The following is a 72089-nucleotide window of genomic DNA, read 5'->3' as shown; positions in this document are numbered from 1 at the left end:
TAAATCTGCAAAGATAATATGAACTTAACAGATGGACAGCACCGCGAATGGTTCATGGCTTCGCTCCTGCCTCACCTAAGGGTTGCGTTGTCACAACAGAAGACTACGACTCAGGTAGAATCCTTGGAGATTGCAATGAGACTGCATGAAACACTGATGCAAGATCCAAATCTTAGGTTTCAGCAGATCCATGTGTAGTTGTAAAATCTTTGCCTTGAAATGCAAAGTTTGAAGCATGACAGAAAAGTTCAGCTAGAGGTGCACGAAGAGGTATGGTGCCTGAAATGTAAAGGTCAGGGGCATGACAGAGACCATTTCCCGGTATGTACAAACTATATTGCAGGAGGAGGACCGATGCCTTTGAGGCCAGACGCCCAAGCAGGACCAAGTATAGGGCCTATGTTGTGGTGCGCTATATGTCAGGTAGCAGGAAAACATATGACAGATAACTGTTATTTGCTGCAGAGGTTTGTACAAACACCATAGCAACTATTCTGCAACTTCTGTAGGTTGGTAGGGAATGATGAGAACAATTGTAGAAGCTATGAATTGATGATGGATAAAATACCCACCTATAGGGTTCAGACAGAAACACGGCCTCCTGACCAGAGTGCGGGGATGGCGCGAACAGGTTTTCAGGGGTGCGGATGAGGCCAAGGTGGAGGAGGACCTGGCAGAGGTTGGGGATAGTTAATCTGCTATAATTGTGGAGGACAAGGACACTACACCCACGATTGCACTAACCCAACGCATTTGTCCTGCAAATATTACACTTTTTTAATCATGAAACGGAGGCTTGTCCTACACTGATAGCAAGGATATGCGACAAAGGGGTGCTACCACTTCAGCTGACTCAGAACCTGCAAATGATGAGGTCTGAGCATCGCAAAAAAGGATCCAAATGTGAAAATAGTGCTCTGAAGTGGAATTGCAATAAGGGATGATAAGGGAAAAAAATCTGAAGACAGTGCATGGGTTTGCAAAGCTCTAGTGAAGGAAGCTAAATTTGATTTAAAGCACACAGCTAAAATGTTCATGGAAGTAAAGAAGAGCTTCGTTGAGGCCTCCTCCTTAGGGAGCAAGGATAAGCCGAATCAAGAGATGGACCCTTCTATGCTTACAACCTTCCTAGAGGCCTACGTGAAGTTGTCGCGCGATAGCAAGGCTGTGAAGGGGTTATAGGATCTTATAAATAGATGCGTCGGAAAAACTTCGGGTGAACCGTGTGTGGTACGAAATATTGGTAAGCATAAAACAAGGACATGACAAGAGATGAGGCTAGCTGCATAGATAGGAGAATATGAAATGGATCAATTTATTTTGGATTTGGGGTTAGACACGAATGTCCTACTGAAGCAGACTTGGGAATAGATGGGAAGACCCACGCTGTAGTGGTTTCCAATTCAATTAAGGATGGAAAATTAGCAAAAGATCATCCCCATGGGGTGACTACAAGGGGTTATTATAGATATTGAAGGTGCGAGTGTGTTGGATGACTTTGAAGTAATAGACATTGTGGATGACAACAACCCCTACCCTACGCTCGTTGGCATTGATTGGGCTAATCATATGAACAGGGTAATCAACTTAAAGAAGCAAAAGATGCTATTTGAGAAGAAATCGATCCACATAATAGTACCCCTAGATCCTGCTGAAGGATCGCGCTATACAAAACCAGTCCGCGATTATGAGAGTGATGATGATTTGGACTGTATATATAAGATAACTGTGTGAGACCAAGATTGGGTGAATCCAATAGCAGATGGACAAATTACATTAGATTGTGAGAGTTCCTGCACCTCGGATTGTCACCGCGAGGTTGAGGGACTGCAGATTGAGAATCCTGATATAACCACGCTACTAAAAATGAAACAAGTAAATATTCATATGGAGGCAGAACCCAAATTCATGAAGATTGGAGATTACTGGGGTGATGTGGTGGTGGATAAGGTCGCTAAATTGCTCTGCAAATACCAGGATTTATTCCCTACCAAGTTTACGCATCTAAAAGGGATAATTGGGGACCTGGGTGTTATGAAGATCACGTTGAATCCCAATGCAAAATCGGTTAAGCAAAGGTCTTACCGTCTCAATCCAAAGTATAAGGGGAAGGTCCACTTAGAGCTAGACAAGATGCTCGCGGCAGGCATCATTGAGCCCGTAGAAGAATCTAATTGGGTAAGCCTAATGGTGGTACAGGAAAAGAAGCAGAAGGATGAAATAAGGATATGCATAAATCTCAAGAAGTTGAATGATTCTTGTGTACATGATCTTTTCCCGACTCCGTTCACTGATTAAGTGTTGGACAATGTAGGTGGCCAAGAAGCATATTCCTTCACTGATGGTTTCTCTGGGTACCATGAGATCAAAATCACGTCAGAGGATAGAAGCAACACAACCTTCACGACTAAGTGGGGATGTTTTTAGTACAATGTAATGTCGTTCAGATTGAAGAATGCGCCTGTGATTTTTTCACGCATAGTCATTGCTGCGTTCAAGGAATTTATTCACAAGTTTCTAGAAATGTACTTTGATGACTGGACTGTGTTTGGGCTGGTGAAATGCCATGTGGAAAGTTTTCGCCTGATGCTAGATACCTATCGAAGATACCAGATCACGCTCAATCTGAAGAAATGAATGTTTTGTGTTCCTTTTGGGACCCTGTTGGGTCATGTGGTTTGTAGACAGGGATTGATGGTAGATCCCGCAAAGATCACGGTGATACTTAACTTAGAAGCACCAAGGAGTGTGAAAGAGTTGTGCGCTACCCTAGGACATAGTAGATATTACAAAAAGTTTATCAAAGGCTATGCCCAAATCACCGTGCCTATGGAGAATTTGTTGAAAAAAAATGTCACATTCTACTGGAATGAGGACTATAAGAAAATCTTGGATGTATTGAAAGAAAAGATGGTCACCGCACCGATTCTAGTCTTCTTGGATTGGAAGAAGGAGTTTCATGTACATGTCGATGTGTCATGTAGAGCACTGAGAGCAGTACAGACAAAGGCTGACGAAGGAGACTTGGACCATCCTATAGCATTTGCAAGCAAAAGGTTATCCAAGGGAGAGAAGAACTATTCCACCACCAAGCGTGAAGGGTTAACCATGGTATATGCGCTCTAGAAGTTTAGAAACTATTTGCTGGGTGGCCATTTTAAAATGTATACAGATCATTCCGCGTTGAAATTCCAGATCAATAAGCTTGTGTTGGGGGGACAATCTACAGGTGGTTGTATTGTTCCAGAAGTATGATTTTGAAGTTATTTTGAAGCCTAGACGACTGAACGCGGGACTAGACCATTTCTCGCGCATCAAAACAGGGGCAAAGCCCATTAACTTGGAGGAGGGATTTCCTTACATGCAACTATTTGTAGTGTGCATCCCGGATGGTCATTTTGAAGATATCATACACTTTCTAACAACAAGAATTGCCCCGAAAGGTTACACCGTCTAGTAGAAGGAGTTAGTGGTGCAAGCGACAAACTTTTCTATCATTTCCAGCCATCTATATAAAATGGGGTCCGATGAGATATTGCGACGATATGTACCGAAGTTTGAAAGGGGAAGTATCCTCGCAGATGCTCATTGGGGCGCCATGGGAGGACATTATATAGGGAGAGCGATCGTGCAGAAGATTCTACGCGCAGGGTTGTGGTGGCCAGCCCTCCATCAGGATTTAAAAGCTTACTGCAAAGCATGTGATGTGTGTCAAAGGACTAGCAAGACATCGCAGAGGGATGAGATGCCTCTAAATCCATAGATGACATTACAACCCTTTGAGAAATGGTCGATAGATTTTGTGGGACCCATTTGGCCCCAAGGAAAGAAGACGAGAGTGTGGTACATTATCACCGTGATGGGGTATTTGACTCGGTGGGTGGAGGCATGGACTGTGAAGGATTGCACAGGCATGACTACTACAAAGTTGCTCTTTGAGTATGTATTGACGCAATTTGGGTGTCCAAATATTTTGATGAGTGATCGTGGTACGCACTTTTTGAATGAGACGATCAACGTGCTAACGGAGGAATTTCAGGTATATCACCAAAAGAGCACGCCTTATCACCTGTAGGCTAACGAGATAGTGGAAGCATTTAATAAAGTGTTGGAGAACACACTGACGAAGGTTTGCAATGCTCATCGAAGTGATTGGGACCTACGCATACCCGCAGTACTATGGGCCTATTGGACAATATGCAAGAAGTTGACTGGACAAACAATCTTTAGGCTTGTATATGGTGTTGAAGTGGTGATGCCCATGGAATACATTGTGCCTAGTCTGCGCACAGTGGCACTCACAGGTATGACGAATTGCGGAGCCTTGGAAGATAGGCTTGTGTAGCTGGCTGAGCTTGAGGTGTTGGATTGTGTTATATTCTTTCCATGACTAGCCCACATAGTTAACTGGGGGTTTAGAAGGGGGGTGAATCCCCCCCTTCATTGTGTTGATAGCGTAGCAGGGGGGGTCAAAGGGGGTTTGAGGGGTGCACATAACCCCACTCTATGGGGTTCAGGGCAGCAGCCCGGAAAATTTTGTTTTTGGACCCTATATTAGGTTGGGCAGGCCTACCTATGGTTTTGTGCATGATTTTCGCACATGGTTTTGGATGCGATGGTTTTCGGTCCATGGTTTTGGACGTGATGGTTTTCGGTCCATGGTATTATATGCTTCAGCATGTATAATTATGTATTGTAACATTGAAAGGATTCAGGAACATAATGAAAAATCAATCTGGTAGTCTCGATTTTGGGATCCAGGGGAAAATCTTTGTGTATATGTGTTATGCTCTCGCATTGTTTATTTTTTGTGTTTTAGAATTTGTATGCAGGTAATTTTTGTATAGGGTTAAAACCTACATTTGGTATTAGAGTTATTTTGGCTTCAAGGGGATGCCTTTGTTGCTGAGGGGTTTCGCTCAGGCCTTTGGTAGACCCTGTTCAGTGGGAGATCTGCGCAATCGATCCTGGTGGTGAAAGAAGATGGAGAGCAGTGGAAGGATAGAGATCGAGAAATTTAATGGTCAGAGTTTTGAGTTATGGAAACTCAAGATGGAGGATCTGTTGGTGGATAAAGATCAGTGGGTTGTAGCATATCCATGTACTAAACCAATGGGAGTGTACGATAAAGAATGGAAAAAGTTGGATCAGAAGGCTAAGATCACAATACGATTGTGTGTCTCAGATTTAGTATTGTTAAATGTATTAGGGGAAGCTATGGCAAAGGCTTTGTGGGACAAGTTAGGGACTTTGTACCAATCTAAGTCTTTGGTGAATAAATTGTACCTATGGAAAAATCTGTATAACTTGAGGATGAAAGATGGAGACTCAGTGACAGAACATCTGAACGCATTTAATACTGTGGTAAGTCAGTTATCATATATTGATATTAAAATTTCAGATGAAGATAAGTGCATCAGTTTGTTGTGTTCTCTACCAGATTCATGGGATAGTCTAGTTATTGCAATAGGTAACAATGCATCTGCCTTGCAGTTTGATGAAATAGTCTCATCCTTTCCGACGGAGGAGATGAGATGGAAAAATATGGAGAGCCGAAATGGTGTTGCCTTGTCTGTACGAGGACGGTCCCAGAAAAAGAACAAAAATAATTCATCAAGTAGGAGATCTAAATTTAGAGGGAGATATAAATCTCTAGGAAAACCTGGAAAGGTGGTGTGTTGGAAATGCAGAAAGGAAGGGCACTACAAAAGGGATTGTAAATATAAATCTCCTGACAGAGAAAAGGGATCTAATGATGCTCCTTCTGCAAAGGCGAAAACCACCTTAGATGAAGGTGGGGATGTGTACTTGGCTTCCTAAAGTACACATGTAGATCATGAGGCATGGTTGATTGACTCAGGTGCATCCTTTCACTTCACTCCCCATAGAGAGTGGTTTTTCGAGTATGAGAAATATGATGGTGGTGATGTCTCCTTAGGGGATGACAGGAAGGCTAGAATCGTTGGTCACGAAAAAGTAAAATTGAAGTTTCAAGGTGGAAGGGTTAGAACACTTCCGGGTGTTCTGTGTATTCATGCATTGGCTAGAAATCAGATTTCTATAAGCAAGTTGGATGATGCAGGTGTAAAAACAGTGTTCGAGAAGGATACCTGCAAAATGGTTCGGGGAGCACTGGTATTGATGCGGGGAGTTCGAATTGGAACTTTGTACAAGCTACAAGGTAGCACTGTTATTGATGGGTGCAATAGTTCTGTGGTTCCTGAAAGTGGAGTAGAAAACCTAATGGTCTCTGGAGAGAAGACCATGTTGTGGCATCAAAGGCTTGGACATATTGGAGAGAAGGGCCTTCGAATACTTCATTGCAAAGGTATGGTAGAAGGTACGAGTAATAGCTCTCTAGATTTTGATTTTTGTGAAAATTATATATATGGGAAGTAAAATTGGGTGAGTTTCCCCTCTGGTGGTAAGAGGGCGAAACATATATTAGAGCTTGTGCACAGTGATGTGTTTGGACCTGTGAAGGTTCCATCATTGGGTAAGTCTATGTACTATGTATCATTTATAGATTACTTCTCAAGGAATAGATGGATATATTTACTTAAGAAGAAATCTGAAGCCTTTGACAGGTTTAAAGAATTTAAGGCTCTGGTGGAGAACCAGACAGAGAAGAAGATAAAGGTGCTAAGGACAGATAACGATGGAGATTTTGTAGTAAGGAATTTAAAGAATTTTGTAAGGAGTGTGGTATAGCACGGCAAAATACTACTCTATATACACCTCAGCAAAATGGAGTTGCAGAAATAATGAACAAGACGTTGGTGGAAAGGGCAAGAAGCATGCTTAGTGCTGCTGGGTTAGGACAAGAATTCTAGGCAGAGGCAGTGGAGACTACATGTTACCTGGTCAATAGATCACCTTCATCAACATTGCAAGATAAGACTCCACAAGAGCTATGGACTAGTAAGAAACCTTCTCTTTCACATCTGAGGTTATTTGGATGTCATGCATGTGTACATGTACCAAAGGAGAAAAGAACCAAGTTGGATAGTAATTCTGAAAAGTGCATTTTTATTGGGTATAAGGATGGTTTAAAGGGTTATAAGCTTTGGAACCTAGTAACAAGAAAGGTTGTGCACAGTCGAGATGTGGTGTTCAGAGAGGTGAAAGATGTTATTAAACATGAATTCCAACCAAAGGAACTTGAGAAGATAGAGTTTGAGTTAAAGGAGGAAGAATCAAACTCTACAGTACATGAGGAATCAGAACATGAAGAGACACAAACTCCGAGTGTGAGAAGATCAGTTCGAGAAAGAAGGCAGCCAGAAAGGTATAGTCCATGTGCTTTCTGTTTAAATTTTTCTTTATCTCTTACTGATGATGATCCCATAACTATGAAGGAAGCAGTAGATTCAGAGGATGGAAAACTCTGGAAAGAGGCCATGGTTGATGAAATAGCATCTTTGCACAAAAATGAGGCTTGGGATCTCATGGAGTTTCCGACAGGAAGGAAACCCATTGGCAGCAAATGGGCATTCAAGAAGAAGACAAATGCAGAATGAAAGGTGGAGAAATACAAAGCTTGGTTGGTGGCAAAAGGTTATTCTCGGGTGCCGGGAATTCATTTTGGTGATATTTTTTCTCCTATTGCCAAGGTAACTTCTATTAGATTACTTTTATCTGTTGTTGTTGCTTTTGATTTTGAGGTATAACAGATGGATGTGAAGACAACATTTCTTCACAGGGATTTGGAAGAGGAGATCTACATGAAGGTTTTGCGGTGAAGGGTAAGAAAGAACTGGTATGCAAGTTAAAGAAGTCTCTGTATGGATTAAAATAGCCACCAAGCATGTGGTATCAGAAATTTGATACATTTATATGGGGACTTGGCTTCACCAGAAGAAAAGTAGATCATTGTGTGTATTATAAATTAATTGGTGACCGTGGTATTTATATGGTCTTGTATGTGGATGATATGTTGCTGGTTGGAAATGACAAAGAAATTATCTAGGATTTTAAGACCCATTTGTCCTCCAAATTTGACATGAAAGATTTTGGTGCTGCAAACTATATTTTGGGCATGGAAATTAAAAGATATCAGACAAAGAGGAAGCTCTAGTTAAACCAGCGGAAGTATGTCAAGACAATATTGCAGAGGTTTAATATGCAGGATAGTAAAACGGTGAAGGTTCCTATTCTTGTAGGTGTAAAGTTATCTGTTGAAAAGTGTCCCAAGACACAAGAAGAGGAAGAGGACATGTCCCATGTTCCATATGCAAGTGCAGTCAGTAGCTTGATGTATGTGATGGTCTGTACTAGACCAGACATTGCACATGCAGTGAGATATTGAGCAAGTTTATGTCAAACCCAGGGAAGGAGCACTAGACAGTAGTGAAGCATGTTTTTAGGTATTTTCGTGGCACTAGTGATTATGGCTTGTGCTACCAAGGAAGACCAAGATTGGACAAAGTGTTGGATATTCGTGGCTTTATTGATGCAGACTGGGTTGGAGATCTAGATCAGAGAAGATCTACAAGTGGGTATATGTTTAACTTGTTTGGAGGTGTAGTCAGCTGGATGAGTAAGAAACAATATGTAGTGGCACTATCAACTAAAGAGGCAGAATACATGGCAGCCACTCATGCAAGCAAGGAAGCAGTTTGGCTATAGAGATTGTGTTCAAGTATGGGGTTAGTACAGGGAGCTATAATGATATACTGTGATAGCCAAAGTGCAATTTTCTTGGCAAATAACCCTGCATATCATTCAATGATAAAGCACATTGATGTTCAGTATCATTTTGTGAGGGATATGATAGAAGATAAAAAGGTGTTGCTATTAAAGGTGGACACTTTGAAGAATACTTCAAATGCATTGACAAAATCTGTGAGCTCTGAGATTTTCTCTTGGTGTAGAGAAACAATGGGCATTGCGGGTTGGATAAATGACTAAGATCTCTTGTGCCCCCCTGTGGAAAGAAAACAACAAGTGGGATAATTTTGGTTTGTGTTATATTCTTTCCATGACTAGCCCATGTAGTTAACCGGGGGGTTAGAAGGGGGGTGGAGCCCCCTCTTAATTGCGCCGATTACGTAGCAGGTAGGGTCACGGGGGGTTTGACAGGTGCAGGTAACCCCACTCTAAATTTTGTTTTTGGACCTTATATTAGGTTGGGTGGACCTACCTATGGTTTTATGCATGATTTTCGCACATGGTTTTGGACGCGATGGTTTTTGGTCCATGGTTTTCGACGCAATGGTTTTCGATCCATGGTATTGGATGCTTCGGCATGTATAAATATGTGTTATAACATTGAAAGGAACATAATGAGAAATCAATCCGGCAGTCCCGGTTTTGGGATACAAGGGAAAATCTCTGTGTATATGTGTTTTATGTGTTATGCTCTCGCATTGTTTATTTTCTATGTTTTAGAATTCGTATGCATGTAATTTCTATACAGGGTTAAAACCTACATGAGGAAGAAAGATTTCTAACTAGATTTCACCAATAGGTCCATATGCAGCGCGAAAAATCATGGCATGGTCGACACATTAATTTGCGCACCTTTAAGGTAAATGACCTGGTTTTTTATATGACAGCAAGTTTGATAAATTTCTAGGAAAATTCATAATGCACTGGTTAGGGACCTATGTCATTAAGCAGATTACTGATGGAGTATAAATTCAGTTGGTCAAATTGAATGGAGATCCCTTCCTAGGAAAGGTGAATGGCAGTCAATTGAAGCCATACACCGGTGGTCCGGCCATGTGACTATATGAAGGTAGCACAGTCTTAGCACTCTAGGTAGATGAAAGGAGGTGTATAACTATAAACTACACTCCCCGGGCTAGGAAGCTATGTGATTGGAGGATTGTGCGAAGTAAGGAAGTGTCACAGGGTTCGCAGTAGCACAAAGGGGGCTACGCTACCCAGGTAGAAATCGCGCAAATCAGCTAGAAAGTGACCGTTAAATTCATTTTTCATGATTTGATGGTAGAAATGCAGCCACATGGAGTGGGAAACCGACATTTAAGATGGAATTTATGGATTAAATCCTTAAAAATATGTCGCAAATCCGGAATTAATGAAGCGAATTTGGGGCGAACGGTAGGATTTGAATTGAGTTGTTGAGCTCTCGGGCACACATGAAGCACGAGAACTTCGAAGCTCTGATATCCAGTTCAATATTTCAGACATTGCCGAAGGTGACATAGGAGTTATTGTAGAACATCATGTCGGCACTCGCAGAAGCCATAGATACTGAAGCAATGACAACAGAGAAGTCGGTGGCGAAAATTGTTATGGAGGCAGAAGAAGTTGCTCCAAAGGTTGCCAAAGTATTAGCGGAAGTCCCCAAATCACTAAGGACATCGAGACCAAAGCCGACCCCAACCAAGGAGAGCACGAAGGATAAGAAGGGCAAGTAGCCTGCAATATCGGTGCATGCTTCGCCGAGAAGAAACCCACCAAAGGAAAAATCCACCGCAGAGGAAAAGGGCAAGGCCATCAAACTAGAGCCAGAAGAGGAAGAAATCAAAGACATCTCGATGGATGATGGGGACATAGGGATAGACGCAGAGGAAGTTGAAGTCCAGGGTGTTGACCCTATCACTCGGTTGCCTAAGTATATCCTATCGCGCAAAGACAAGACCAAGGTACCGCAATATATCGATGAGAGCAAGGTCCCCTTGTAAACCCCTCTGTTTCCAGATGAGATTGTCTTCGAAGGACCGCGCTTGGGGTGGGTCCCTCTTTTAAAACTCGAAGACTGGGACTTGGCTCACCATGAAGAGTTCCCACACTTGGCGACCGAGCAACTGATGTGCCTTATTATCGATAAAACCATTGGGATGACTACATTGGAGCTGCAGAGGTGGCTCAGAGGAGTAGACAACGGAGGTCTACTCAACCTGCTATGGGTGTCGCACTACAACCGCACCCCGATTAGAGTCTTGGCCATCAAGTAGCTGCTATGCTTGGTGCATGATGGGTGGTTGTGGCTGGAGGAGCCAATACCCATCACTGACAAATTGATCCACAAGATCATGTGGTTTCCCTACATAGGAGAAAATCCGGCCATGATGTTTGGCTGAAAAGGTGGTGAGCAGGCCCTTGCGGAGGCCATGAAGGAGAAGTTTAAGCTGGCAGAATCGGTTACATGAAGTAACCACACCGAGTTGTAACATGATGACTTAGTCGTTGTGCTATGTGTCATGAGAGGTAAGAAATATTCCCACTTATGATGGCCTGAATGATGCAGATATGTTTTTGGATGCATTTGAGAGGGAGGTACCAGAAAATCAGCGCTTCTAGGCTTTGGACTAAGCACTACGCACTACGTCCACAAGGTGGTGGGGTGCACACAAGGGTAGCTTTGATGACTGGCGTGAATGTAGGAGGATGATGATAACATGCTTTTGGAAGCAGAAGGTACAAATGATAGAAAAGTATGATGGGAAGGATGATCCCCGCGCGCACTTAGCCAACTGGGCTCAGGCTTATGGAGCGAAGCCCCAACCTGAATGGGTGCACTTGTTCTGTCACACCCTGGATGTCATCCCAATGAATTGGTACTTGGAAACAAAGTTCCACCATGGTACAGGTGAATGGGATATTCTGCATGAAGGATTCCTAATGACATTCATCTTTGAAGATGAGTTTGACTGTATTGACGAGGCGCTACAAGAAGTGAAAGCAGTAATCTTTAAGATACCACAGGATCCTTTGGACCTGATTCAACTCGATTAGACTACTCAGCTGAGTCACGTGCTAAAATGCTATAACGTGACCGTTGAAGAAGAATATGAGGATCCATGAAAGATTAAAATCCCTGAAACAGAAAGTCACCGCGAGGCTGAGGGACCGCAAATTGAGAATCTTGATATAACTGTGCCACTAAAAATGAAACAGGTAACTATTGGTATGGAGGTAGAACCCAAATTCGCGAAGACTAGAGATTACTGGGATGATGTGATGGTGGATAAGGTCGCTAAATTGCTCTGTGAATACCAGGATTTGTTCCCTACCAAGTTTACGGATCTAAAAGGGATAATCGGGGACCTGGGTGTTATGAAGATCACGTTGAAGCCCGACGTGAAACTGGTTAAGCAAAGGTCTTACTGTCTCAATCTGAAATATAAGGAGAAGGTCCGCTTAGAGCTAGACAAGATGCTCGCGGCAAGCATCATTGAGCCCATAGAAGAATATGATTGGGTAAGTCTAATGGTGGTATAGGAAAAGAAGTAGAAGGATGAAATAAGGATATGCATAGATCCTAGGAAGTTGAATGACCCTTGTGTACATGATCCTTTCCCGACTCCGTTCACTAATGAAGTGTTGGAAAATGTAGGTGGCCAGGAAGCATATTCCTTCATTGATGGGTTCTCTGGGTACCATCAGATCAAAATAACATTGGAGGATAGAAGCAAGACAACCTTTGCGACTGAGTGGGGATGTTTTCAATACACTGTAATGTCGTTCGGATTGAAGAATGTGCCTGCAATTTTTTCGCAAGTAGTTGTTCTTGCGTTCAATGAATTTATTCACAAGTTTCTGGAAGTGTAATTTGATGACTGGACTGTGTTTGGGCTGGTGAAATGCCATGTGGCAAGTTTGCGCTTGATGCTAGATACCTATCAAAAATACTAGATTGCGCTCAATATGAAGAAATTCTTGTTTTGTGTTCCTTTTGGGACCCTACTAGGTCATGTGGTTTGTAGACAGGGACTGATGGTAGATCCCGCGAACATCACTGTGATACTTAACTTAGAAGCGCCGAGTGTGAAAGAGTTGTGCACTACCCTAGGACATACTGGATATTACAGAAAGTTTATCAAAGGATATACCCAGATCACCGTGCCTATGGAGAAGTTGTTGAAAAAGGATGTCACATTCTGCTGGAACGAGGACTGTAATAAAATATTTAATGTGTTGAAAGAAAATATGGTCACCGCACCGAATCTAGTCTTCCTGGATTGGAAGAAGGAGTTTCATGTACATGTCGACACGTCATGTATAGTGCTAGGAGATGTACTGACACAGTCTGGCAGAGGAGACTTGGACCATCCTATAGCATTCGCAAGCAGAAGGTTATCCAAGAGAGAGAAGAACTATTCCACCACCGAGCATGAAGGGTTAGCCATGGTATACATGCTCCAGAAGTTTAGAGACTATTTGCTGGGTGGCCATTTTAAGATGTATACGAACCATTCCACGTTGAAATACCTGGTCAATAAGCCTGTGTTGTGGGGGAGAATTTGTAGGTGGTTGTTATCTTTCCAAGAGTATAATTTTGAAGTTATTGTGAAGCCTAGATGACTGAACGCAGGACTAGACCATCTGTCATGCATCGAAACAAGGGAAGAGCCCACTAACTTGGAGGAGGGATGCCTGACGCGTAGCTATTTGCAGTGCATGTCATGGATAGTCATTTTATAGATATCATACACTTTCTAATGACAAGAACTACCCTGGAAGGTTACACCATCCAATAGAAGGAGTTAGTGGTGCGCGTGACAGAATTTTCTATCATTTCCACGCATTTGTTTAAAATGGGATCCGATGATATATTGCAATGATATGTACCAGAGTTTGAAACAGGTAGTATCCTCACAAACGCTCATTGGGGCACCGCGGTAGGACATTATGTAGGGACAACGACCACACAGAAGATTCTACGTTCAAGGTTGTGGTGGCCAACCCTCCATCAGGATTCAAAAGCTTACTACAAAGCATGTGATGTGTGTCAAAGGGCTGGCATGCCGTCGCGGAGGGATGAGCTGCCTCTAAATCCACAGATGAAGTTACAACCCTTTGAGAAATGGGCGATAGATTTTGTGGGACCCATTTGGCCCCAAGGAAAGAAGATGGGAGCGCGGTACATTATCACCGCAATGGAGTATTTGACTCGATGGGTGGAGGCACAGCCTATGAAGGATTGCTTAGGCACGACTGTTGCAAAGTTATTCTTTGAGTATGTATTGACGCGATTTGGATGTCCAAAGATTTTGATGAGTAATCGTGGTACGCACTTTCTGAATGAGACGATCAGTGTGCTAATGGAGGAATTTGAGGTATATCACCAGAAGAGCATGCCTTATCACCTGCAAGATAACGAGATAGTGGAATCATTTAATAAAGTGTTGGAGAACACATTGACCAAGGTTTGCAATGCTCAGCGAAGTGATTGGGACCTACGCATACCCACAATACTATGGGCCTATCACACAACATGCAATAAGTTGACTGGACAAACACCCTTTAGGCTTATATATGGTGTTGAAACAGTGATGCCCATGGAATACATTGCGCCTAGCCTGTGCATAGCAGAACTCACGGGTATGACGGATCGCGGAGCCCTGGAAGAGAGGCTCGTGCATCTCGCTGAGCTTGAGGAAGAAATATTTCTAGCTGGATTTCACCAAGAAGTCCAAAATTAGCACTAAAAAGCATGGCATGATTGGCACATTAAGTTGTGCACCTTTAAGGTAAATGACCTGGTTTTGTTATATGACAACAAGTTTGACAAATTTCCAGGGAAATTCAGAATGCACTGGTTAGGGCCTTATGTCATTAAGGAGATTACCGACGGAAGAGTAATTTAGTTGGTCAAATTGAATGGAGATCCCTTCCCAGGAAAGGTGAATGGTTGTCAAATGAAGCCATACATTGGTGGTCTAGCCATGTGACTATATGAAGGTAGCATAGTCTTAGCACTCTAGTCAGTTGAAAGGAGGCGTGGGACTATAAACTACACTCCCTAGGTGTGGAAGCTACGTGATTGGAGGATTGTGTGAAGCAAGGAAGTGTCACAGGGTTCGAGATAGCACGAAGGGAGTTGCGCTCCCCAGGGAGAAATCACATGGATCGGCCGAAAAGTGAGCATTAAAGTAAATTTTCATGATTTGACGGTAGAAATGCAGCCAAATAGAGCGGGAAATCGACATTTAAGACAAAATTTATGGATCAAATCCTTGAAGATCTGCCACAAATCCAGCATTAATGAAGCGAATGTGGGGGGAGCAGTTGGATTTGAATTCAAAATGCCCTATAAATTGTAGGTGGCTACCCAGCGAAAAACACTTGGCATTTTGAGAATTGAGTTGTTGAGCTCTCAAGCGCACATGAACCGCAGGAACTTCGAAGCTATGATAGCCAGTTCAGTATTTGAGACATTGCCGAAGGTAACACAGGAGTTACTGCAGAACATCATATCAGCACCCATAAAAGCCATAGATACCAAAGTAGTGACAGCAGAGGAGTCGGTGCCCAAAATCTTTATGGAGGCAAAATAAGTTGCTCCAGAGGTTACTGAAGTATTAGCGAAAGTCCCAAAATCACCAAGGACATTGAGACCAAAGTCGACCCCAACCAAGGAGAGCACGAAGGATAAGAAGGGCAAGTAGCTTGCAATACTAGTGCACGCATCGCCGAGAAGAAACCCACCGAAGGACAAGCCCACCGCAGAGGAAAAGGGCAAGGCCATCAATCTGGATCCAAAGGAGGAAGAAATCGAGGACTTCCCAATGGATGATGAGGATGTAGGGATGGACGTGGAGGAAGTTGAAGTCCAAGGTGCTGACCCTATCACTCGGTTGCCTCAGTACATCCCGCCATGCAAAGGCAAGACCAAGGTACCGAAAGATATTGATGAGAGAAAGGTCCCCTTGCAAACCGCTCTGTTGCTAGATGAGATTGCCTTCGAAGGACCGTGCTTGGGGCGGGTCCCTCTGTTAAAACTTGAATACTAGGACTTGGATGACCATGAGAAGTTCCCACACTTAGCGACTGAGCAATTGATGTGCCTTATTATCGATAAAACCACCAGGATGACTACATTGGAGCCGCAGAGGTGGCTCAGAGGAGTAGACAAGGCAGTTCTGCTCAACTTGCTATGGGTGTCGCTCTACAACCGTACCTCAATTACAATCTTGGTCATCAAGAAGCTGCTATCACTACAACAAAACAGGCAATTTGCGCCAGATTTAGCACCAGATTCTAGTGATTTTTTTTCTCAATTGGGATGAGCAACCTGGCGCTAAATCTGGCTCTATTGTACAATTTTTAAAGCGTCCTTTTTTGCACCAAATTTTGCATCTTTTTTACGCCAAATTTTCCATCATTTTCTGCATCATATTTTGCACCAAGATTTTCATTTGGTTTTACAACAGGTTTTGCTTCTAGTTTTGTGCCTTTTTTTGCATCTATTTTTGCATCATTTTTTGCTTCCTCTTTTGTGGAATTCTTTGCTTCTATTTTTGTGTCATAATTTTCATCGATTTTTACACCATCTTTGACATCTTATTTAGCGCCTTTTTTTACATCCAATTTGTGCCAATTTTTGCATCTGGTCTTATGCCATCTTTTTCTTCTAATTTTGTACTTATTTTTACATCTATTTTTGTGCCAATTTTTCTTCCTTTTTTTACACCATCTTTTCCATCCAATTTTGCACCATATGTTGAATCTGATTTAGTGCCAAATTTTGCATGCATTTTTGCACCATTTTTTGCATCCACTTTTGCATTTTATTTATCTCCCTTTTTTGCATCGTATTTTGCACCATATTTTGCATTTAATTTTGCATCATTTGTTGCATCCAATTTAGCATCATTTTTAACACCATTTCTTGCATCCAATTTTTCATCCTTTTGAGCATCTAAATTTTCATCCTATGTTGAACCATATATTGCATCCACCTTTGCATCCCATTTTGTGTCTATTGTTACGTTCACTTTTGAGCCATTTTTTCGTCTACTTTTGCATTTGTTTTTGCACCAAGTTTTGAATGATTTGTTGCATCATTTTACATCCAATGATGCATCTCAATTTGCATCCAAAATTGAGCCATTTTTATGCCCATTTTTTCTTCTTTTGTGTCCAATTTTGCACCATTTTTTATGTCCAAATTTGCATCCTTTTTGGTATCTAGTTTTTCATCATTTTTGGCTTCCAAATTTGCATCCTTTTTTCTGCCACATTTTGTGTCCACATTTGCATCTCATTTTTCACCTAGACTTTAGTTAGAATTTTCATCTAGTTATGCATCATCTTTGACATCCTTGGTTTCACCATTTTTAGTCCCATTTTGCATCTTGTTTTGTGTCTTTTCTTACATCCTTTTTGCATCCTAATTTTACACCAATCTTTGCATCCTCATTTTGGTGTCCATTTTTTCATCCTTGTTTGCAACCAATTCGGTATCCTTTCATATGCCCTATTTTGTTCCCTTCTTTGTGTCTAGTGTTGCACCCTTTTTTAATTTTACTTTAAAAACCTTTTTGTGTCATTGTTTGCATATTTTTTTGATGGCTAGTTTAACATCCAATTCTACTCCCAATTTTTCATCCATGGTTAAATCCACTTTTGGCTTCTTGTTTAGATTTTTACTTTTATTTCCATTTATGACCACCTCTATGGGTTCATTTTACTAAGTTCATTTACATAGTGAAATATATTAAATTTTCTAAATATCATTTTGCTGTAGGATTTAATGCATGGTTAGATGAAAACAAAACCCTCTCAGTTTATCTCAGAAACCTAGGACAAACCAATTAAGAGAAAGGTTGTTCTAAGGCTTAGGATTCTTAGTAGATCAAGATGTAGAGTATAAATTAAGAAAAAGAGAATGAATTCTTGTGAGTCCTCGCATGCAGGTCTTCTTGGAGTTTTTCGTATAGCCAAGAAGCGCTCCTAGCTAGCTCCAAAGCTTGGTCCTACACATAAGAGAGAGAATAAAGCAACCTTCACTGCATAATATCTTAATAATCAAAACTATAAAAAACATATAAATATTATTGAATAAATAAATATAAACCAAAAACCCATGCATACATTAGTTAAATAGAAGAAGTAAAGAATGAATAGAAACATATGGAAGGAAGAACAACTGATTTATATGAATAAAGGAGTTGGAGGAAAGTTACAACAATCAAATATAGTTGCAACATCACCTCCCCCAACTCATAGCTCCAAAACTCTCCCTCTCAAGACAGATCTCAAGAGTGTGACAATACAAAATTCCCATCATTTTTTCAATGGCCAAGCCTCTAATATATAGGAAAGTGGAGGCTATGAAGATTTCCAAAATTCATCATTAGTTCAATTTGGGAAAAAGCTTTTGGGTGAATAATGTTTCCTCATATAAAAAAGGAATTTTCCACTTTTTAGATGCTTTTGTGCTTAGGAAAAAGCTTCCCCATGCTTTATGGCTCTTTCCCACTTTTGTATGCTTTTATTTTTTAGGAAAAAGCTAAAGATGAGGATAAAGAGATTACATTCCACCATATGTTTCCGAGAGTGACCAAGAATGTCAAATTCAAATTCTAGTTTGCTTATGTTTTAGTTTTTTTTAAATATATATTTAGTTTTACTATTTTTTTTTTCTAGAAAAATATATTTAGTTTTTGGTATATTTTTCTATAAGAAAAAATATATTTTGTTTTTATAAAAATGGATTTTAAACATTCCATTCATGCTAAATTTGTGATTTTATGATAGGAGTTTAAATTATATATAGTAAAGTAACTTAATGTCATGTGTCGTGTTGCTGAGATGGGTGTTATACATCTCTTTCTTGCTAAGTTATAGAATGTGCTTGGGTTTTCTTAATGCAATAAAACTAATTATGTTCTTCATGATATCTTGAAATGTTCATCTTGAACCAGGCTAATAAAACAATAAAGTTAAAATAGGTTTTCCTTTGTCCTTTATAGATCTTTGTCCCCATTAATCTTTGTCTTAATAGATTAATTGTCTTGTGGTGGCCTTGAGTGGTCACTTCCATTAGTTGCATGCTTTGTAGTTTTCAGTTAGTGACATTTTTTAGGCTTGATAATATGTTATTTAATTTATTAAAATGTGTTATTGTCCATATTATTGTTAAATATTAATATTAAATATGCTGATTTTTAAGCATGTTTTAGCAAAACTTTCCCAAAATGTTTATAGATTGTATTTTATAATGCAATGATTCTTTGCTTGATGAAATTGTTTTGGATATTTTTTTTAATGATTCATTGATTGATGAAATTGTTATGGATATTTTTTTTAGTATATTAAATTGTATGTGATAAAGTCAAAAATCACCTCTTTTTTAGATTTTCATTGATCAATTTTCCTTAAGGCCATCAAGTTCACCATTTGGTCCTAGGTTAAGGAAATATAGGAGTCATGAAGTGGAATTGTCCAAGCACTTAAATCTTGAGACATGTTTCTTTTTAGTCACTTTATACTTTCTTTCTATGTAAATTTTTGATGAAAATAGTCTTGGAACATGAGGGGCGTCAATAGTAAGCGAAAACAAACTCCTAAAAGAAAAATGGTATGCAAAGCACCCATAAATAATGTTGATATAAGAAGCAAAAATATTAAGTGAGGTTCAACCTCATATAATTAGAAAATGGGGGAGGAATTTCCAAGTAGTAGTGATTGATGCTTAGAGATACTTGGGTGGAATGGTTATTATTTGAAATGATTAAGACATCAAGGTTACCAATATGTTTACCTATTTTCGCATTATGACAATACAATTTTAGTTAATTGACATTGAGGACTACTACCATGTATCCAATGTCTATGACTCCAATATCGCAAATGGAAAACCTCTATTTCTCAATTCTATTTCTAGCACAAGTAATTTATACTCCCCATCTCCATGGATTGTTGGGAGTGACTTCAATATTATAAGTGTCTCGAGGAAAAGAAAGAATGAATCGAAATGTTTAACAAGATATTTTGTAAGCTATACCATTAAAGCCACAAAGTAGTCTCCATTAAAGTTGTCAAGAAATGAGTCTCCAACCCACACATGTGGATCAATGAGATGTAATACATGTGTGTGTGGTTACGAACTCAATACACCTCTATAATAACTCCACAAACTTATGTATTTCACTTTGTCACATAAATTGACAGTAGTGTGACATAAGTAAACCAAGAGTAGACATGAAAGCCGTAGGAAACAAACATTCCTTAGATCCTCAATTAGGCGCTTAAATGATGAAGTGAAAATGCAAGGAGAAAAGAAGAATTCATGATTTAACCATCACATACATGTGATCAAGTGTGACTAGGAGTGTATATATTCATATATTTTCCAAAGAGGGAGTGAATACATGAGTTACCATTTATTGGCCCTTATCTTTCTTTCTTTTTCATTTTCTTATATATAGGACTTAGGGAATAAGGTTTTCATAAGTTTGGCACAACTCATAGATATAAGATTTACATGAATTTTCACTTCAACCTTAGAGTTTAGACTTAGATAAATCAATATAGTGTATGTTTAATGATTTTGGCTTTCACTTTTTTATTGTATTTCATCACAAATACAAAAGGGGAAATATTTTGCCACAAATCTATGAATGCTTAATCATAAAGTCGTCATGTGATGAAAACAAATTAATGATGTTATTCTCTACGAAAATGATGGGTATTCTTGAGAAAATCTTATGCTTGTGGATGTTTCCTCGCTGGTTGAGAGGGAGTGAGGGTAGACACCATGTTATCCATGTGTCATGTACTATGGCTAGGATTAACAATCATAAGCCTAGTAAAGGCACTAGTAGGGATAATGGTGGATTGGATAAACATCTGGGACCAATATTCTTCGAGAATTTGGACATTGACTAGGACTAATCGCCATAAGTCAAGTACACTAATCCAAGATAAGAATAGTCATGAGGATTGACATTTTCTAGTGTCAAATATTATGATAGTGGATTAGGAAATGATCATGTGAGGACATTCTTGGTAAACATCTTGGTGGGGTAAGTGCCTTGAAAGGAAGTGGTGTCCAAATTTATGCCTCCCAACATTGTGCTCTGATCTAATGGAGAGATAAACTTGTTAGTCAAGGCCTTACTATTTTGAAAATTTTGGCTATGATGATGTAAATCATCATTGATGCTTATCAATCTAGATCCCTTCTTATATGAATATTTCAACTTGAGAGTACTTTTTTGTCTCATTATGAGTACCTCGCTAGTTTAGAGGGAGGGTCATCATCTTCATTATTGCCATCATCACCACCATCAATGTGATCATTATTGTCATCATTTCATTATCATCATAATCACCATTCATGTCTTCTTCATGATCATCATCATCATCATGATTTTGTATATTGTCGTCAATTGTTCATAATTATAGGTATCATAAGAAATATCACCAACCTTAGGACACATGATATATGAAAGAAAAATAACCACTTTATTTTTTAGAAATGATTGATGATCATCAACATCACTACCATTATCATCGTTATTATAATTGTCATCATCCCCATCATCATAACTAATATAAGTTTTATCATAATTTTTGTCATCTTCATCATGAACATCATAATCATCATTCAGGCCATTATTGTTCTTGATTATGACCAAGATGAAAATAATGATAATGATGATCAGATGATGATGACTTGGAAGATGACGCCAAAGATAATTATTATGATTTTTACCATGCTAACATTTAAAAATTGGGAGGAATGGCCAAGGTCATTAGCATCATCATCATTGTCATTGTAACTCCCATCGTCTTTATCATCATTGTCATTATCATAACAATCGCAATTCATGTCATCGTCATCATCTTAATTATCATCATCGTTATAATTATTGACATTGTCATCAGTTGTTCATAATTTTCAATGTCATAAGAAATATAATCAATGCAAAAGATATGATGTGTGTTGGAAAATGGATGCAAAAGTAAACAAAAAAATGGGGGTAAAAATAGACGTAAATTTGGATGAAGAGTGGACACAACATAAGTAGATGCAGAACAAGACAGAAAAATTGAACAAAAGTGGATGAAAAAGTAGATGCAATAGTTCATACAAACTTGAACACAAAATAGGACTCAAACATGGATGAAAAAGTGGAAGAAAACATGGGCACAATAGTAGGCATAAAACTTAGCATGAATTGTGGTGAAACAAATGTGGATACTCCAATGAATGTAAAAAAAAAGGGACACAAACTTGAATGCAAAAAGGAGGAAAACTTGGATGAAAAAAGGGATGTAAACATGGGCCAAACATGGGTGCAATAGTGAACATAAAATTAGTTGCAAAACTAGACAAATCAAAAGTGGATGTAAAAGTAAATTCGAAATGGGATGCAAAAAACATAAGCAATATTTGATGCAAACTTGGACACAAAATAGGATGCAAATATGGATGCAATAGTGGAAGAAAATGTGGGTTGCAATGATAGGCATAAGATATGGCACAAATAATAGCACAAAAAAGGTGGATGTAGTAATAGACACAAAAAAATATGCAAACTTAGATGCAAGACAAGATGCTATAAGGGATGTAAAAGTGGATGCAAACAAGGGTGCAACATGAGAAACAAAATTGGATGCAAAATATGGATGAAATGGAAGTACATGCAAAAGAAGATACAAAATGAGATGCAAAACCCAACACAAAATTGGATGCAAAAATAGATGAAATATTTTATGCAAAAGAGGATGTGAAGAAGGATGCAAAATTGGAAGCAAACGTGGGTACAACAGTATGTGCAAAACATGGAACAAATTTTTTCACAACAAAAGTAGATGTAATGATAGATGCAAAAAAAGAAGCAAATGAAGATGAAAAATAGGATGCAAAAAGGGATGTAAAAGTGGGTGTAAACATGGGTGCAACAATGGATGTAAAATAGCTTTTGCAACTTATTTGAAAGAGCAATTTTGTCCCAACAATTAGACTTGTAGCATAAAGAACATGGTTAATACATATGATTCGACCAAAAACTAGTTACTACCAAAATTCAACCAAAAAAAATATTACTGCATAAAAATAGAATTAAAAACAAAAAAAATAAAAACAAAATTTCCCAAATTAAAAATAAATAAATGATAAACTTTTTTTTACCAAAATTTAGTGATTTTTTTAGTGCTAATACTAACATCACCATTACAACGAGATATTTTTTAGTGCTAATACTGCCATTACAACAAGATATAAGAGGGATATAATGCAAAAAGTTTAATAATAATATGTATGTAGAAGATGGTCTTCAGACTGGTGAATTCATGATAATCAATGGGACTACAGTCAAAATAATTGGATGTTATTTACTTTTTTACATAGATTGTCAAAATAATTGCATAAATCGATTTTTTTTTACCAAAATTTAACAAAAACTTTGCTAGTGCTAACATTAGAACCACCATTACAACAAGATATCTTTCTAGTGTTGACAAAACCATTATAGTAAGATACCTCAAGAGAGACAGAAAATTTAAAAAGTATGATAGTAATATGTATCCAGAAGATGGTAGTGAAACTAGTAATTGTTCATTCTCATTATCATAATCATTGTCATCATCATCACCATCATCCTTGTCATCGTTATTGCCATCATTACATTATCATCATAATCACCATTCATTCCATCATCATCAGCTCCATCATCATCATCATTATGGACATTTTTTGCAATTGTTTATAATTATAGACGTTGTAAGAAATATCATCAACCCAAAAAATGTGATCAGTGATAGAAAAGGGTTGTTTAGGACACATTGATATACGTAAGAGAAATAACAACTCTATTTTTGAGAGATGATCGATGATCATCATCATCACCACCATTATCATCGTCATTGTCATTTTTATCATCCCCATCATCATCATTAATGTAATTTCTATCAACATTGTTGTAATCATCATCATCATTCATGCCATTATTGTTTTTGATGATGACCTAGATGAAAATGATGATGATGACACCAAAGATAATGCTTATGATTATGACAATGACAAGATCTAAAATTAGGAAGATTCGCCAAGGTCATTAGCGTCGTCATCATCATAATCATTGCCATCATCATCATTAATGTCATTGTAACCACTATCGTCTTTATCATCATAATCACAATTCATGTCATCGCCATCATCTTCATTTTCATCATTGTCAATATTATTGACATTGTCATCAATTGTTCATAATTGTCAATGCCATAAGGAATATCATCAATTCAGAAAATATGATGAGTGTTGGAAAAGGGATGCAAAAGCGAACATAGAAATGGGGGCAACAATAGAAGTAAAATTGGATGAAAAGTGGATACAACATAAGTAGATGCACAACAACATGAAAAACCTAACACAAAAGTGGATGCAAAAGTAGATGCAGTTGTCAATGCAAACTTGGATGCAAACATGAAGGCAAAAGTGGAAGCAAACATGGGTCCAATGGTAGGTGTAAAACTTGGCACAAACTGTGGTGAAACAAATGTGGATGCAACAACGGACACAAAAGTAGATGCAAAAATGGATGAAACAAAAGTGGATACAATAGGGGATGCAAAAACATACACAATATCTAATGCAAACTTGAACACAAAATAGGATGCAAATGTGGATGCAAACGTGGAAGAAAATGTGGTTGCAATGGTAGGCGCAAGATATGGTGCAACAAAAGTGGTGTAACAATAGACAAAAAAATATGCAAAATAAGATGCAAAAATGGATGTAAAAGTGGAAGCAAACATTGATGCAACAGGCAAAACAAAATTGGATGAAAAAAATGGATACAATGGAAGTAGATGCAAAAGTAGATACAAAACGAGATGCAAAACCCAATGCATAAACCTGACACAAAAGTGGATGCAAAAATAGATGCAATATTTGATGCAAAAGAGGATGTGAACATGGATGCAAAATTGGAAGCAAACGTGGATACAATAGTGAGTGCAAAACATGGTACAAATTATGGCATAACAAAAGTGGATGTAATGATAGATGAAAAAAAAGAATCAAATTATGATGCAAATGAAGATGTAAAAAGGGATGCAAAAAGTGAAATTTAAAATGGGTGTAATAGTGGATGCAAAATTGTATGCAAAAGTGGATGCAATAGAAGTCGATGCAAAAGTAGATGCAAAACGAGACACAAAACCCGCTGCAAATCCTGGTCCAAAATTGGATACAAAAAGGGATGCAAAAATAGATGTAGTAGTTGATGAAAACCTAGATGCAAATGAGGATGCAAACGTGGATGCAAAATTATAATCAAAAGTGGGTGCAAAAGGAGGTGCCAAACTAGGCGCCAATTGTGGCACAAAAATATTAGATGCAATAGTGGGTACAATAATAGATGCAAAAGAGGATGTAAATATGGATGCCAAACAAGATGGAAAAGTGGATACAACAAAAGTAGATGCAAAATTATATGCAAAACTAGACACAAAACTCGATGTAAAATGTGGCGCAAAAGTGATGCACAAATGGATGAAAAAATGGATGCAAAAAATGATTTAAAAAAGGATGCAAAAAAGTATGCAAAAGTTGATGCAAGTGTAGGTGCAAAAAGTGGATGCAAATGAGGATGCAAAAGTATGTCAAACAAAAATAGATGCCAAAATTGATGCAAAACCTAGAACGTGGTGCAAAGGATGACACAAAACTTGGCATAAAATTTGGTGCAAAACGTGGTGGAAAACCTATTGCAATACCTAGTGCTAAACTTGGTGTAAGATTTGGTGCAAAACTTGAGGCAAATTTTGTGTTAAGTTTTGCACCATATTTGATAAATGGATGCAAATAGCACCAAAAATGGGCTCTAGATGCAAAAAAAAGAAGTAAAAAGGGACGCTAATCGCTGGTTTTGTTGTAGTGTATGCTTGGTGCATGATGGGTGTCTATGGTTGGAGGAGCCAATGCCCATCAGTGACATATTGATCCACAGGGTCACGCAGTTGCCCTATATAGGAGAAAATATAGCCATGATGTTTGGCTGAAAAGGTGGTGAGAAGGCCCTTTCAAAGGCCATGAAGGAGAAGTTTAAGCTGGTGAAGAAGTCGCGCGGATATGCCATATCTAGTATCATTGAACCTGCCGTAAAGGGCGACTCTCATACAGAAATGGCAAGGGTTCAGTTGGAGTTGAACATGTAGATCACCGAATTACAGTTGAAGTCCCAGCCTTCAACCCCGCTAGAAGTAAAGGAGTAGCGTGCAACCATTATCACAGAGGCAATAGTGGCAGTTGATAGTGTAGTAGCAGATTGCACATAACTCTTTGAACATTCATTTGAGGTCCTAACGAGCTTGCAGGAGGATCCTAATGTACAATGACTGGAGACAAAAGTGTGCAAGCTACAACAGTGCTATGATGAGGTCAAAGGCACAACATGAACCTTCGTGCTCACACAGAGACTGACAAAGCTGCAGGAGACCAAGCAGCTGAAAGAACGGGTGGATGCAGCGCAGCACAAGGCAGCAGTGTTGAAGGCATGATTGAAGCCCTGGCTGGATGAGGCTTATGCGGTTATGGCATTTATTAAAGGAAAGCTTGCAACTCTGCAAGAAACTCAGTAAAAGCTTCAAGTTGATAATTTAGGAGCAGTGATCAAGTAGATGGTTGAAGATGCGAAGCAGGCGGTTGCACAGTGCACTATCGAGGTTGCAATCATGCAAGTCAAGCTGGGAGGTCTTCATGCTAAGATATTTGAGGATGAGTCATGATGTTTGTGTTGGGGGCCTGTTGGGAACGGGATCCCCCAAGGATAATTTTTTGGCTAAAAGCCCATGTTTTGGGTCAAATTTTGTAATAAAGTTGTAAATTCTCCGCATTTTCTCGTCACGGAGCGCGAAGGTGTCATGAGTCATAGAGGGTTCTCTGCCCTTATTTTGTAAAGTGTAAAGTCGGCTGTAAAGATCTACCCATGGCCCATGGACCATGGGATTGTATAAAAAGAGATAAGTAAGTAAGCTCTAAGTAGTTTTGGAAGAAGAAGGAAGAAGTCTTTATAGAAGTCTAAGTTTCAAGTCATAATGTAGGTAGAGGCTCTGCAGCTAAGTGCGTAGAGGCCTAGGGTGGAAGTTTGTAGCTAAGTGTGCGGACCCCTGTAGCTATGTGCGCGTGGTGGATAGATTTTGTAATCATCTGAAGATATCAATAAAGAGAAGAATTCTACAAATTATGTGTCTTTATTTCCTGTTAATGCATCTTGTCATATTTTGTATGAATTTCATTTACAATGATTATGTGATTAGGTCATGTATTTAATTACGTTGGTTGATTGAACGCAAGTAAGGATATCTATTTACGTGGCGCTAACCATGATCGTTTAATAAGATAAGTAAGACACTTAAGGTAATTTGGGAATTTACACAATACGCTTCCCTAGTAGTGCAAAAGTACCTAAACCGAAGGTTAGGGTTCTGCGAAAGTCAATCATACCCCTTTGCAGAGGTACTAAAGGACAGAATAAAGGGCTAGATAGACAGAGCCCTATAATTAACGACCTGCGCGAAAGCAGGAACAGAAGGAATAAATCAACGTCACAACCATCTCACGGTGTGGAAACTTGGTTCCAGCATCCCCCCATACTACTTTGAGTGAGACTTCAATCCGTTCTCCACGGGCTGATGGCGAAAGGGCCAGTGGTGTAGGGATTTGTTTGACTAACTAACACTGAACCTAGGTCAGGCCCCACACAGCCAACAGGAAGGTTTAGCTTCCTTTATGCCCAAAAGTATTTATATCCTAAGGAGTAGTTCTTATCTTCAATATTAGTCAAAAGCTCATTTCCAAAGTATCTACCTTAAGATGAAAAAATATGGAGAGAGGATGCACCCGTTGCATATGGAATTTTTGTATATGTGAGTACCAAAAAGCTTATTGTAACTAATTTTTAAACTAGGAGCAAAGAATAGATAGATGAACAAGAACATAGACAATCTATCCTTTAGCACATATATAAATAACCATCATAGCAAGAAGAGTGATTTCTAATGATTAAAACAACATTTAAAAATCATTTTTTGAGGGGGAAAATGAGTTATTTATTATCCAATAGAAAGGAAAATAACATGAAATGTACCACATAGGAAGAATTGTAGCATGTGGGCTTTAATATTTTCCATGGAAAGCCATTTAAACCTCAATCATGCCTCTTGCATTCTTTGAGAATCAATAGGCAACAAACCACCTAGTGTGGCCACTTCAGAGAACAAAATAATCATTTGGAAGTAACATAAATTAGAGTATGTGAGAAGAAGAAATGTTCTCCCTACTTTTTGGCTTAACTTCCCTAACATAACCATTGATTCAAAGTTCTCATGAAATGCATAGTCATGACCCCTTATTTATAGTCTAAATTTGAGCTTATAAGAGAGCTAGTTCAAGTGGGAATGTCCAAGCTTCAAGCATGGACTCATAGTGGCCTCACTTGATTGAAAGGAGGAGAAAATAATCAAACATTGATGATATGGGAGACTTAACCAAGCTAATTCTCAACTACAAAGTGCTTTTAGATATCTTTGGGCCATGCAATTTCCCATTTCATATATTCGTAGGAGCCACACAAGTATTAAACAATATCCACTACCATCATGCTAGTTTAATGAGAAAGCATGCACGGATCTTGATTTGGTCGACTACATCTTTGATTAGAATGAATAACATGTGATTAGTAAAAAAAACCATAATTTCAAGTGTTTTAAGTTGTGCTAATGATGTTGTGTGATGTTATAGTTAAAAAGCACTTAAATGTCATATGTGAGGGGAATTAAGGTCATGAAATGGGAGTCTTAAACCATGCCTATTCTTACCTACCAATTGTTTTAAGGCATATTTAAGCCATGGAATTAATTGCTTCATGCAAATGTAAGAACCATGCAAGAATGGTACGATATTTGAGTGACACCTTGCTAGCTTAATGAGATTGCTCGCACAAATCTTGATTTGGTTAGTTAAATCTTTAATGAAGGTGAATGACTTGTAATTAGCCAAAAACCATAATTAAAAATGTATTAAGTTGTGATAATAACACTTTCTAAAGTTTCTAATTAAAAATCACTTAAATATTGTAAGTAAAAGAAATAATAACGCCCTCATCTCAAATCTCTATAATAACTAGCATTTGCACCAAGAGGTGCAAAGAAATGCCGATAGGAGATGTGGGGAATATGGAAGTAAGTAAAACAATGCCTAATTGAAGAATGGATATTTTTCACTGCCTTGGCCTTTTGAAACCTATAAAATGTACATTATTTTTTATTATGTATTTGTAAATAATATTTTTGTTTTAAATTTTAATAAATAATTAACATAGTCCCCAAGACCAAGCTTCAACGTTAAAGTGGCTTTATTAATTCAAAGTAATATTAAAGCTAAAGCATTTATATTACAAGTGGCTAGTTTTTTTTAAACATAAATACTTAATAAAATGTTTTTGATAAAACAATCGGGTCCACAATATATTGCAACCGGATATTTGGTATTAAAGAAGGATCTTATAAGAGATTTTAACATGACATGCATGCAAAACTTGCACTAGGAAAGTTCCGACGCATGGACGCGATATTATATTTTAAAACGTTATGGTAATGCGAGTCAGATCCACAACAGTATTGCAATCAGATGTTTTAACATGACATGGCCTGCAAAAATGTGATAGGAAAGTTGCGATGAACAGATGTGATATTATATTTTAAGACGTTATAATAAGGGCAGGTGGGTCTGCAAAGCATATTGTAATCGGAGATTAGGCCTCATCGGAGGATCTTATCGGAGGTCCCATTCCAAAAGCAATGATAAAGGGAAGATGCGATTTAGTAATTAAATCGTTATTAAAAAAAGTGGGGTCTTCATATCGGAGATCGAAGGTCCATGTTGCATTTCGGATCATAAGTCCACATCGTCTATCGAAGATGGGAGTCGAAGTCGGAGATCGGAGTCAGAGGTTTGAGTGGTGATAGAAAATAAAACGTCGATATGATTTATTCGATTTGGTTATGGATATTTCGCCGATATGTTTCTCTTTACTTGTCTGATATCACTGTGTCTTCCCTTTGGTTCTTTCTCTTGGGCATATGCAGTCTTATTTTTGGATATGCTCCTCTTTGGCTTGTCTCTCCTGTTCTTGACTTTTGATGGCTTTTGTTTGAACTACTTATCTTGGACCATTAGCTTGTCACTCCTCCTCCTAACTTCCAATGGTTTTTCTTTGGCTCCTGATGGATTTCGATGGATTTTTGATTGCTTCTGATGGATTCTGATTTCTTCTGATTGCTTCTGATGGATTTCAATGCTTCTATTATGTCTGTATATATATTAAATCCACATGACCCTCCATCTAATCATATGGGCTCCAACCATGACATCATATATCATCTTCTCGATATAGCATCTTCATAAGAAATTTCATCATTATGATCAATGGGCATCTTACAAAAACATCACAGGTCACAAGAATTTTCCATCACAACCAATTTCATATTGACATCAATGAAAACCTTGACTAATAGTTTGCCCCTTTGTCATTTCGCAATATCGGAGTGCAAGAATTTATCGCATATTGGAGATAAGAGGTTTTGCATGGTTTCACATAACAAAAACATTGATTGGGAATGTCCGATATGCTAAAGCGGAGTATGATATGGCATGTGGGTTCCTCCGAAAGTGCTTATTATAATACGCCAAAAGATTTTAAAAGCACTATCACTTATGTGTTTCGGAGTTTATATATTTTCTTATTACTATAAAGGAACAATGTTATGTGATATATTGTCCGAATATCACATTCTAAAGCCTCTTATTCATGGATGTGACCTGACAAGACTGCTACAAGATTACCTAAATCGAAGTGTTCCTTCAATATTCAATAAGAGTGACCTCTCAGAAAACTTAGAGACCAAAAATAGTGATAGCACACATGCATATCTTGGCCTGTTGAAGAGCCAAAAAATACACTGAAAAAGGGTTCATTTAGTTCAAATATAGAAAGAAATTTAAACAAGAAATTTCATATTTATACATATTAATGTTGGAAACAAGTCATACAATGAGTATGAGTACTCAATATACAACGAGTTTTCTGATTTGAAAAGCCGACCTAAAACAACCACTAAATGGAACCAATTTGTGCAACCTTTGGAGTTGAGTGGTTGTATTTTCTTATTTGTTGGGGGTAGATCTGACCTCTTTTTAAAATGGCATAACTTACTCTTAATCCAATTACTTCACATCCACTTTAGCATCTTGCAACCACTTTAGCATCTTCCAAAAAATAGAAACTAATAGCAATGAACAACCACCCTATAGAAGAGAAACAATGACCAACCAACCGGCTTACAAAAAATCATTATATTACACTCCAGACTGTCTCTTCAGAAAGTGTACATAATATTTAATGCTTAAGGTTGTGCTGCAGGTGGTTCTTAATCTCCTTATGGAAACAAATACATTGATTAAAAAGTTCAAAATTTCTGTAAAAAAATTGGAATATGTACATCGCCATAACTGAATGGCTCTTTTGCATTCCAAACACTCTCTCAAACCCCGTTATGGGGTGGTCCCACATCGTTGTTGACGAATAGTTTTATAGACAAATGCTTTGAATAAATATGTGCCCATTGTCAATTTCAATGAAGCGAAGATAATGATCTATGTTATTGTCGTCCAAATTGATTCTGCTGGAAACACGCCACGGGAAAAAGTGGTGACAAAAAGTGCTCTGGGACTTGTTACTACCAGAAACGAGCCCTTCTTTATCCCTTGGACGGTGGCTCTTGCAATGTCCTTCGGCTCTTCCAATTTGTCCATATTGTAAAAGTCTATTACTCTCATGATCGCGTGGATGCTTTCAAGATTCTGCCAGTTTCTCTTCTAACCTGTGGAAAATAGATTCAGTGTATTTAATATTTCACAAACCTGCCTAGGCACATAAAGAAGCAAGAAAATAAAATAGCATGAATTTCACAGAGAATCGATGGACCTTATGGTAGGAGAGGCGTCCTTGCAAGGAGACTCGCTCGACCTTCTGGTAGGAGAGGCGTCTTTGCAAATCCAAGACAACGAAGAGTCACTCGAATGTTGAAAGGCAACAACTCAAATCTTAGGCACTCAACCAGTCCTTTAAGGGCATGTTTAGTGGCTATATATATGCCATAACCATAGCATGGATGCTGCATTTTTATATTATTCCAAATGTATAACTGAACTTGTTACCATAGCATGGATGTTGCATTTTTATATTATGCCAAATGTATAACTGAACTTGTTAGCTTTGCAAGTTACCCTAGCTAAGTTCGGCATCATGCTATTTTATCATCCATTCAGATTAAGTTTGGGGAAATTTTCTTTTTTGAAAGATTATTTGATCAGCTTTAAAGACTTTACACTGTAAATCCCTTAAGAAGTATTCTAACTATTATGAAATTTGGATTGAAATTTGAAATCTTACTAAATTATAAGATTTGGTAAATTATATAAATTGAGTTAATTGGTTTTGGTTTTTAATGTTATCTAGCCGAATGATTTCACATTTTTATTGAATTTTACCACTGAGGATTATATATATATATATATATATATATATATATATATACTTTATTTTGAAATTTAATTATTGAATGTGCAAGAATTTTTTACAAAAGCATTATGAAGCAGGGAAATTTTGTCAATACAATTATAAAAAACAAAACATATAAAAAACACAATACAATTATAATACGACTTAGCAATGTTATTTCATCTTGTCAATCCATTTTGTTACAAATAACAACTGTTAAAAAATCCTGAAATTGCTGGGTATAAAAATATAATAGTCAATATATTTTCCACATTTACAAGTAAAAATAATAAGCCTATTACATTATTTTGATATTATAGCTTATTTTCTCATAACATAAAAATTCTCTCATTACTGTCCAAACGTTTGATTAGTTTGATAGGTTCTAAACGTCATGAAATCCGTTTTAAGTGACTATCATTTCCTCTTGAAATCAAAACGATTTTTAATGGTCATTCAACTCCCCAATATTATGATCACAAATATCTAAAAATATCTTGCATAACCTAAAATATGAGTGGACATAAGAATACATAATATTGGTCATGCATAACCTAAAATATGAGTGAACGACATACCCATACATAATATTGGTCATGCATAACCTAAAATATGAGTGAACCAAATAGGAATACATAATATTGGTCATTGAACCTACATCGATATAGTTATGGATGGTTATTCCAAGTTCATCCGAATAAATGTGTTGTATCATAGAAATGAGAATTAGGTCAGTGTGCTACTGTACAGTTAATTTTCCTCGTTTAAATACACATATTATAGGCACTGCCCTTCTTATCAAGAGAGTCCATTTTTATTTTCCTGTTTGCATTTTCAACGAAACATAATCTTAGAGAAACTCTATAACCCTGCTAAACCTTATGTCAAGCTCACTTCCAAAAACAATTGAAATCAATAGTCAGATTACGTATTTTTATTGAATTTTACTATTGAGGATTATATATAGATAGATATATAGTTTGGTTTTATTTTAAAATTTAATTATTCAAAGTACAAGTTTTTTTTACTGAGGCATTATGAACCAGGAAATTTTTCTGAAATAATGAAAAAACATAATACAATATAATACTATTTATTTAGAAATATTACTTTATTGTTACAAATAACAACCGTTAAAATTTCCTGAAATATTTATGTATAAATAGAAGTCAAATATTTTCCACAATTACAAGTAAAAATAACAAGTCTATTACATTATTTTAATATTAGAACTTATTTTTTTCATAACACAAAAATTATTTCTCATCATTGTCCAAATGTTGGATTGGTCAGATATGTTCTAAATGTCATGAAATCTATCTTAAGTGACTATCATTCCAAATTGACAACTCAAAACAATTTTAAAACACTAGATGCTTATTCAACTCGCAAATATTATGATCACAAATATCTACAGAAATTCTGTGTAACCTAAAATAGGTGTGAATGACTTTAGAATACATGATATTGGTCATTGAACCTCTTGTTAGAAAACATTGATAAATCCAACCACCAACATTAATGCAGAACCTAGTGTCTTCTAGAGAAGTCGGCGTCTTCTGGAGAAGTCAGCAGCAGCGTAGAGCGGCTACAATCGACGGATTACTGTAGAATTTACAGCTATCCATGTGTATAAATAATTATGTTTAGTAATGAAATGTCAAGCTCATTTTATGAGTCTTCGAGTTTCTAATATGGTATTCAGAGCTCAGGTGAGCCGTGAGCAAGGGCGACTGAGCCGTGAGTGAAGTGAGGTTGTAGTGAACGTGAAGCAGACCTAAGGCACGTTGAGTTGTCGCTGCTTTTGGCATTTGATTCAAGAAACGCATATGATGTGTCCATGAGAAACTGCAGTCAGCTAAGAAGAGACTTGTGTTTGGCGTGCGTTGTTCATTTTGATGCGTGGAGAAGACTGTGTTCATCATTGAGAGGCATAGAGCCTGCTACATTTGGAGGAGTATCACTATTCGAAGGAGCCTGAATAGATGATTAAAGAAGCTTGTTTTCTATGAAATGTAACTTTTGGAATAACGTTTTTGTGGACGAAGGCTAATAAGGTATATGGTGTTGTGAAAATAAAAAAGGAAGAAGGAAAGACATATTTCTGAGGATTTATAAAAAAATTAGTAATTTTATTTTGGGTGATTGGATAAAGTTTTTTTTATCATGGCAAATTTATTGCTTGATAATTATATGAATGAATCCATTGCGTGTGGAGACAGAGCTCATTGTCAAGTGAGCAAAAGAGGTGACCTGTGAGGTCACAGAGAAGGTGTGAGGTCGAGTGTTGGTATAGAGCTCTGAGCTCGGTGTTGGTGAGCCGTGCAAAGGAGGGCTCGGTTGTGTGTGTGAGTTAGAGCATAGTGCTGGAGCTGTTTGCTGAGTTGTGTCTGCAACATCAAGGGCTGTCAAGAAGGACAAGCACCCATGTGAAGTTTTGTGTTAAGTTCAGTGTACCGCAGCAAGGTTAAGTCTCAAGAGTCTGCTTTGTGTTGTTCTGTGTTAAAAAGAAGAGTGTTGTGTTAAGAGTGAGAGCATGGAGGTTGTGAGACGTGAAGGCTTGGCCTAGCCGTTTCATTGGTTGTTTGCTAAGAATTCAGAGTGTCATACTGCGCATCTGTTTGGCTTCCGATTCTGTTCAAGTGTGTAATTTTCCTCAGCAAAGTTGCAATGCTGAACGATTTGGTAATTAAATTTGATAATGGATATTTATTTTATGAAAATGAATTGCAGGTTATCTCTGAAAAGAAAATGATTGATAAATTGTTGTTTGTTTTTTATGATCGCATGAAAGAACATTAAGAAGAAATTGTAGTAGCAGTTAAAGGAAGAAACAAGTTTGAAGATGTCAAGCTTGATTATGATGCAGAGATAAAGCTAATTGAAACTGAAGAATCCATGAATGAGCAGGATGACAAGAATCAGTATGGTTTTGTTTATGAATTTAACATTGTTTTGAGTGTGCAGATATAGACAATAAGGAAGAAGCATCAAAACTTGAAGAAATTGCAAGCATTAAGGACAACTATAAGTCCCAAGAACGTGAAGCAATGTTGAATACAAAGAATGTGACCCTGCAATCAAGAAAGTAGAAACTCAATCACCATCTTATATTGTGACTCCTTAGACTCCTATATATAGAAAGGAGGTTTTGCAATTGTATCATCCAAGAACTTTTCATTTATGTAATGTAAAGGAGGTTTCCCCCTCGAAGAGGCTGAATTCTAAGGTGTTGATCTATCTTTTCTATCTTTTCTTGAGCTGGTTTCATCACATTTGGTATCAGAGCTTTGGATTCTAGGGTTTCGCTGCTCCAGATAGGTCATCGTGGCATTTTCGTTATAACTTTTTTCTGTGACGTTTCAGAAGTCGCAAAAAAACCCATTTGAGAAGAAATCGTGCTGAACCTTGGGTCCTAATTTCAGAACTTTTCGCACGACATTTGCGGAGATATGATCTGAGGAAGTTGGTATTTTTGCAGACTCCTGAATTACATTCAAAACATGTGACCTGGGGAAAATCATCATAACTTTCTCTCTGGGGATTGGATTGAAATTTCGTAAGAAGGTACAGAAAGAAGACGGACTGTAGTTTCTTGTATGCGTGTTTCAGATCCAAAGGTTGAAACAGTGACTCGTGGCACGTCATACAAGTTCGCTATACTGAACTAGTCTAAAAGCAAGTCATTGTGGGAGATTTCACATAACTCTTCCTTGGAGAATCCAATTTGGGTCAAACTTGTGGCATTGGAAAGAGGACGCAGAAGGCTAGTATAGGTCACAACTTCAGAACTGGATGATCCAAAATTATAGAGATACATTAGATTCAATATCAAGCTTCTATAAAGTGAAAAAGGTGTGTAGTTTTTTTTTTTTAATTTTTGTGTAAACTTGGTTTAACGGAATTCAAAGGCATAGTAAAGCACTATTATCGGTAACTGATGCCTCGAGGAAAGAAAATGCAAACACCTAGTAAGGAACCTGAAAGATCTAGTATGACTCATGAAGAGGAGGAAGAAATGCTACATGATATATCAAAATTACAAGAACAAGTGCAGCAAATGTCACGCTCACAAAAGCTAACAGAAGCTAAGATAAATGGCGTGGAATCTAAGATAAATGGTGTGGAATCTAAGATAAAGGGCATGGAAGCTAAGATGGATGATTTGAAGATAGATTTGAAGAGAGACATGGCAGATTTGAAGACAGACATGGCAGATTTGAAGACAGATTTGAAAACAGACATGGCAGATTTGAAGACAGATTTGACAAATTTTCTACAAGAAATACTTTCTAATGGTGAAAAGGTTGTAAAGAAAACTCATGATGTGAACAAAAGTAATGTTAATCATGATTCCATAGACTCTAATGTTGGATCAAAGACCCACCATATTCCAAAAATCGATATGAGGAAGTTTGATGGCAAGGATCCCGCCACATGGATATTACAGATGGAGCAGTTCTTCGATCTCAATAATGTGCAAAATTCACAAAAGGTACGTATGGCAACTGTATATTTGGAACCAAATCAGTTTGTATGGTATCAATGGCTTTGCTCTCGTAAACAATTTATCACTTGGGCAATTTTTACGGAAGAATTGATAGCACATTATGAAGATACAAAAAGCAACACTTTTTTTAGCCAATTGATAAGTCTCAAACAAAAGGGTTCAGTAATGGAGCACATTGAGGAGTTCCAAAAATTGAACATAAGGGTAAAAGATATTCCAGAGGAGCATAGGATTGATGTGTTCATAGGGTCTTTAAAGGATAATATCCAACATGATGTTCGCCTTTGGGAACCTGATTCATTAGAGAAGGCATTCAGGTTAGCAAGAAAAATGGAAAGCAAAATTATGGCAACCAGGAAGCATACCACTCACAACTATAAAGACGGAAGTGTTGTTGCCCCTAGTCTTCCACAACCTATAAGGTTGACACCACAACAATTGGAAGAAAAAAGAGCAAAAGGGCTTTGTTACAGTTGTGATAGCAAATACACTAAAGGTCATAAGTGTGCTGAGAAGAAATTATTCTACATAGATTGTGAAGAGGAAGAAGAAAAGGAGCAAGAAAGGTCAAAAGAAGAAGATATACTCCAGGAACAAAGCCTAGATGAAGAACAAATAAATCCGACCATATCTTGTAATGCATTGGCGGGAATTACCACTCCTCAAACCATCAAGATAGAAGGACAAATCAAGAAGAAAAAGGTAATAGTGTTGATTGATTCAGGAAGCACCCACAATTTTATTCATTGTAAGGTAGCAAAAGAATTGAATTGCTTCCTATATCCAGCACCAGAGTGTCAAGTGATGATTGCAAATGGAGGAACAATAAATTGCTCTGGAAAGTGCCATAATATCAAGCTATCCATGGGAGAATATGTATTGACTAGCCCAATGCTTTCCATTCCAATGGGAGGTGCTGATGTTGTACTAGGAGTCCAATGGCTACAATCCTTGGGTACAATAGCTTTTAATTTTCAAGAACTTTTCATCAAATTTTCTACGGAAGGAAAGGAAGTTGAATTAAGGGGTATTGCAGGGAAACCAGGAAAGATAATCAGCTCTAATGGTATGACAAAGCTTCTAAAAAAGGAGCAAAGAGGTGTAATTGCACAATTATGTTCGCTAGATGTTTCCACATCGGAATCATCTATTTCTCCAGATCTCCAAAAAGTCTTGGACAATCATTCCAAGGTATTTGAGACTCCCAAAGGTCTCCCACCTATGCGTGATCATGATCATGCTATTCATCTGATTCCAGGAAGTGTTCCTCCAAACATCAGGCCGTACAGATATCCCTATGTCCAAAAAAGTGAAATTGAACGTATGGTTGCAGAAATGCTAGAGGCTGGTATAATTCAACCAAGTCAAAGTTCTTTCTCTGCTCCAGTAGTATTGGTGCACAAGAAGGATGGATCATGGCGCATGTGTCCGGATTATAGGGAGCTCAACAAGCTCACTATTAAAGATAAGTTCCCCATTCCTGTCATTGATGAATTACTGGATGAATTGCATGGATCAATTTACTTCACCAAGTTGGATCTTCGTTCAGGATATCATCAAATCAGAATGAAGATTGAAGACATTCCGAAAACGACATTTAGAACTCATGAGGGTCATTATGAATTTTTGGTCATGCCTTTTGGCCTTACCAATGCACCTTCAACATTTCAAGGTTTGATGAATTCAATTTTCAAACCATTCCTTAGAAAATTTGTGTTAGTATTTTTTGATGATATACTAATCTACAGCAAGTCTTGGAAGGATCATGTTGAACATGTTGACAGGGTGCTACAACTATTGGAGGAGAAACAATTATATGCAAAAAGATCCAAATGTTTCTTTGGAGTCCAGGAGGTGGAATATTTGGGTCATATTGTATCTCATGAAGGAGTTAAGGTAGACCCTAGCAAAATTAAAGCCATTAAGGAATGGAAAATCCCCACATCCATAAAGCATCTGCGAGGATTTCTTGGGTTGACAGGGTATTATCGCAAGTTTGTTAAGAATTATGGGAGAATAGCAGCACCTCTAACAACATTATTGAAGAAAGATGCATTTTCATGGACTCCGGAAGCAACAAAGGCCTTTGAACATCTTAAAGAGGCAATGTGCCAAGCACCGGTCTTAGCTACACCGGACTTCACAAAAACCTTTATTGTGGAATGTGATGCTTCAGGAAATGGAATTGGTGTTGTTCTAATGCAAGATGAAAGACCCATTGCTTTTGAAAGTCGTCCAATCAAGGGAAAGTTTTTAAGCAAAGCTATTTATGAGAAGGAAATGTTGGCAATACTCCATGCACTTAAGAAATGGCGACCCTACCTAATGGGAAGACACTTCAAGGTAAAAACGGATCATGATAGCCTTAAATACTTTTTAGAACAAAGATTATCCTCTGAAGAGCAACAAAAGTGGGTCACAAAGATGTTGGGTTATGACTTTGAAATCATCTACAAAAAAGGGAAGCAAAATGTGGTGGCAGATGCACTCTCAAGAAAGGATGAGGATGTGGAAGCATTGTTGTGCGCCATTTCTATTATCCAACCAGATTGGATAAACGAAGCAAGGGAGGAATGGAAGAATGACGAAGAAGTGTGGGCACTTATTCGAAAGCTACAACAAGATTCCAGTACGTCTGATACATTTAGCTGGCAAAATGATTCATTATGGTACAAAGATCGCTTATACCTCTGTAAGAATTCCCAGCTAAAACAAAAGATTCTTATGGAATTGCACACTTCTCCCTTAGGAGGGCACTCAGGATTTTTAAAAACTTACCACAGGGTTAAGAAGGAATTTTTTTGGGATGGCCTTAAATCAGATATTCAAAAGTTTGTGGCGGAATGTTTGGTTTGCCAACAAAATAAAGTTGAAACAATTAAGACACCGGGTCTATTACAACCTTTATCCATTCCAAGCCAACGTTGGGAGGAGGTTTCAATGGATTTTATCACAGGTTTACCCAAGTCTGAGGGAAAGAGTGTCATCATGGTGGTAGTTGACAGACTTACCAAGTATGCACACTTTTGTGCATTATCACATCCATTTAAAGCCAGTACAGTTTCTACTGCATTTATGGAAACAATTCAAAAGCTACATGGAAACCCAAAGATTATTGTAAGTGACAGAGATCCCATTTTCACTGGAAATTTTTGGACAGAATTATTTTCTTGTCTTGGTACTCAGTTAGCTCATAGCTCATCTTATCATCCTCAATCTGATGGGAAAACTGAGATAGTAAACAAATGTTTGGAAGGATATCTTCGTTGCTTTGTATCTGATAAACAGACACAATGGGTCAAATGGTTGCCTCTGGCTGAATGGTGGTATAACACTTCCTTCCATACAGCAACAAAAATGACCCCATTTATGGCACTTTATGGGTATCAACCACCATCCATCACATCATATTTAAGAGAAAATTCTAAGGTTCAGGCAGTGGAACATCACATCGAACATCAACAACAAGTCCTCCAACTCTTAAAGGATAACCTCGTGTTGACACAAAATAGAATGAAACAACAGGCAGATCAACATCGCAGTGAAAGAAGTTTTGATGTAGGTGATTGGGTATTCCTACGGCTACAACCATATAAGCAAATGTCCCTAAAGCAAGCTAAGAAGGATAATAAATTATCACCAAAGTATTATGGTCCGTACAAGTGTCAGGCGGAAAGAGTCGATTGTGCGGACACAACCAACCTCCCTAGGAGCCTAAGACTCTCTAGTGACAAACAAGAGCAATCCTTCTCTAAACATGCATTTACTATATGGGAAATCAAGTGTTTAGATCCTACCTGTAATCCAACGCTGTTGTAGCAGTCCAGCTCCGCTGATCCGGATGAGCTCCTCCTTCACTTTGAAACCTGCATACACTAACAATCAAACGATTAAATAGCACTTGATAATCTCATAGAATAAAACATATTTAACACATAGACCAAGGAGTACATGAAACAACTCATAAATAACAAGTTATCGAGAAGAATGGACTCATTTGCATTAATAGGTAACAAAAGGAACAAATACAACCTGAGCCTTGGTGTTGTGCAAGTCCCTCCCAGGGTCCATCAAGAGTTCTCCTTTACTTTGACAAAGCTCACCCACTTCCAAATAGAACAAGCAAAGATGGAAATCTCTCCTCACAAGCTTCTAAATGGGAGTCCTAATTCCTGCAGCATCTACCCTTAGAAATGTATAGCTTCCAACCTCTCCTCCTTCTGGCCCAATGCCTGTAATTATAGTGCTCAAGAGGAACTTAATCAGGTCCACCATCAATGGGATAATCCCCTCTTTGGATGGGATAGCTCCCCTATTGATGGGATAAGTTCCTCTTTGGTAGGGGTACATGAACCATCTGGAGGCGCTCAATACACGTCGAACAACCTTCTAGAATGCTCTAGAAATGACCACAAGTAACTTTTTAAAGATGAAACTTGCGCATTTTAACCTTTACAGGGGGACGCACCTGCCCCTTTACATACAGAGCGTCCAAAGACGCAGCTTTTGTGAACATTGGGTGCGTACCCGCAAGTAAGGTTGAGAGAACCTGCGTACCCAGAGATAAATACATTTATAAAGACTTTCTCTCTTTTTTGGAGTTTGACATGGAGAGCAGAGGCATAAGATTTGCCTAAGAGGATAGCATGACTGTTGATAGAGCCATACTAACTGTAATTAGTCATGGTGACATTTTTTAGTGTAACAGATTGCCCCCTAAAGTGCGAAGCCTGTAATAGATTAGGGTTTTGTATTATCTAGGAAGGGTGAAGTGCTTTATCATTTCAAGGATTATCTCGTGGAGAGCCTGGTCAGAACCTGCAATTTTCAACAAAAAATACATGTATAAGATTATATCATCACTGAGGTAGGCATTCCCATACTTAGATCAAAACTTTAACTAACAGACTAACTACTCTGATACAGGAATGATCTTGCAGGACATCATAATCATAGACTTTTGTAGACACGGTATGGGCGCAGCTATCTGTTTATGATTAGTCTACTTAGATAATGAATACAAAACTCCTCACAGCCTGGATGGTGGAAACTAGATCCAGGGTCTCATTTCTACTTCCCGAATTGGTACGATTCTAGCCATGCGAATAAATGAGTTGATGTCGAACATGGTAGAAACCACTTGATTACCAGTCGATGATGAAAACTGTTAACAAGTGTGAGAGAGACCACCAGTAATGTCAATGGTTCTCAAAGTACCCAGTACAATCCATGAGATGTGAATGAATGAGTTGATGTCGAACATTTCACGGAATCCTTCGATCGAAATTCAATGATGTAAACTGATGTCAAAGGTGAGAAACCTGCCATTGATGCATGCAGACTTCAAGGCACTGACGATTTCTAAGTCATCTCTCTAGATAATGCGCTGATGTCGATAGAAAGCGACCCTGTTGCAGGCAAGCCCGCAACACGAAATCATTGTTCAAGTTGAAGAAATGTTGCTGTAAGGACTGACTCAGAGATGGTCAAATGGATGACAAGTATTTTGCAGATGAAAGTTTTGCTTGCAGACCTCTTCAACACATAACGACACGACAGATGGCTTGGTGATGAATAACTCAAAGTTAATCCCCGGAACCCGGCTGAAGACTTTCAAAGTGGTTTGATCAACTATGAGGTAAAATATTTCCCAACCCAGGTGAATGAAAAGTGTCGTGTTCAAGAGTGGTAATAAAGTTTCTTCTGAGACAAAAGATAACAAACAGGTTCATTCTTCTCTCTTTTCCCCCACCATTTCTAGCAAGTACCTCTTTATTTTTAACAAGCTTGAGGAGGATAACATATGCTTGATTATAAGCTCATCCTTCGGATGAGTCCAACCTAGTTTTGATTCGAACCCTAGGAAGGAGTGGTTCGTTCCTGTTTGTAATTGAACATGTCCTTTACTGTGAAATGTTTAACGAGCCCAGTATAGGAGAAACTCGGCGTTTTTCAATTTTAGAGAGTCTGAAAAACTTAAGAAGACTCCAAGTTGAACTTTTTCGTAGATTTGTGTCCCTCAAGCCCGAAAAAGTATAAAATAATACTTGGGGGAACCGCTTGATCTTGCGACCAAGGAGTACTTTCATAATTAGTGCCACTGACCTGAAAAGAAAAGAGCGATCAAGGACACGTCGTTTTATGTCCGTATCGAGTTTGAAACGACAAAAACCCGACAATCTTTTCCTGATTTTACGGTCAGAAAAGAGCTATAAGGGGACCGTCTTTTAATTCCGTTTTAACGAGTGTAAAATAAATGCTCCGCAATCTTTTCATATTTTAGGAGTCAGAAAAGGGCTTAAAAGATGACTCTGATATTTTGGTTCGTGAAAAATGAGAATTTTCCCTCTAAATCCCTTTGTCCTGCACAAAAACGACACATTACTCATACCTGTTTAAGATAGGCAAAAATATATCGAAAAATATCCTTCCATGGTGAAAAATGAACAAATTCATCCAAAAAACCTATAAAAAGACTTTTTACCATGTCATTTTTACCATTTTACTGTTGAGGTTGAAAAAAGGGCTTTTGGCAAGAAACTTCCCGTGGTCGCTGCGGAAAATCCGACCGTCAGAATCGAACGCCGTCTCTTCCAGGTATTTCACAACATCCTCCTCTTCAATTTCATCCGATTAAAAGTTTTTTTTAGGTTTTAGTTTTGATTTTTGGGGGGTTTTGGGTTTCAAAGTGCAATCTGCGGGGTACGCAGGTGCCCTTAGGGTGACCTGCGTCCCCCGACTTTTTCCTGTACAGGAAAAAGGTCGGGGGACGCAGCACACCTTCAGGCCAGCTGCGTCCTGACGCTCTGTGTTCTAAATGCCAAGGTGCGTCCCCCGCGAAAGGTGGAATTTGAAACCCCAAACTCCACTAACAACCATTTAAAATTTCCCAAATCAATTTTAATCTCTGTTTCTTGGTGTGTAGGGCACTCACCATGTTGGATTGGAGAGAAAGAGAGCACGAAGACGTTGATTTAGCCGCAATTGAACATCAACCTTCCATTGATGCCCTAAAAGCATGCGGGCTATATAAATACTGGGCCATACCTGGCATGAGGGCTCAGGTGAGATTCTTGGAGTGGCTAGTTGAGAGATGGAACTTTCATGAGCAATGCTTTTACATAGGAGGGCACCAGCTCGAGATAGAGCCCTCTGACGTATACTTTCTCACTGGCTTGCCAAATAGAGGCGAGCAACTCAATCTAGCCGGGACTAGGCCGGGTGGCCAATCCCTTGCTAGTCTCCGGGCAGATTGGTGCACACCCAATGCACACCATGCGAAAGGCGTGGAAATCAAACACATCTCTCTGCGTGAACTCAAAGTTATAGCTTTCACGGTTACCAGAATTTGCGGCGCAGCTGCTTTACATATTGCCACCAGGTCCCAAATGCGGATGGCAATTGACTGTTACCAAGGCACCATTTTCAACTGGTGTGATGCTGTGTCGGCTAATATGAAGAGCCAACTAACTAGGGCAAAGAACGGACAACTGAAGACCTTTGGATATGGGCCTCTAGTTGTGAGCTTTGCCTTAGAGAGAGTTCTGATGCTGATCCCTCAGCAACTCACTGTTGATATCTTGGGTCCTCGGGAGCCAAAGCTGATACGATGGGTTATGGTGATGGCCCGGCATCCTGATGAGGGCACGGCGATTGTTCGATTCTCTGATAGTTATTTTCACTGGTTAGAGGACCAGGTTTTTTCGATCCAGGACTTTTCGTATGCAGGAGTAGATTTTCGAGGTGATCCGGACATGGTTCTTCCACAGGGAGAACAATGGGACGACAGAGGTACTTTATTTTTCACAAGTTTTCAAATTATATATTTTTTTTGTTTTTCATATATATCGTCTCAAAACTGACAGTAAAAATTTTCAAAATGCAGATGTTGGTCCACAGCGCCCAGCCAACCTCCAGCCTTTTGAGAGGAGACATCCAGTTGCACCGGTACAGGCCCCACAGGACGCGGCTGCAAAGTCACTAGCTGCGTTGGAGTAGGATCTAGAACGTCTGACGGTGGATATACCTGAGACTACCATAGATGATATTCCTATCAGACTTCAGCGCTATGTAGTCGTAGTCCCTAGGCCGTTTAGGAGATTTCTGTGTAAGGTAGCCCGTGCAGTGGTGTCGTATAGGGAGCACCACCAATGATTGGCTAGTCACTTTGTAGACACATGTGACATTTTTGACTTTTTGTACTTTATCATTTTTGCCGATCATAAGGTGTTTCTCAACCTATGATCGAAGACGATGTATATTTTTTGAAACCCCAAACTCCACAAACAACCATTTAAAATTTCCCAAATCAATTCTAATCTCTGTTTCTTGGTGTGTAGGGCACTCACCATGTTGGATTGGAGAGAAAGAGAGCACGAAGACGTTGATTTAGCCGCAATTGAACATCAACCTTCCATTGATGCCCTAAAAGCATGCGGGCTATATAAATACTGGGCCATACCTGGCATGAGGGCTCAGGTGAGATTCTTGGAGTGGCTAGTTGAGAGATGGAACGTTCATGAGCAATGCTTTTACATAAGAGGGCACCAGCTCGAGATAGAGCCCTCTGACGTATACTTTCTCACTGGCTTGCCAAATAGAGGCGAGCAACTCAATCTAGCCGGGACTAGGCCGGGTGGCCAATCCCTTGCTAGTCTCCGGGCAGATTGGTGCACCCAATGCACACCATACGAAAGGCGTGGAAATCAAACACATCTCTCTGCGTGAACTCAAAGTTATAGCTTTCACGGTTACCAGAATTTGCGGCGCAGCCGCTTTACATATTGCCACCAGGTCCCAAATGCGGATGGCGATTGACTGTTACCAAGGCACCATTTTCAACTGGTGTGATGTTGTGTCGGCTAATATGAAGAGCCAACTGACTAGGGCAAAGAACGGACAACTGAAGACCTTTGGATATGGGCCTCTAGTTGTGAGCTTTGCCTTAGAGAGAGTTCCGATGCTGATCCCTCAGCAACTCACTGTTGATATCTTGGGTCCTCGGGAGCCAAAGCTGATACGATGGGTTATGGTGATGGCCCGGCATCCTGACGAGGGCACGACGATTATTCAATTCTCTGATAGTTATTTTCACTGGTTAGAGGACCAGGTTTTTTCGATCCAGGACTTTCCGTATGCCGGAGTAGATTTTCGAGGTGATCCGGACATGGTTCTTCCACAGGGAGAACAATGGGACGACAAAGGTACTTTATTTTTCACAAGTTTTCAAATTATCTATTTTTTTTGTTTTTTATATATATCGTCTCAAAACTGACAGTAAAAATTTTCAAAATGCAGATGTTGGTCCACAGCGCCCAGCCAACCTCCGGCCTTTTGAGAGGAGACATCCAGTTGCACCGGTACAGGCCCCACAGGACGCGGCTGCAGAGTCACTAGCTGAGTTGGAGCAGGATCTAGAACGTCTGACGGTGGATATACCTGAGACTACCATAGATGATATTCCTATCAGACTTCAGCGCTATGTAGTCGCAGTCCCTAGGTCATTTAGGAGATTTCTGTGTAAGGTAGCCCGTGCAGTGGTGTCGTATAGGGAGCACCACCAGTGATTGGCTAGTCACTTTGTAGACACATGTGACATTTTTGAATTTTTATAATTTATCATTTTTGTCGATCATAAGGTGTTTTACAACCTATGATCGAAGACGATGTATATTTTTTGAAACCCCAAACTCCACAAACAACCATTTAAAATTTCCCAAATCAATTCTAATCTCTATTTCTTGGTGTGTAGGGCACTCACCATGTTGGATTGGAGAGAAAGAGAGCACGAAGACGTTGATTTAGCCGCAATTGAACATCAACCTTCCATTGATGCCCTAAAAGCATGCGGGCTATATAAATACTGGGCCATACCTGGCATGAGGGCTCAGGTGAGATTCTTGGAGTGGCTAGTTGAGAGATGGAACGTTCATGAGCAATGCTTTTACATAGGAGGGCACCAGCTCGAGATAGAGCCCTCTGACGTATCCTTTCTCACTGGCTTGCCAAATAGAGGCGAGCAACTCAATCTAGCCGGGACTAGGCCGGGTGGCCAATCCCTTGCTAGTCTCCGGGCAGATTGGTGCACACCATGCGAAAGGCGTGGAAATCAAACACATCTCTCTGCGTGAACTCAAAGTTATAGCTTTCACGGTTACCAGAATTTGCGGTGCAACCGCTTTACATATTGCCACCAGGTCCCAAATGCGGATGGCGATTGACTGTTACCAAGGCACCATTTTCAACTGGTGTGATGCTGTGTTGGCTAATATGAAGAGCCAACTGACTAGGGCAAAGAACGGACAACTGAAGACCTTTGGATATGGGCCTCTAGTTGTGAGCTTTGCCTTAGAGAGAGTTCCGATGCTGATCCCTCAGCAACTCACTGTTGATATCTTGGGTCCTCGGGAGCCAAAGCTGATACGATGGGTTATGGTGATGGCTCGGCATCCTGACGAGGGCACGGCGATTATTCGATTCTCTGATAGTTATTTTCACTGGTTAGAGGACCAGGTTTTTTCGATCCAGGACTTTCCGTATGCCGGAGTAGATTTTCGAGGTGATCCGGACATGGTTCTTCCACAGGGAGAACAATGGGACGACAGAGGTACTTTATTTTTCACAAGTTTTCAAATTATATATTTTTTTTGTTTTTTATATATATCGTCTCAAAACTGACAGTAAAAATTTTCAAAATGCAGATTTTGGTCCACAGCGCCCAGCCAACCTCCGGCCTTTTGAGAGGAGACATCCAGTTGCACCGGTACAGGCCCCACAGGACGCGGCTGCAGAGTCACTAGCTGAGTTGGAGCAGGATCTAGAGCGTCTGACGGTGGATATACCTGAGACTACCATAGATGATATTCCTATCAGACTTCAGCGCTATGTAGTCGCAGTCCCTAGGCCGTTTAGGAGATTTCTGTGTAAGGTAGCCCGTGCAGTGGTGTCGTATAGGGAGCACCACCAGTGATTGGCTAGTCACTTTATAGACAATGTGACATTTTTGACTTTTTGTACTTTATCATTTTTGCCGATCATAAGGTGTTTTTCAACCTATGATCGAAGACGATGTATATTTTTTGACACACTCCTATCTATATATATATCACTATTACCGGCTTATCTTGTTTAACATATGTGATGAAATGTTTTTAAATTTACTTGCATGATTATTGTAAATGTCTGTCCAACATTCGAGAAGCAATTGCATCTGCTAATGTATTTAAAGACCTTGGAATATGCTGATATTCAATGTAATCAAATTCACGTTCCAAGAGATGCACTATCAAAAACAACCTTAATAACACAGAATTTTGAATGGCATATACTCTATGAAGCTGTAATACAACAAGTTCAGAATCTAACCTCACTATCAAACGTCGAATTCCAAATGAAATAGATTCGGATAATAATTCAACCACTGCACTGTATTCTGCAATGTTGTTCGTTGTTTGACCGAGGCTTACCCCATGCATAGAAACTAACTCGTCAGAGGGCGAATAGATAACCCAAGCTGCGGAAGAGATATTCCGTGTACTACGACAAGCACCATCAGCAAATCCGATGTATGTTTCGAGAAGCGTTGACATCTGCAATATCAAGAGTAAAACCAAGATAAGCCAGAATAACGACGAAAAACACACTTTCTAAGCTAAGCACACTGACTAACTAATAAACATACTAGCTAGAAAGAAAACCTAACCTAACTATAAATTCTCCATACCCATCATTTAAGCATAATACCTCTTTAGGTAAAGTCCATTTCTGGGTTTACCCAAAGAGTCCCCATCAAAATCTACCAGCTCATAAGCCCCTTTTGCTAGCTTTCGCTTTACAATGTAGGGTCCATGCCACATAAGAACGAATTTTCCAGCACCTAGCTTATCGTTAGCTTGATCATATAATAATACTAGGTCTCCCTCCGAAAAACTTCGAGGGGTCACATTTCTATCATACTGAGCTTTCATTCGCTTCGCGTGAGTCTCGATTGCCAATGCAGCGTCACGTCGAGTCTCATCTAATTTAGCTAAGTATAATAAACGTTTCTCCTCTTCGGAAGTAGCTGGAAGTAATTCGACAGCCATTTGAAGTGATGGGATTTCGCATTCAATGGGTAACACAGCTTCCAAGCCATAAACTAGCTGGAAAGGAGTGAACCCTGTTGAAGTTTTCACTGAGGTTCGGTATGCCCATAGCGCTGAAAATAACATGTTGTGCCAATTCGATCGATGAATACCAATGGTTCGTCGGATCATGATAACCAGAACTTTGTTGATAGACTCAACCAAACCGTTGGCTTGCGGATAATAAGGAGTAGAGCTATCGTGGCGCAAACCAAGCTGGCTTGTAAGCTCAGTCATCATGATGTTTCGAAAATGGCTCCCATGGTCAGTAATGATTGCTTGTGGGACACCAAACCTAGTTATAATATGATTGAATACGAAAACTGCAGCTGTTTTGCCGCTTGCGTCGAATGTAGGCATCGCCTCGGCCCATTTAGTAAAATAATCAACCGCGAGGATGATATACGCATGCCCCCCAGCCGAGTGAGGGTTACAAGTAATAAAATCGATACCCCATTTGGCGAATGGACCAACGGCAATTATAGGGTGGAGAGGAGCAGGTGGTGCGCGCATCTTGCGATCAAACACTTGACAGTTGTGGCACTTCCGGACTGCAATGATACAATCTTTAAACATAGACGGCCAGAGATAGCCAGCGCGCAACACCTTCTGAGCTGTGGCATACCCAGACATATGACCGCCACATGCTCCAGAGTGACAATCATTCAAAACCCTCTCAGCCTCTTCGTGAGTTAAACAACGTCGAAAAACTAAGTCTGCCCCCCGGCGATAAAGTGTATCTCCAATAATTTTGTATTGCTGGGATTGAAACCGAATTTTTCGACGTTCCGCCTTGGAAGCTTCAGGCCGAAAGGTTTGGGTTTGGAGATAGATGATTATATCCCCGTACCACGGATCTACAGTACTGATAAGAAACAAAGATTCGTCCGCAATGGACTCCTCTGCCACAGTTTCTGTGTCAGCACGCGGGAAATCACACATCAATTCCGCAAAAACTAAGGATTTCTTAGACTTGGACTTCTCGAACTCCAAGTCGAACTCTTGCAGGATAACGATCCATTTAGAGTACTTGCCCCCTAGCAGTTGTTTTGTCAAAATATAAATCATAGGGTTGCAATCCGAAATAACTGTAGTTTTACGGAGAAGAATGTAGTGACGAAAACGCTGGACAGCTTGAACGGCTGCCAGGGCCAATTTCTCCACATGCGAATATTTTAGCTCAGTGGGATTTAAGGTCCTACTAAGATAATATATCACATGTTCCGCTCCGAATTCATCTTCTTGAACTAACACCATTCCAATGGTGGAATGCGAAGCTGCGAGGTATAAGAAGTAGTCCTGGTTGTAGTTGGGAGGATGCAACAACGGTGCATGGGTCAACGCGTGTTTAAGTGCATCAAAAGATTGTTGGGCAATCTCGTCCCAAAAGAATTGAGCGTTCTGTTTCAACAACCGTGTAAAACCTTTAGTGACCTCGGCGTAGTTTGGGATGAATCGGCGTAAAAAGTTCGCTTTCCCTTGCAAACTTTGGAGTTGGCGCAAACTCGAAGGAGGAGGCAATTTGATGATAGCTTCGACCTTCGAGGGATCGACGCGAATGCCGGCTTTTGAAACAACAAATCCCAGCAATCGACCTGTCTCTATACAGAAAACACACTTGTGGGGATTCAACCGAATTCGATAATGCCTACACCTCATAAAGATTGCTCGTAAGTGGACAAGGTGATCAGCTCGATGTAAAGAATGAGCAGGCAAATCATCGAGGTATGGTTGCACAATGTGCTTGATGTCATGAAATGCGTAAGACATCGCCCGTTGAAAAGTGGCCCCGGCATTCTTAAGCCCAAAAGGTAATTTGCAATAAGCAAATGTCCCCCATGGACAAATGAATGTCGTTTTTGGTTGGTCGGCAGGTAGAATATTGATTTGATTATAGCCCGAAAAACCATCCATGAAGGAAAACATTTCACTTCCGGCACAATCATCAATAATTTGATCGATATAAGGCGTAGGATAGTTGTCTTTTGGACAAGCTCGATTTATATCCCTATAGTCGATACAGATTCTTATTGTTCCTTGTTTCTTGTTGACCGGAACAATATTCGATACCCAATCCGTTAACGGGATCGGATAAATGAAACCTGCTTTCAACAGCTTTTCGACTTCTGCTTTAATCGCAGCCGCTTTTCGAGGGTGAATCTGACGCAACCGTTGCCGGACGGGTTTAGCATCCGGGTAGGTCTTTATTTCATGAACAACAATGGCAGGATCGATTCCCGGCATTTCCTCGTAAGACCAGGCAAACACATCGCGGAATTCTTGGAATAGGGCCTTGTAAGTTTGGATTTCATCTTCTGTACATGCGGCACCTATATGAATGTTCTCCTCAATTCCGGGCTTCACTGAAATATCAATGGGAATAGTACGAGAAATATTCCCTAAATTCAACTCTGAATCAGAATGTTTCGTTGGATCCTGAGCGTCTTTGACATATTCAGCGGTAAAGATAGATGAAAAATCATTTTCAAAAGCATCATCCTTAGGTAAAAACGAAGATCTGTGATGGAGATCTTCCCATGGTAGATCGTCTACACTTAGGATTTCGCGAAGTTGTTCGTCAGATGACACGACTTCGGGAAACGCTATCCGTTCTAAGGTTGAGGTGAAAAGTGATTCTTCACTGACCACATTCATTTGGTTGATCTCGGTTGAACGCGAGTCGGTAAAAGACATGATAGCTTCATAAGCAATTTCATATGGACTCAAAGGCATAGCATCACCGAATGAGTCTATCTCAGATTCAGATGGGACAATCCAAGGATCATCATAAATAATGTTTTCTGATGTAATCATATGAATTGTTGCAAATGAAGGGTCTACGCTGATTGGAGGGAGAGGAAAAGTTCCCAGTAAACCGGAATCTTTAACTAAACCTACGCCAACGTCCCTATAAGGGATTGTCGTCTTACCGACATGCTGGATACTCTCTGAAGAGGCTGGGTCGGATGAAAAGTATGTCAGCTGATCAATAGTCACGATCTTACCGTTATATGGAAACTTAATTACTCTGAAGACCGATGAAACGACCGCTGTCATAGCATATGACCAACTTCGACCCAAAAGAAGGTTGTAGTCTAGAGGGGCATCAACCACCTCCACATCCAGACTAACGGTTTTACCTTCTACCCCTATAGGCAATTCCTGTAGAATACCAAACGGACGGAACCCACGGCCATCAAAGGCCTTAAGGATGGTGGGGGATTGGTTCAACGAAGGAGAACCAAGAGATCTCCAACATTGAATCGACATAATACACGTAGAAGCTCCCTCATCAATCACAGTCCGATGAATAGGCCTGTTTTTGACTATCACTGGAATTTGGAAAGCCATTTGATGGGGTAGACGCGGTGTACTATTTTCTAGATCGAAGATTATTAGATTCGGGTCCTGAACATCAACAGCTCCGATAGCCGACAAAAGTAATTTTCGTTGTGCTGGGCATGATTGCAGCACTTCTAACGCCGACATTGCTGAGGGTGAAACAGCTAAGTCCTCAACAATGTTGTAATTCTGGGCTGCTCTCGCATGTGGATTGAAAGCAGACCTTCGAAGTACACCCTTGGCGGGCGGTTTAATTACTAAGTCCGGGTTAGGTTTTTCGATCTGTAGTGGATCGGAACCAGGAGCTGAGGTTGATGGGTTAGAGTGAGAAGATTCTGCTTCCTTACCATCAACAGGATTCTTACTACCATAATCTTGCGATCGAGTCGCAATCCTCACATGAGACATCATCAAAATGGGTTCTTCACTGGCATTCGAGGAAGAACCTATCATCTTATTCTCCTGCTCCGGAAATGGATTTTTTAACACAGCAGGAGTGGGAGAACCTTTGACTATTTTCACAACCTCGGCCCGATGAGGGCAATCTCTCGTAAAATGATCCTCTTCACAAATAAGACAAGGATATCGAGGTTTGCGCTTTTCGTCATTGGTTTCCGACTTTTCCGTTTTCTCCTTCGGAGCCTTGTCTGCTTTAGCCTTCTTCTTTCCTTTCTTCTTTCCACCGTTTTTTGATTTGGCCGTAGATGACTCTACAGCGTGAATATCGGCGGTAAGTTCAGGAGAAGACTCTCCTGTCGGGGAATCAGGCAAAGTGATAATAGGAGTAGTTGAAGCCTTGGAAGACTTCTTCTTGCTCTTTGTATTCACGATACCAATCATACCATCAGCGGCATGAGATCCCGAAGGAGCAGCAGCGATTTGATTCGACTTTGGAAGATCCGGAATCTTCTCGTGTAACGTACCCGACTGAGTGTAAACTAAGTCAAGGTATTGCGCCTGAGCAATGACTTGCTCCTCAGTAACTACTCCGGCCTTAGCTACATCTTCAGTAATCTTCGGTAATAATGATTTAACAAACCATTCAGCTAAGATTTGGTCCAGGATAAAAACTTTCACTAGCCTTCTTCGACGTCTCCACTCATGAATGTGATCAGAAATATACGTGGACGTCGATTGTTTTAGTGAAGTTAATAACTCCGTGCCGTTATCGTATCTGACCGGCAACTGAAAGTGAGTTAAGAACGAGGTAGCTAACTGGCTAAAATTGTAAAAAGAGGCCCGTGGTAACTCAATGTACCACTTGGCCGCGAGACCAATGAGTGTACGCTGGAAAAGACGTAAGCGGATCGAATCATCCGAGATAGAATTTGAAGCACACCAGAGGTGGTAAGTCATCACATGATTGGACGGATCCTCTCCAGACTTACCTTCGAACTTGGGTATATCACTGGGCAACTTATTTGGCATTGGCGGCCAGAACTGAAGATATTGAATTGGATCGTTCGTTAGGCGCGTCAAGTCTGGTAAATCCAAAGTTGCGATAAACGGTAACTGCCGGTTAGGATCTCTAAAACTCTGGGTCACAAGACCAGTCCCAGGAGGAGGATATCCAGGATAACTAGGAACAGGAGTCGCATTTGGGATATTATATCCTCCTGGAAAACCAGGATTAACCGGACCGTACTGGGGTTGTTGAGGTTGTTGATAAGTGTACCCAGGATACGGTTGATACTGGTAAACCGGTTGTTGGACAGCTTGCCCAGGTTGGTACTGTCCCTGGTACCGTTGGTGAACAAATTGAGGTTGAGTAGTGACAACCGTACTTATACCAGGCTGACCTGTAGGCATCTGGACCGTGGTTTGAATCGTAGATCCAGACAACGGTAAAGATGTCTGAGGAGTGGTTACAGAGACAGTAGAAACCGGAGCCGTCGATACTCCAGAGGTAATTATGGTAGATGTGGCGGTAGTTGCAGCAACCGTTTGAGATGGAGTACTAGGTGCGATTGGCGGCTGAGTAACTACCGAAGTTACAGAAGTTTGAACATTTGACTGGACAGGTTGCGGTTGCTGGGGTGGACCAGAAACTACGGGTTGTCCAGCTTGAGGTACCAACTGTATACTTGGCTGCAACACCTGTTGACCCTGTGATGGATCCCACACTAACATTCTGGGGTATTGACCCATAACAGGTTGAGGATACTGAGATCCATAACCGGATTGAGGATAGGATTGATAATTGTAAGGTGCAGTTCCCATACTTGGAACATATGACTGACCTTGAGGCGGTTGATAACCTTGACTCGAGTATTGACCTTGAGGTTGATAACCTTGAGGTAAATACGGATACTGGGGTTGACCTTGACCTTGAGGTTGGTACCCTTGGGGTTGATACCCTTGGGGTTGCCATCCTTGAGGTTTCCATCCTTGAGGTTGATATTGATACTGAGGTTGACCCTGGGGTACATATTGAGGCTGGGGTTGACCTTGAGGCATGTATTGTACCATAGGTGCATACTGACCTTGAGGTTGCCCCCCAGACACGATTTGTGTACCTTGAGGTTGCCCCCCAGGCGTTAACTGAGGTTGCCCCCCAGGGGGTAACTGAGGCTGCCCCCCAGGCGGTAATTGGCCACCTTGAGGTTGGGAAACGGGAACTGAACCTGACATCATGTAAATGTCTCCTACACCCAATGGTATATTACCACTGTTTCCAGTTAATAACCCATGATCAACGGGTTGAGGAGATGCCCCTGCAAAGGTACCAGAAAGGGATTGATACCCGGTGGGAACAGAAGGACCGCCGTGTAAGAAATATTCAGGACTTTGAGTAAACACGGACGACTGACCAGACATATTCACAGGAGTATAAATACCTCCAGGTGGAAAAGGAGTACGAGGTGTAGAAAAACCTACCCCTGAGTTGTCTAAATAATTGGTTAACGAAAGGTACCAAGTAGTACTTCTAGGAGGACTGTAAAAGATGGATTCACGCTCCCTGAGATCAATGGTAAGTTGACCTTCAAGGTTAGAGACGCCTATTTCTTCCTCTGGAGCAAGTTCTTCGATAGCAATCAAACCAGTAGGAAGATTTTCGGTGATAACTCTTTCTATTCTCGGTGAATCTGGAACACTAGAAGTCGGAGTAACAGGTTCAGATATTTCAGGTTCTTCGCCTGTATCACTAGCAGACGAAAAACTACCAACAAGCTCAGAAACTGTAACAGCTTCGGGATTATAACCTGTCTCTAAACTTTGGTAATCTGGATGGACTACCAAGGAAGATTCTCCTTCTTCAGGTGAACCTACTCTACTGCCACTAGGAGGAGTTACAAGGACCTTCAACCCTTCGTACTGACCCGGAACGTCTTCAGGAGATCCACCCCGCGATCTACGGAGTTTTCTTAACAAATCTGTTCTGGTAACAATCTCAGGTGACTTGCCCCGAAGTCTACGGGACTGTCTCGGTAATTCCGCCACAGCTAAAAAATTTTAACTACTACACACGAAAACAAAGTAAAATTTCAAATCAAACCACCTAAAGTCTCTAAAGAACCAAACAAATTTGAATCACATGCCTAAAGAATCTAGGGCGTCAAACCAAGCACAAACAGTAGCCTTCTAGACCGAAAGCGCTAGTTGGTGATGAAATCCAACCTCGCCGGATTCAATACAGAAGTGGCGGGTGGAACAGTTACCCCGGCAACCTGCTTAATGAATAGATCGGCACAAGTTCCTCCACTTTAAACGTCTCGAGTGAAGTGAACCCCCCAGAAAATCCAAGTGAGTCTAGCCGACGTTTGCTCCAGGTACAGTGGGATCTTCCCTCCACCGTCACCTCGGTAGAATCCTAAAGATAATGGTCACTAAGGTTACCAACCGCAACAAATGCACCTGGGGGAACAGTCTACACTCCGACAGCACGCAAGGGCGGAGTATCAAGCTCAATCCCCTTGCCGGCTCCTTGACAATAATCCAAGGTTTACCGACAAGTGACCCCTGGCTCCTCGACAATGGTTAATCTGAGGTTTACCGTTTGTAATACGTGCGTGTCTGGCGTCGTTCCCAACGAGGGGGGATTGATCCCCTCACTGGTTCGGACACGAGCTCGTGCTTCTCCTTTAAGAGGAGCTTTCCCAGAGTACAAATGAGACAATTGGATTTATTCTATCAGAAGATAAGCTACTTGTTTGGTTTTGTTGTCTTGGAGAGTTAATTACTCACCTACTCCAAGACACTAGCCTGATCTAAATTGGTGTTTCAGAGCCCTAGTAAATAAAAGTTACTACGTCGATTTTACTTTAAGCGTTAATTTTATGGTTTTTCTTAAAGAAAAAAGGTAGCGGAAGTGAAACCAATGGTGTGTAGACTCGACTCAAACCACTACAAATATGCACCTAAGATGATTTACGCTACTTTCCTTTTTCAATGAAATTCTTAACTAAGAGAGTTGAGAGATGCAAATTTTATAGAAAACAACTTTCTTAGTAAAGACAATCAAAGAAACAATTCTCTTTATCTTTTCAAGCATACAAACATGACCACTCCTTACGTGCACAAAAAACTCTTTTTCTTTCAAAACTTTTCAAAGCTACTTGAAACAAAACTTTTCAAAAGAGATGTTTTTGTATTTTCTCTTTTTAATAAAGCATATAAATCTATCTTAACGAAAATCAATCTCAAAAGCTACAAAATCTATGAAAACTTGACTCACAAGCAAATCAAAAGAAATTTACTCTAAGTAAACCTAACAAGGAAAAAGCTCACAAAGATGATTCTAGGTTGTTTTACTTGACCAAAATCAAATCAAGGACCAGCTAATGCAGAATCAAAAGACTAGTCAAAACAAAACTCAAATCTTTTTGTTCTTTTTGTAAAATGGAATTCAAGACTCAATCAACAAGCACTTCGAAATTTGCCCAAAGAGACAACTCAATGGTAAGTTGCTCTCACAGGTATACTTTATGACAGGTTTGACTTCTAAGAATGCTGACAAAACCAGAGAGATCTAAGGCTTGACAACTTCTACCTCCAAAGTCACTACAAAACCTACTCAAAAATCAAACCCTAGGGCTTAAACTTCTATGAAATCCACTAAAACACTCAATTCTATCGAAACAAGTTCAGGTGAAGATCTTTGACAAGAGACTAATGAATCTGGGCAGTAAAAACTAAGAAAAAGCAAAAACTAAGAGAAAAAATGCAAAAAATGGAATTTTCTCAAATTTTAGCAGGGGACGCAGGCGACCCGTTAAGACAGGTGCGGGCCCGCTCTGTGCACATAGCGACAGTGCGTCCAGGGACGCACTTTGTAATACTCAGAGGGTGCGTCCTACTGGAAAATTCAAGAAAAACCAAAATAAATCTAACCCTAAGCTAACCCACCCAAAGACAAAGTCACAGAGCCAAAAACCAGAAAAATAAACCAATTTTCTCAGAGAAAAGTTCATACAAAGGAAAAGACTTTCACATCAATGGATTCCCCAGTATGGTCGCCAATTTGTCAGGCGGAAAGAGTCGATTGTGCGGACACAACCAACCTCCCTAGGAGCCTAAGACTCTCTAGTGACAAACAAGAGCAATCCTTCTCTAAACATGCATTTACTATATGGGAAATCAAGTGTTTAGATCCTACCTGTAATCCAACGCTGTTGTAGCAGTCCAGCTCCGCTGATCCGGATGAGCTCCTCCTTCACTTTGAAACCTGCATACACTAACAATCAAACGATTAAATAGCACTTGATAATCTCATAGAATAAAACATATTTAACACATAGACCAAGGAGTACATGAAACAACTCATAAATAACAAGTTATCGAGAAGAATGGACTCATTTGCATTAATAGGTAACAAAAGGAACAAATACAACCTGAGCCTTGGTGTTGTGCAAGTCCCTCCCAGGGTCCATCAAGAGTTCTCCTTTACTTTGACAAAGCTCACCCACTTCCAAATAGAACAAGCAAAGATGGCAATCTCTCCTCACAAGCTTCTAAATGGGATTCCTAATTCCTGCAGCATCTACCCTTAGAAATGTATAGCTTCCAACCTCTCCTCCTTCTGGCCCAATGCCTGTAATTATAGTGCTCAAGAGGAACTTAATCAGGTCCACCATCAATGGGATAATCCCCTCTTTGGATGGGATAGCTCCCCTATTGATGGGATAAGTTCCTCTTTGGTAGGGGTACATGAACCATCTGGAGGCGCTCAATACACGTTGAACAACCTTCTAGAATGCTCTAGAAATGACCACAAGTAACTTTTTAAAGATGAAACTTGTGCATTTTAACCTTTACAGGGGGACGCACCTGCCCCTTTACATACAGAGCATCCAAAGACGCAGCTTTTGTGAACATTGGGTGCGTACTCACAGGTAAGGTTGAGAGAACCTGCGTACCCAGAGATAAATACATTTATAAAGACTTTCTCTCTTTTTTGGAGTTTGACATGGAGAGCAGAGGCATAAGACTTGCCTAAGAGGATAGCATGACTGTTGATAGAGCCATACTAACTGTAAATAGTCATGGTGACATTTTTTAGTGTAACAACAAGGTGTTGCAAGAGATTGGTACTATGGCATACAAATTGGAGCTTCCTGCAGCTTCTCAATTGCACCCAATTTTCCATGTTTCATGTTTAAAGAAGGTTATAGGCAACAAGCTCCCAGTTCAAACAATATTGCCAGAACTTGACGAGGAAGGAAAATTTATATTGGAACTGGAAGCAGTCACAGAAACAAGAACTCGACAGCTACGAAATCGATCAATTTCAGAGTATCTTATCAAGTGTAAGAACTTATTCGCTGAAGATTCCACATGGGAGGATGAGAATTTTATGCAAAAGTATCCAGAACTACTCAAGCGTTGAGGACAACGCTTTTCTGAAGGAGAGGGGTATGTTGGGTCCCTATAATACTAGTGATTACCCCATTACTATTGTAGTTATACCCCTTATTTATATTGTTGTGCCCCTATTAGCCCCATGTTGTTATTCTGTGCCCCATAGAATCCCTCTATTGTTATTTTGTGGCTTTATATTATTGTTGTTAGGTCGGTTGGATTATATTGTGACTCCTTAGACTCCTATATATAGAAAGGAGGTTTTGTCAATTGTATCATCCAAGAATTGTTCATTTATGTAATGTAAAGGAGGTTGCCCCCTCAAAGAGGTTGAATTCTAAGGCATTGATCTTTCTTTTCTATCTTTTCTTGAGTCGGTTTCATCACATCTTATGACAATAAAGGCGAAGATGAAACTGCATCAGCAAAAGAAAAGGAACAAGCATGGACCCTTTAGCAAGAAGGCAAAAATGAAATGTTTGTTGTAAGCCTAGTTTACACTTAGACCAGCAAGCATGTGAATTAGGGGTATGTTTATAGTGTCTATTGTATAGTTATCATATGGTTGGATTTAAGGGGGAGTGTTAGACAACATTGATAAATCCAACCACCAACATTAATGCAGAACCTAGTTTCTTCTAGAGAAGTCGGCGTCTTCTGGAGAAGTCGACTTTAAGCGGCTATAGTCGGCGTAGAGCGGCTACAATCGGCGGATTGCTGTAGAATTTACGGCTATCCATGTGTATAAATAATTATGTTTAGTAATGAAGTGTCAATCTCATTTTATGAGTCTTCGAGTTTCTAATACCTCCATCGATATAGTTGTCAATGATTATTCCAAGTTCTTCTGGAGAAATGTGTTGTATCATAGAAACCGATAATTTGATCTATGTGCAGTTAATTTTCCTTGTTTAAGTGAACTCATCTTATTTGCACTTCCCTTCTTATCCAGAGATTCATTTTTTATTTTCTTTTTTGCATTTTCAACCAAACATAGTCTTCGAGAAACTCTATAACCCTGTTAAACTTATCTCAAGCTCACTTACAAAACAAGTTAAATCAATAGTAAGATTAATAGTAAGATTAAAGGAAATATCTAAGTCGCTGAACATATTTGATTAAATTCGAAGTTTTCAAAGTGAATTTATTTTATGGGATTCATAAATCTTAAAAAAAAAAAAATAACTTCACCAAATTCCTCTAAAAATTTATTGAAAGTTGGTTCAAATTTGGATGGTGCTTATAAAACAAAGTAACACATTGATATTGTAAACATTTTAATTTTCATTCTTTGGCTCGAAGAAACTCCGGAGTATACAAACACATAAATTGATCGACATGGAAAATATTGTTATAATTATTTCCATTATTTTGTTTATTACAAAATGTTGGGAATGAAATGAAGCAATATGGTACAACTGAAAGTGGAGATTAACTATGGTTTTGCCATGGACAAAGATGGATTAACCCGAAAAATTTCAGTGATTTTTCTCCGTGTAATTTTCTGAAATAGAGACAAATTTGATGATAGCAAGATCATTTCTCATAAAAAAATAATAAGAAGAGAAAAGATATAAGCAGGTTAGTATATCGCAGAATCAGAAGCATCAGACGTTTATACATGTAATCGTTTAAAAGTTCTGATATTATGCTACAGACTCGATATTGTTTATAAACCATAATTAAGTTGCATAGCGGATCCTAGCTATTGGGGATATATAAACAAGAACCATTGCAAACACCCTGAGGTTAGGTGTGGACCAGATGTCTTAATACATGGCAGTTAAATTTCTTATCGGATCTGCTTGTTAAAGGCATATTAGACTTTTTTGAAATTGTCGTCGTAAAAATATCGATGAATCACAATGGACCCAATCATATTATAAATCACAATGAAATTCCATATCGGGTCCAACCTATTAGAGTTTACAACTTGCGAAATTATTAAAAATCCTGATATAATAAGTAGACGCGATATGGATCATAAAATAGATTTAAATTCTATATCAAGTCCAAGGAGTGAACCAACTACATCAGAAAACATATGATGGGAGAAGTTGCAATATATGACACACTATGATGTGGGCCAGAAGAAGTCGGGAGTATAACGATATCGGAGTCTTTCGAGACATACCATATATAAAACTCTGATAAATGAGATTCTCGAATTTGGGGCATGGGAGAGAATTACATGGAAAATGAGTCCATTCGAGCTATAACGAAATCTGACGGTCTCAAGATTATTGGCGTCATCTTCAACCTTGAAGGATGTGACTCCATCGATGGACGTGCTCTCTACACCATTCTCTTCCGAGAAATACTCAAAACTCCTATTTGAGATTCTGACTCTTTTCTGAAAAGAAGAGTCTTCGGATTCGTCCCTCTGGTGCTTTGAAGGCAAGATGAATGTCATGTCCTGGTGGTGCTTTATTCTTTGCAGCTATTGATCAACAAAGATCGCCATTGAAGAGAAATTATAACAATAGCGTTTGAGAATTTTGTAAATAACGTAAGAGATGTAATAAGAAACGGTAGAAATGCCAGAGGCATTCTGAAAGGAATTTATGGATTTATACCCTGCGTCCGAGGGAGAAAAACCGAAATGTATCCACAAGGCTTCGCTCACAAATCTCACAAGTATTGGTAACGCCCTTGCCTAGCCTTGGCTAAGGTCTTTCGTTGAGGAAAACAACTCTTGAACTCTTGATATTGTAGCTCTGCATGCCTATGATGTCCAATACTTTCTGTATCTTTGAAACCTGTATCACGTCATGGTAGAAGGACCACCTTATCTGTAAATGCATTCATAATAAGAAATGTCATAGACCTCCATAAATAAATATTTTAGACAAGAATTTTTTAAGAAAATCGACAAGAAGCCTATACCTCAACAAAATTTTATAAAATGACGACATTAAAGGCGGTCTATACCTCAATAAAATCTATAAAAAGATGACACTCAAAGCGGCCTATACTGAACAAAATTTAAAAGAATCGACATTCAAAGCGGCCTATACTGAACAAACTTTAAAAGAATCGACATTCAAAGCGGCCTATACCTGAATGAAATTTAACAGAACCGAAATTCAAGGCAGCCCATACCTGCACAATGTGATGGTCCCAGTGGCGTGCTCAACAATAAGTGCACAACGTCTCTCCCCTGCAGTCTAGACAGAACATATTGCACTCGCTTTTGCTTGAATCTCCATGTAACTGGCACAGCTTGAAGAAATGTGTTTTCAGCAGAGGTTCCAGCCACGGAGGGCCGAATTCTTCGTCACGCAGAGGTAACATTTTTCCAACCTATGGACCGACAGTACAAAGAGGACATTTAATGGAAAGATTAAATGCATTAACGAAAAGACATAGAAAATCATGAAGGAGTGCAGGATTAACTAGCAACATTGAATTTTTCCAAACTTCTAAAGACTTTGCACGAATATTAAGACAGGAAAACCTTTTTCTGGTCTCGGGCACACCAAAAAGGAGAAATTACCATGATTCTTTTGTCTCTCGTCCTGAAAATATGAGCTTTCGACCATTCTCTATCGCAAGCTTGCTCTTCCTCTGTTGCATCGACAAAAGGTAATGAATGCTTTCCTCAAACCACTGCAACCATGAAAAATCATAAAAGCTTCATTGTCAGTTAGCTTCAACTTGGTGCCGCCACGGCCCTTCTTCCACCCACACTCCTCAACAGTTTTCACACTATACACCACCAAGCTCAGAGTGCTCTGTCCACTGAACCCTGACGGCTTTGCCTCTGATATATCTCCTCTCTGACAATGTGCGGACCAATTCCTCGGCGATGTGTTGGGCAAGACTCCAAGCAGTACAAACGCATAACGCATTCAACATGCCCACTCCAATGATGTCTCTCTTGTGGACATCAAGGATTTTTCTATTTCGATTGCTCCAAATGTAGTTGTCTACGGATCTGATCTTTCACGCACAACAGTCGGCATATATCCTAGCTCTTTGTGGCTTCCGCTCTTCTACCAAGCTTTTCAGCACCTCTTCCACGCCTCTGAGCAGCGTTTTTCACAGCTCCACACTGCTCTAGGCAACTCCACATTCACCGCTGAAGTTGAAATCGATCCACGTTGAGATTGTTGAGGTGTTGGATTCCAACTTGTCTGCTACTCAACGGCGCCACCCACTGTTCCCACGTCATCAAGTCATCAATGTCAGTCAGCGGGAGTCTCCGAGTGTTGGGGAAAAATAAATGACAGTCTGGTTCAATCTATGTATAACTCTATGTGTGTGAACATAATGATTAAGCTCTTTCCGAGAGTCTTCATTGTTTTCTGTCCTGGTATCAAAGCCATAGTAGAGGAGGGATCGATGGTGTGAAGGTCTCAGGGAGAAAGATCCCATCTCTGTGTGAAGAGTGGTGGATTGTCTGCCACCTGGGAGCTTTGTTAAGCTGCTTGTTGCAGTTCGCTGGATGGAGAGTGTTGTTCGTTGTTGGATCCCTTGAGGACACTGTTGGAAGAGGCGTGGAGGAGCCGCCTTGAGATGCAACAAGCAAAGGTTGTGTTGAGATCCAGTGATGGGTTTCATCACTCTAGGTAGAGTGGAAAATCAGAGAGCGCGTGGGCTGACCCTGTAGTCAACCAGGTCACAATCCACATCGTAACCCATTGTGAGCATTGTTTATTTGTTGGTGAAAGAGAAGGCCCAAAGAGGGTTTCCCGTTGTTAAGTCGAATATTAGTCGAAAGGGGCCACCGAAGCAATGCACGGGAGATTCCTTTTCTTGGCGAAGCCCCGCACGATGAAATTGTAAATCGGGGTTACTAGTTGCGTGTAGGGCACCACAGTGATCAGCTTGGTGCCGCCACGACCCTTCGTGCTTATTCGCAAGCTTTTCTGCGTCGATTGCAAGGGGGACACCATTAACATCGACTCTCTACACACCAATGTAAAAGTTAGCTGTGTAAACAGTGTTATTGATCAAGAGAGTGAATTGTTCTATTGACCGTGATTGCTCTACTAGTGGCTGCTAGGAGGAAGCAAGCTCAGAAGGTGTGGAGCCAGTGCGAATGAGCCCAACATGCCTGGGAATGTTGAGATATTTTGTTTTCATTTTGTTGCAGAAACGTCTTGACAATCGTACTATCATTGTTGACTAGCAGACAAGTGGAATCCAACGCCTCAACGATCTCGACGTGGATCAATTTCAACTTCAGCGGTGAACGTGGAGCTGCCTAGAGCAGTGTGGAGCTGTGCAAAACGTTGCTGAGAAGCGTGGAAGAGGTTTTGAAAAGCTTGGTAGAAGGGTTGAAGCCACAAAGAGCTGGGATATAGGCCAATTGTTGTGTTCGAAAGATCAGATCTGCAGAGAACGACGTTTGGAGCAATCGAAATAGAAAAATCCCTGATGTCCATAAGGGAGACATCAATGGAGTGGGCGTGTTGAATGCATTATGAGTTTTTATTGCTCGGAGTCTTGCCCAGCACATCGCAGAGGAATTGGTCTACACATCGTTAGAGAGGAGATATATCAGAGGCAGAGCCATTAGTGTAATTTCCTCGGATGTGCAACGCGTTTGGGCATCGGGCGGACCGGGCACGCGCGCGGGTAGGGGACGAGTTGGAGCGCACGGGCGGTTGTGCGATGGGCGCAACACAAGTGCGACGTAGCTGCGACAGGTTATGCGACAATACTTGCGACGAAACATGTGACAAATGAAATGCAATGGAGTGTTTATACCCAGTTGGAGCGTGGAGCGAGGCACTTGGAGGCCGACTCATGATGGAGGGTGGGCCGACTTGAAGTGTGGGCACTCGAGCATTGGTTAAGGGGTGTGAACGAAGGTTTGGCGGTTGGTTGGGCAAGCCCCACCCACACATTGTGATGGATATATATAAGGATGCGTTTGGAGAGCATTTGGACATCAAGCATTCGATGAACACTTCGCATAAGAGGTAGTGCGCAGTTCTAGTTCGCAAATAGACAAAGAGGAAGAGCGCATATCTCATGCGCTAAGTCTTGGTTTAGCTGCATGGTTGGAAACACACTTGGAGTTGGGTGAAGGTGTTGGGCAAGGTGTGCCCATTGGTCGGTTGAAGCATGCATGGTGAACGTGTAGCGCCCGTTTGTGCCAAGTCTTGGCGTGGGTGTCTTGGTGGCTCGGGTGAGTGCCCGCCCATCGTGCAAGTGTGCACGAAGGTGAACGAAGGTTGGAAACCGAGTTTGCCTTGATTGTAAAATTGGCTAAGTATGAAACTTGGACTTCCAAGTATACTTGTATAAGCTTGTAATATTGAAGATTGATTAATACATATATTTCGGGCAGACTCATTGTTCAGGGAGTTGCCCCTCCCTTTATACTGTGCAATTGTGTTCTCGTTTATAATTGCTATTGATAATGAATGTGTATGGGTGTTCATTGGTATAAAGGATAACATAATAATACTTGGTTGTGAAACACAAACTAAGTAGGGAAAAGTGAATTAGGCGTAGTCCACGAACATAAGTATTGGTGAAAAGAAAGTGTTCGGTGGTGCCGCACCTCGCTAAGAGCAGTTGAAAGACTACCGCTGGCTTGGGGGCGTGACAGGTGGTATTAGAGCTAGTCCGAAGACTTGGAGGAGTCTTGCAAGAAGCCGGTGAAGCAAGTGTTTCCACACACTTGGGAACTTGGAAATTGAAGACAGTGAAGTAGGTACTTGCAGGTGAAGGAAGTTGTTTCACATACAAGTGGAACAAGGGTTGGTTCAGGTTGCAGGCATCTTGGTGAAGCTGTTGGATGGTCGAAACTAGATTGCAAAGAAGAAGAAAGTTGTTAGCAATGGCAGCTGAATCTCAAGCTGGGTCTAGTCATGGTGTGCAGGATGCTACTATCACACTTATGGAAAAGGTGTTGTTGAGGATGGAGGTTATGGAGACTTCCTGGGATAAGAAGATGGACTTGTTCACTAAGGAGCAAGAGGCCAATTCGAAGATGAAGGAAGAGTTTGATGAACTCCGGACACAACACGAGTACACTGATCTTATGTGTACACAACTTGAAGTAAGGGTCAAGGAGGTTGAAGAAGCAAGGGACTAGGGTCTTGCAGAGATCATGGACTTGAAGAAATCTCTTGACGAAGCCAGAGATGAGATTGCGGTGTTGAAGAAGGTCATGAGGCATAACTCAGGTGGAGGAGTGCCTCATGTGAAAGTCAAGGAACCGGAATCTTATGATGGTACAAGGAGTGCAAAGACTCTTGGCAACTTTCTATGGGACATGGAGCAATACTTGGAATGATTGGGTCTATCTGATGATGAGACAAAGGTCAAGGTAGCTGCTCAGTTCTTAACAAAGGATGCTAAGATGTGGTGGCGAAGGAGGATGGATCAGATTGCCAATGGCAGTGCTGGTGACATTACTTCGTGGGATGACATGAAGGAAGCTTTGCATAACCATTTTAGTCCTCAGGACGAAACGTGGGAAGCAAGGATGAAGATTAAGTTCATAAAGCAGACCGGGAACCTACAAACGTATCAGCGAGAGTTTGCAAGTGCGGTTCTGGAACTTCCTGACATGGCGGAGAGGGACAAGGTGTTCAATTTTATTATTGGATTGAAGCCTTGGGCACGCAATTAAGTGAAGAGGCAGAGAATTAAAACACTTAAGGAAGCTTTCGCTGCTGTTGATAAGTTGGTGGAGCATTATGATGAGACTTCTGATGATAGGAAGAAGAAGTCTGATAAGCCGAAAGAAAAGAAGAAGTATGATGCTTCGAAATCGGATGATAGTTCGAAGATGAAGAAAGCCTTGAAGTGTTGGATATGTGTTGGACCACATACAGTGAAGAATTGTCCTTCTAGACCGAAAGTGGCTGCGATTGCACAATTTTATGCGAAGAATGAAGAAGCTTCTGTGGGGATGATGCAGATACTTGGTGCTTCTGCTACTATAGAGGTGGTCTCTCAGAGGGCTCCTTAAAGGAACAGGTTGGAGTATGTTCGGATGAAGGTTGGAGGTGCTGATATACTCACTATGGTGGATAGTGGGGCTTCTCACAACTTCATGGGTGAAGATACTGCGAGAAGAATTGGGTTGAAATTTGTACCAGCAATGGCATAGATGAAGACAGTCAATTCTCCTCCTGTTGAAGTTCTTGGTATAGCTGAAAGGGTGGACACAACACTTGGTGAATGGACGGGGAAGGTCGACTTCACTATAGTGCAGATTGATGACTATGAGGCTGTGCTGGGGATGGAATTCATGAAACAATTTGATGCTATGATTGTTCCACATTTGAGGAAGCTCTACATTTACGATGGAAGGGAGGATGTACCCATTGGTGTGCCAACCATTGGAGTGACAAGACCTGATTTTAAATTGGGAGTGATGCAAATGGAGGATGAGAAGCGAATGGGAGACATGAGTAAGCGGTTGTCTACTGTTGAGGCAAAGCTTACCAAGCAGTCATTGGTCATCAGGACACTTTCAGATAGCATCTTGGATTTGTCAAGAAGGCTAGAAGTAGTCGAGGATGATGATGATGATGGGGTATATGTGAGGCCGAATGTCCAGGAGGAGGATCAGGTCACTTATCTACAGAGGATGGAGATTGAGGATCCTGACAGATGGATCGAGTTGATTAGTGAGGGAGAGCCTTCAGGCTCTACTCCCTCTACATCTTCTTAGATGGATGAGAAGATGGGGCATATTGTTAGATGCTCATGGCAGTGATTCCTTAAAGCAGGTTGAGCAGGTATGACTGATGGGGCAGGGATGGCTTGGCATCAAGCATCATGACATGTTGCAAATGGGATGGAGTTTCCATGGACCTGAGCATGGTTTACACTTGTATATGTGACAGGATGTTTTGAGAAACGACTGATGGTGATATGAGAATGTGCATTCTTGTGGTTTGGGCGTATGGTTGGATTAGCTACCCAACTAGTTCGAGTCATGAGGGGATCCAGTGTACAGATTGATGTTGCTGTTGGGATGAGATGTTGGCACATGGTAGAGATGTGTTAGCACTTGTTGGAGTATCATGACAGCGGTTCACATGATGACACATGATGGAGTCGACACGAGATGTTGCAGTGGGCATGTAGCTTGAGATGGAGGGACCAGCCTTCCACGATGGAGAGCAGCATGTGGAGATTGTGACAGAGGGGTCGATGATCATGGATTGAGATGATATCTGATATATGACATACCGATGAGGTGTATACCTTGGTATGGTGAGCTTGGTGATAGATGGTTGCCGAGGCGAGACATGGTGGAGATGGAGCTCTAAATATGTTGCAAGGATGGTTGCAGTATGTGAAGGAGTTGACATCATGGATATTGATGATCTTGGTGGATGGCTACCAGGATGGTATGTAGTCGAGGACGACAACGATTTTAGGTGGAGGAGGATGTAACATCCTCGAATGTGCGACGCGTTTGGGCGCCGAGCAGACCGGGCGCGCACGCGGGTAGGTGACGAGTTGGAGCACATGGGCGGTTGTGCGACGGGCGCAACACAAGTGCGATGGAGCTACGACAGGTTATGCGACAATACATGTGATGAAACATGTGACAAATGAAATGCAATGGAGTGTTTATACCCGGTTGGAGCGTGGAGCGAGTCACTTGGAGGCCGACTCATGATGGAGGGCGGGCCGACTTGAAGTGTGGGCGCTCGAGCGTTGGTTAAGGGGTTTGAACGAAGGTTGGGCGGTCGATTGGGCAAGCCCCACCCACACACTGTGATGGATATATATAAGGATGTGTTTGGAGAGCATTTGGACATCAAGCATTCGATCAACACTTCGCACAAGAGGTAGTGCGCAGTTCTAGCGTGAAAATAGACAAGGAGGAAGAGCGCATATCACATGCGCTAAGTCTTGGTTTAGCCGCATGGTTGGAAACACACTTGGATTTGGGTGAAGGTGTTGGGAAAGGTGTGCCCGTTGGTCGGTTGAAGCGTGCACGGTGAACGTGTACCACCCATTTGTGCCAAGTCTTGGTGTGGATGCCTTGGTGGCTCGGGTGAGCGCCCACCCATCATGCAAGTGTGCACGAAGGTGAACGAAGGTTGGCAACCGAGTTTGCCTTGATTGTAAAACTAGCTAAGTATGAAACTTGGACTTCCAAGTATACTTGTATAAGCTTGTAATATTGAAGATTGATTAATACATATATTTCGGGCAGACTCATTGTTCAGGGAGTTGCCCCTCCCTTTATACTGTGCAATTGTGTTCTCGTTTATAATTGTTGTTGATAATGAATGTGTATGGGTGTTCATTGGTATAAAGGATAACATAATAATACTTGGTTGCGAAACACAAACTAAGTAGGGAAAAGTGAATTAGGCATAGTCCACGAACATAAGTATTGGTGAAAAGAAAGTGTTCAGTGGTGCCGCACCTCGCTAAGAGCGGTTGAAAGACTACCGCTAGCTTGGGGGCGTGACAATTAGGGTTCAGTGGACAGAGCACTCTGAGATCGGTGGTGTGTAGTATGAACACAACTGAGGAGCACAGGTTAACGCGCTGTACGAGAGCGCCATCATTGAGAGCCTGAGCCCAAAGATTGTGAGCGTTGCGTGGACGTGATGCAAAGTGTTGCGTGGAGGTGTTTATAGTGTTGTCAATTGATTGAAGCCCATCACATTTCATGTTTGTTGCATCTGTGGGATCTGAACCCGGGCTTATTGCCTGTAGGCTTAAGCATACGTACTTGGGGCGTGAGCCGAGAAGCTGACCATGGGTGACGTCGGAGTAAATTGTGTGTTGAGCCTAGAGGAGATGGAGAGCTAACCATGAAGTCTGTGACTGGTGCATGTGTAGCAGAGTGAGCATTGGTGCGTGGAAACGTTTTTGTGCCTACCTCCGATTTGAAGCGGAGTTTGTCAGTGCTCAATCTTGAGAGGAGAAGATAAAGGTTAAAATTGTTTGTGTAAAGTTTTGGCTACCATAGTGAGTGGAGAGGCCCCGTAGAAGGTCATTGGTCTGATTTGAGTACAATGAGTGGGATAATGTTGGGTAGTGATATTTTTGATGATGTCTTTTTAAAGAGTCTATTAGGAAGTATTTTTGGGCTTATTAATATTTTTTTATTCTGGTATTATTATTTCCAGGCCTATTAATATTTTTTATTCTGGTATTATTTTTGAGTCACAATAATTATTAGATCAACAAAATGATTTTATTGATGACTACAAATATCCAGAGTTGGAGTCCATTTTACATGAGAGAAAAACTTGCTTGTCCCTGAACCCAATTTCTAGTAATGTGATTGGATCCGCTTCTAAGATGGCTGCGATAGTGGAGGATACTACCATGGATGTTGTTGGGAGGCCACTCATGTTCGAAGATGAGTGCATTTTGGTGGCTCCTCATGGAAAGTGGGGAGAGCATAGAGTGGATTATCTTGTTTTCTCTCTTCGAGATGTTGCCTTGCATCCTGTTGTGGGGAAAAGTATCCGACTCGGATGACCCTATCCCTACTCTAAGGGTGACAGTCCTTAGCAACAACTGAAAGTAAAGCTTTGATATTTTCCTTTATGAAAGTACAGAGAAGGAAGAAAAGATTGACCAACCGGTGTCTTTCGCTTTGGTCGATCCTGGCCTCTCTCTTTGTCTCTTGTTCCCATCTCCTTGCTCCCTTTGCCGGCCCAGCTACACACAGATCCTGCACAAACAAGAGAGGGAAACTACAAGAAACATGTACTCATAACTGATGCATGGATTAGAGTGATATACAAGTAAATACAATACATCAATGCAATACAAGTATATAGGAGAACATTCAAAGCTTTATTGATAGAAGTAAAAGGGTTCTGAGAAGGTTACAACCATCAATGGCTCCAATCCAGCAGCACCTCCCCAGCAGCAAGAAATCTCCTCTTCACCTCTATAAAAGCAATCACCCAATAGCTCTAACTGTAAACCAACAGCACTTCCTTGCTTTGCACAAAATTCCAGCCTCTTTAGACCTCATAGAAGAGCTCTATATATAGGAGAGAAGAAGAGAGGATGAGTCAGCTTGAGACTGACATAAAGCTGCCTTGTGTCCTCTCCCTCTTCAGTTAAACTTCAGTTCTTGAGTCCACTTGGAGATCCTTGCTTACACATGGAGATCAAGTACCTCTTACTCATCACAGGGCGAATCCCTTGAACCAAGTGTCAGTTTGGAAGCTTCCTCGGCAATTGACACCTTGCAGAATGACTGTGCCACTTGGCCAATCTTGCCCAGCGCAGGTAGCCTTCATTAGATTTGACTTTCAGCGCAGGTACAAGGAGGAGCAGTTGCATTCCAGCGCAGATGCTCAGTGGAGCAGCTGACATGATCCAAAAATAGCCTGTTTCTGAGTATTTTCAGGTGGAGAACTGATGGGAAGTGCTGTGGTTTGCTGACCTTGTTCTTCTAGGGGTAAGAACAACATGTTTAGGGACTGAGGATCCCTGTAATTATTGACATTTCATGCTCCATGCTGCGAGGCACAAAAATGTCTATAACAGTTGCCCCCTAAAGTATGAGGCCGTTTATCGGGTGAAATGCTTTATCTAGAGGGTCCGAAGTTCATTCCAGTGCTGAGGAGGCGCCCTGTAATACAATACAATAAAATACATTATTTTTCATTATGTTTTCATGATCTAGCTGAGGCGGGCATTCCCATGCTCAGCTTTATAAATACATTTTGGTACATATAACAGACAATCGTCTGATGGTAGACTGATAATTTTCTGCTGAAATTATCATCCTTTGAATAGGATGATCATCTGCTGCAATGATGTACATGACAAATGCTTTTATATTTCCTGAATATATATCGCAGCCCGGATGGATGAAACTAGATCCGGGGTCTTCAAACTCGTTCGATCTTCACTCTAAGTACAAGTCGATCCATGTGAGAATTGCGCTGAAGTCGAACATGGAAAGACATCGCTTGATTACCGGCTAATAATGAAAACCGTTAACAAGCGCGAGAGGAATCACCGATAATGATAATGACCCTCAAGGTACTGCAGTACAATTCACGTGGCGTGAATAAAGGACTTGGTGTCGAACGCCACGCAAAATCTTCTGGTCGAAGGTCATTGATG

This window comes from Pinus tabuliformis, chromosome 7, assembly GCF_031772625.1.
Source record: "Pinus tabuliformis cultivar Carrire ecotype Pingquan chromosome 7, CPIR1, whole genome shotgun sequence".
Classification (NCBI taxonomy): domain Eukaryota; kingdom Viridiplantae; phylum Streptophyta; class Pinopsida; order Pinales; family Pinaceae; genus Pinus; species Pinus tabuliformis.
The sequence above is the reverse complement of the archived record's forward strand: the minus strand, read 5'-3'. Positions refer to the sequence as shown.